This window comes from Neolamprologus multifasciatus, chromosome 20 (assembly GCF_963576455.1).
Source record: "Neolamprologus multifasciatus chromosome 20, fNeoMul1.2, whole genome shotgun sequence".
NCBI lineage: Eukaryota > Metazoa > Chordata > Actinopteri > Cichliformes > Cichlidae > Neolamprologus > Neolamprologus multifasciatus.
Window position 1 is genome coordinate 17,523,524 of NC_140458.1, and position 63,758 is coordinate 17,587,281.

At 41.0% G+C, this 63,758-nt stretch overlaps 3 protein-coding genes and 1 pseudogene across 5 annotated transcripts in view; 2 read left to right on the forward strand and 2 right to left on the reverse strand.

Annotated features, from left to right (window-relative positions):
• Nucleotides 1-10,602: 10,602 nt before the first annotated feature.
• On the forward strand, nt 10,603-14,800 carry LOC146494749 (atrial natriuretic peptide receptor 1). Its single transcript, XM_085146625.1, has 4 exons — nt 10,603-10,849; nt 13,184-13,282; nt 13,510-13,601; nt 13,915-14,800. Exons 1-4 carry the CDS (start codon nt 10,645-10,647, stop codon nt 14,062-14,064), a joined length of 546 nt encoding a protein of 181 aa, XP_085002751.1. The 5' UTR covers nt 10,603-10,644; the 3' UTR covers nt 14,065-14,800.
• A 7,803-nt stretch (nt 14,801-22,603) lies between these two features.
• LOC146494750 (polyadenylate-binding protein 1A pseudogene) lies at nt 22,604-23,638 on the reverse strand (annotated as a pseudogene).
• Nucleotides 23,639-31,322: 7,684 nt separating this feature from the next.
• On the forward strand, nt 31,323-57,905 carry rcc2 (regulator of chromosome condensation 2). 2 transcript variants are annotated; one of them, XM_085145895.1, is made up of 13 exons: nt 31,323-31,472; nt 32,512-32,733; nt 33,134-33,227; nt 46,228-46,371; nt 46,446-46,577; nt 46,825-46,913; nt 49,137-49,251; nt 50,112-50,278; nt 50,412-50,592; nt 51,278-51,383; nt 52,475-52,547; nt 54,392-54,469; nt 55,262-57,905. In XM_085145895.1, the coding sequence occupies exons 2-13, from the start codon at nt 32,533-32,535 to the stop codon at nt 55,364-55,366; spliced, it is 1,485 nt and encodes a 494-aa protein (XP_085002021.1). In that variant the 5' UTR covers nt 31,323-31,472; nt 32,512-32,532; the 3' UTR covers nt 55,367-57,905. The 2 variants fall into 2 exon arrangements, with proteins under 2 accessions (XP_085002021.1, XP_085002022.1); XM_085145896.1 differs by lacking the exon at nt 31,323-31,472 and adding an exon at nt 31,531-31,730.
• Nucleotides 57,906-60,593: 2,688 nt separating this feature from the next.
• LOC146494752 (large ribosomal subunit protein eL22) overlaps nt 60,594-63,758 on the reverse strand; it is a 5,478-nt gene continuing 2,313 nt past the window's right edge. For both annotated transcript variants that reach the window (XM_085145898.1, XM_085145897.1), the window contains exons 3-4: nt 63,189-63,313; nt 60,594-60,788 (exon numbers count right to left, since the gene is read on the reverse strand). In XM_085145898.1, the coding sequence (XP_085002024.1) occupies nt 60,644-60,788; nt 63,189-63,313 (270 nt within the window). In that variant the 3' untranslated portion in view covers nt 60,594-60,643. The remainder of the gene's footprint in view (nt 60,789-63,188; nt 63,314-63,758) is intronic.

Here is a 63,758-nt window from a genome sequence, read left to right on the forward strand (position 1 = left end):
AGAGTAAAAGTGCTTTTCACATGTGCTTCAAAGCTAAGTTTGACTGGGAACCTCAAAGCTCAATATCCTGCATCCACAGGAATTCACTGCAGCCTATGTAATGTTTGATGCGTCATTATTTATTCCAGTCTATCTTGCAAATACATGTTTGTGCTGCAATGTCATGCACAAACACAAACTATCAGATCCTTAAGACCAAACCTAAGTCAAAATTGTTTCATTATATTGGTCCATTGGAGTGTGGTAACCCATCAACCCCACCTAGTGGAAACCAAGAATATTACATGAAATTGCTTGCTTGGCAGAAAATGGGCCAAGGATGTCATGTGGTAGAAAAAATGAAAAACTACAATTTTCATGTGTTGAGTTTAGAATGAAAGCAATTTTACCTAAATTGCATGCTATAGTACTGCCAGTAACAAGGAATCAAAAAAGGTGGTTATAATGGGTTTCAATTGGCCAAAAATGGCCACGATCAGTAAAACAGGAACAAATTGGTGTATAGTGAATATTATTGACATTATTAAGTTGAAATGTTGAAAATTAAAAAATTTTTAAAAAATGCACACCTTTGGAAAGTTTCATTCCATTTGCATTAACAGAACAAAAATGGTTGAAAACCGAATAAAGAAAGTGGCCAAAAATGGCCAGATAGAGACCAGAGGGTTAATTTGTCATTTATTAAAATTATAAATATATATTTTAACTCAAAAGTACAATTTTTAAATTTAATGTTGCTGAAGCAACAAAGTAATAAAAAAATAAATCTATCTGATGGAGAAATCACTCATCTTTGGAAAAGAGAGTTTATTAGAGAGAAATGGCTCTTTCCAAAATAAAAGCTATACTATACGCTTCTTCTGGGCTATATTCTCAGCAGCATATTAAACATATCAGGTCCCCATAAGGAGAATCATGTGCTAACGGCTGTCTAAATGACTCGGGTAAGGTTTGTAGCATGCGTGCTTGTTGTTTTTGTCTGCTTCCACTTGTCTTTGCACTAGGATGATGTTGGCGTAAATGTGCAGTCATATTTGTTGTGTTCCCACTAGTGCTGTCAGCGTTAATATCGTTGAAATGACGTTAACGCCACAACACGGCAAATCTCCGTTAACGAGTTACCGCGGATCTCCCCGTGCGTGGGGCTGGACGGCCAACACGTTAACGAGCAAACTGCGCTAACACACTAGTTCCCACCAATGTAATTGAGCATTGCTGGCACATCCGACATACTGTTTTACTTTTGTCCATGACGCACTTACCATCAGGGTCATGCTTCACATGAAAACCAAAATAGTTCCAAACGCCACATCTGAATTAGGGTGGGGGAGGTTCAATTTGCCATGTTTTGTAAGGAGAGCTTAACTTCTGTCTCGCTAGCTTGCCCTGCGCTCAGTGAATCTGCGTTCGACTACTCCGCCTAGGCTGCACTGTCGAGTGCAGATCCACTGAGCGCTCAACACAGACAGCATCGTCAGAAGAAAAGTTGATAAAATAAATTAAAAATTTTGTATTGTTCGATACATATGCATGCCGAACCGGTGTGATAGACCCCAGCCTCAATGGATCTTGTGCTTAGTGCTTGTTCCTATTCTGCCATGATTAGTGCTTCCGTGCTGTCTTTCAGTCCAGCTTTGTCCAGCCACTGGAAAGATTTCTGGATATCAGCCACCTCCTCTATCTGCCGGTGGTACATACCTTGCAGGGGCCTGTCCTTCCATGATGGTTCCTCGCCTTCCTCCACTTTCTTGGGTTTCTGCTGCCTGAGGTATTCACTGAGCACTCGGTCAGTTGGGGCCATCTTCCCAATGTATTCTTGGATGTTCGTTGTCTCATCCTGGACTGTGGTGCTGACACTCACCAGTCCCCGGCCCCCTTCCTTCCGCTTAGCGTACAGCCTCAGGGTGCTGGACTTGGGGTGAAACCCTCCATGCATGGTAAGGAGCTTTCTTGTCTTGATGTCAGTGGCTTCTATCTCCTCCTTTGGCCAGCCTATTACCCCAGCAGGGTACCTAATCACGGGCAGGGCATAGGTGTTGATAGCCCGGATCTTGTTCTTACCATTCAGCTGACTCCTCAGGACTTGCCTGACCCTCTGCAGGTACTTGGTGGTTGCAGCTTTCCTAACGGCCTCTTCATGGTTCCCATTCGCCTGGGGGATCCCAAGGTACTTGTCACTGTCCTCTATGTCTGCAATGTTGCCTTCTGGTAGTTTGATCCCCTCTGTTCTGACTACCTTCCCTCTCTTTGTTATCATCCGACTACACTTCTCCAGTCCGAACGACATTCCGATGTCATTGCTGTAGATCCTGGTGGTGTGGATCAGTGAATTGATGTCTCGTTCACTCTTGGCATACAGCTTGATGTCATCCATGTACAGGAGGTGGCTGACAACTGCTCCATTCCGTAGTCGGTATCCGTAGCCAGTCTGGTCAATTATCTCACTGAGGGGGTTAAGGCCTATGCAGAACAGCAGTGGGGACAGAGCATCTCCTTGGTAGATCCTGCACTTGATGGTGACTTGTGCTATGGGCTTGAGGTTGGCCTCCAGTGTTGTCCGCCACATCCCCATTGAGTTCCTGATGAAGGCTCTCAGGGTCCTGTTAATCTTATATAGTTCTAGGCATTCCAGGATCCAGGTGTGGGGCATTGAGTCATAGGCCTTCTTGTAATCAATCCAGGCAGTGCACAGGTTGGTCAGTCTGGTCCTGCAGTCTCGGCTGACTGCTTGGTCTGCCAGTAGCTGGTGTTTTGTGCCTCTGGTATTCTTGCCCATCCCTTTCTGTGTCCCGCTCATGTATTGACCCATGTGCCTGTTCATCTTAGCTGCTATGATGCCTGACAAGAGCTTCCACGTGGTGCTGAGGCAGGTTATTGGTCGGTAGTTGGAGGGGACTGGTCCTTTCTGGGGGTCCTTGAGGATCAGGACTGCCCGGCCTTCGGTTAGCCATTCCGGGTGTCTCTTGTCAACTAGCAGCTGGTTCATTTGTGCTGCCAGGCGCTCGTGGAGTGCAGTCAGCTTCTTCAGCCAGTAGGCGTGAACCATGTCAGGGCCTGGTGCTGTCCAACTCTTCATACTGGAGATCCTTTCTTGGATATCTGCCACTGTGATGGTTACTGGACCCTGTTCGGGGAGGTTGCTATGGTCTGCCCTCAGATCCACTAGCCACTGAGCATTGCCGTTATGGGTTGCGTCCTTCTCCCATATGCTCTTCCAGTATTGTTCCGTCTCCAGCCTTGGTGGTGTTGTTCTCATATTGTTCCCCTGCCACTGAGAGTACACCTTGGCTGGTTCCGTGGAGAACAGCTGGTTTATTCTCCTGCCTTCTATCTCTCTGGTGTACCTCCTCAAGCGGCTGGCCGAGGCTGTGAGTCGTTGCTTGGCAGTTTCCAAGGCCTCAGGTATGGACAACTTCCTGTACTTTTTAGGCACCTTCCTCATCGCGCCTTTCTGCAACTCCAATAGTTGGCTAACCTCCCTCCGTGCTACCTTGATCTTAGCCTCTAGCCTCCTTCTCCATGGAGGGTACTGCCCCTTGTGGCTGTTCAACTTGTAGCCAAGCATCTCACTGATCACTGCTGCCGTATTGTAGATCAGCTTGTTAGTGTCGGTAACGTGGCTGTAGGTATCATCCGTAGTGCTGCATTAACATCATCTAGCAGACCTTCTGAGGGTACTTCACGTAATCTTGGTAACCAGCTACGGGGGGTCCAGGTTTCAAGCTTGGCCATGATCCTATCTTTCAGGTCAGTTCCTCTCGGACTCAACGATCCTTCTCCTATCGCACTTGGAGCTTGGTACCCAATCTCGGGTGGGGGTGATGATATCTCCCCCCTGACCTGGCGTCCTGGCTCCCCCTTGCCGTAGCATTTATGTTGTACCTTGTCAATCTCTAGCTGTGAGAGCAGTCCCTTCTTTCGAATGTTTTATATATATATATATATATATATATATATATATATATATATATATATATAGTGTAGGCCCATAGGTTTTGGACATCTTTCATCTGAAAACATCTGTAAGCGATTTAAAAAATTTAATACAAGAATGTTTCCTAATATCCAAGTAAACTTTTTTTTTTCGGGTAGTGACTGCCTAAAGTCTTTAACCTATGTACATCCTCCGTTATTGCCTTTCATGTCTTGAGATGCTTAGCCAGGCCTTTACAACAGCCACTCTCCTGCTGCCTGTTTCTGTGTCTCCCTCTTTTTGGTTTCATCTTTAATAACTGAAAAGCATGCTCTCATGAGTTGACAACAAAGCAATCAACAGTTTCTTTGCCTTGAGAAACTTTAAAATTGCTTTTGGTTGTTATTCATAGTCACTCAGTTCAGTTTATAAGCATCTGGGTGAATCTGAGCAGAAAGTGTAGTCCTGTATACTACACAATTCATCCTGCTGCTTCTCAGCAGTCGCATCAACAGTAAACAGTAGTGGCACATTCCTTTAGCAGCCATACATCCCCATGGCACAACACTGCGGTCACCATGTCTGACACATAACGCCATATGCTCTGGATCACGAGATGTTCCTTTTTTTCTCTGTAGTTTTATCTTCCCATAATTCTGGTACAAGTTCAACTTTGTTTTCTCCGTCTGAAGATTTTATTTCTCTTTTAGATGTTTTCTACTATATTTCCACTACAAACAGTAATTCTATATAGTAATGGAACTACTTTTCTACCTTTGGTTCCAGGTGACCATTTTTTTCTCAGACATTGTGGGCTTCACCTCTATCTCTGCGTCCTGTACTCCATTGCAAGTAGTGAAGATGCTCAACAACCTCTACATGTGTTTTGATACGCGCATTGACTCCTATGATGTCTACAAGGTAACCCAAGTTTTACTTCCACTTTCATCACTTTTTTGACTTCAATTGAAATAATTCTTTATTTAGTTACTTGTTCTGTGGGCATGTCTCTGGGCTTTAAGGTTATACATTGTTGAAATCTGGGGTGTCTGCACTTATGCAGATTTATTAAATCTGCAAGTTAGTAGTTGTAGCCTTTCAGTATACCTCTGTAAAGCCTAATTTTGGTTGTAGCTTAGGCTTCAACAGATTTCAGTAACAGGGTGGCAGGGACAGAACTAAGAAATACTCTGAACTGGGAAACCCAGTAAACAAACCTGAAATATAAGAGAAACATGAGATGATAACCAGAGAAACACAGGACATGATGATCAGGAACAGGAACAGGAAACAGATTCCACAGAAAATACTGGAGCTCATGGACACCGTTCACATAGAGTTCAGGTGACCAACCTGGAAGGCGACAGCACAACAGTCCATTGCTAAACAGTTCAAGGCCCAACCACAAGGAAAGTGGCAACGGCACAGGTGCCTGAACCGGTCCGGCGGCCGGCCATGGAAAAGGCAGCGGGCGAAGCAAATCCGGAGGCTGACCACGCGGATGGCAGCGGCGGCACAGACGAAGCAAGCCCGGAGGCCGACCATGACAGCGAAGATATCCGGCCAGCAGTCTGGAAAGTGGTTGGCGACAGTGAAGAGCTGAACAAAGTTGAGCAGGACGTGAAGGGCGGAGATGGCACAGGTGTGGCAGCTGCAGGTGATGGAGCAGTTGGTGGCACTGCAGGTGGTGGAACTGCAGGTGGTGGAACTGCAGGCGACAGTGTGGAAACTGCAGGTGGTGGAACTGCAGGCAACGGTGGAGGATCTAGTGGTGCTGATGGTGTCTGGATGGGCTCCTCGGACCCTCCAGCAGAGACAGAAAACATCTGAAGCGACCCCTCAGGACCTTCAGCAGGAACAGAACCTGGCTGAAGCGGTTCTTCTGACCCTCCAGCAAAGACAAATGGCTGGAGCGGTTCCTCGGACGCTCAAGCAGGAACAGAAGACGGCTGAAGAGGTTCCTCTGACCCTCCAGTGAAGACAGATGGCTGAAGCGGTTCCTTGGACTCCCCAGCAGGAACAGACGGCTGGAGCGACCCCCTGGACCCTCTAGCAGGAACAGAAGATGGCTGAAGCGGTTTATCTGACCCTCCAGCTAAGACAGATGGCTGATGCAGTTCCTCAGACCCCCCAGCAGGAACAGACGGCTGGCGTGGTTCTCCAGAAGCCCCAGCAGGAACAGAAGACGGCTGGAGCGACCCCTCGGGACTTTCAGCAGGAACAGAAATGGTTCCTCTGACCCTCCAGACAGATGGCTGGAGCGGTTCCTCGGAACCTCGAGTAGGAACAGAAGATGGATGAAGAGGTTCCTCGGACCCTTCAGCAGGAACAGACAGGATTAACAGGTACGGAGCCACAAATCCTCCAGCCTTTCAGTCTGTGGCACTAAGGCTGTGGAACAGTCGACCACCACAACTACTTTTGGTTAACTCTGTGGATTCTTTAAAAAGCAGTTTAAAACTTTTGTTTAAACAGAACTTCTGTTGATCAACGCCTTTTTCAATTTTACGTTTTTATTTATATGCAACCTTTTGTATTGACTATATTGTTGATTTTGTTACCAAACGTTCTGTTTATTTTAACCTTTGTGTACAGCGCTTTGTGACTGCCTGTCTATGAAAAGTGCTTAATAAATAAACTTTACTTTTACTTTATTTCTCCTATTATCTGTGTGTGCTGCTTGGCTTGGGCCTGCAGCGTCTCCAGCTACTGCTGTGGTGCTGTCTCTTGCTCTTGGTGCATGTTGGCCAGCTCCCTTGCGTCGTGTGTGATAGGACAAGTTGGGTGCCAATGTAACACCACGGTCATGGGAAACCCACCATCCAGCTCCAGACTCTCAGTTTCAACTGAACAGATTGCGTTTATTCTCACAATTACTGTTTTACACGTGTGCTTCACTTGCAGCTTTTCCTCCAGCGTTCTTCCACTGCTGCTGTCCTTACTCTCTGAACATGACCGGTCTCAGCATTTTACTGAGTTAAAATAGTGGCTGGCACACTGTGGCTGTACGCCTAGAACTGCCCCTGAACCCTCTGCTCTACCCCTTCCCTGCTGCTGCACTACACCAAGATACATGAAACTTCTGACATTTTTAAACTTTTTTTTCTCCAAGAGTTACAAGACGGTCACATAGAATCAGTTCTTCGTCTGCATTAAATGCTATTGTCTTGCTCTTATCATAGACTGGCTACATACCATATGATGTGAAAGTGTCACCATACAACAGGAGAATGCTATAAAGTTCCTCTGCTAAGTTTGCAAATATGGACGGGTCATAGCTCAGTGATTTGATTCTGACCTGATGTTGGTACTTTGTCACATAATTGTCATTGTGATACTTCACTTGGAATGCAGTACTCCAGTGTGAAGCTAGTCTCAAAGAATATTTTCAGTATTTCACTGCTGGCTACTCTCACCACAAACTTGGACTTTAACCTCCTAGGACCTGCTGTCCACATATGTGGACATCAGATTTTGGGTTATTTAGACCAAAATACTCAATTTTGCTCTATAAGGGCCTGATATCCACTTACGAGGACATTATACTGCTACTGTTCTATTTAAATTTTAAACGAATATCCTCATATGTGGCTCTAATTTTTCTTAAAAACAAAAATAAGGTAAAAAAAAAAAAATCTGGTAATTCTTTGTTTTTACATTCATCGGGCCCCAATATGCCCAAATATCAAAGAGAAATTAAAAATGCATGCTGTGGAAGAGTTCAGGTCTTAGGAGGTTAAGGTACCTTGTTTATATCCTACTAAAGTTTCAAATAAGCTGAATTCAAAGATTGAAATGCAAATGAACACGTGCTGCAGCACTTTTCTTTTTGTGTTTTTTATGCTTTTTCATTGCTAGTTCCTGCAATGCACTGATCACTTTCAGTAGTCAGGAACTGAAAGACACTGACCTCAGCCTGAAGCCAGACTTTATTTGGATTGGACCCACAGTATCTATCAGGATTGCAAGACCACCAGGAGCTCCATTGGTTATTGTCAGGAACAGCAAGAGATGGCAGGAGAGGAATAAAAAGCTGGGATGCAGAGCTGGCTATCGTGTCCAACTGCAAAAGCAGCAACACAAACCCCTGCTTCCATTCATCTTCCTAACTAATGACAGATCTCACACAAACAAAATGGAAGAGCGACAATCAAAGATTTACTACAACCATTTTGTCCGGGCGTGTTATCTACTGATTAAAACTGAATCTTGGCTCCATCCACAAATATCTGATGCTTCACCGCCAGGACTGCAACAAAGACTCTGGTAAGCGATCACCTAAAACTTATCATCAGTAAACAGCAGAGACCAGCTTGAGGGCATCCCTATCGTTGCTGGGGATTTTAATAAGCCATGTTTGAAATCTGTAAACTCGAAATTCCACCATCATGTTAAGCGTCCTACCAGGGGCACAGGATACTGGACCGTGTGTACAGTAACATCAAGCAAACCTGCAAAGCGACACCCCTACCCCACCTGGGACAATCTGACCACCTTTCTCTCCACTGGATTATAAGGCACATTAAACGAAACAAAACAGTCAGATAAGTCAAACTTTACTCAGCTCATTCTTCTTGCTTTCTCCACTTCCGTACCATTGATTCATAATATTGTTGCAGTATATTAATGACTAACCTCGTATTGTGGATGGATTATCTCAGTTGTTCTCCTGACTGAAGTTTGGTCCGTTTACAGCATCCTGCCATGCGATTGCATTTGTCTCTAACCATCGGGAACCCTCACGTTAACTTTTATCGAGTGGAAAAAAGTTAGCGTTCATCCTCCAGCTTCACTGTGTTTATGCTATGCTAACATAGCTGTGTCGCTCACGATCACATAGCACATCATATATATATCAGCTAGCCCGACTTCAGTAACCCTACAAACGTCACTGCTGTTTAGTTTTCTGTCTTCATTTCTTCTTCATCTTCTGTTCCTGCTGGAGGGTCCTTCATTTAAGTGATAGCAGAGCTGTACGTTTTAATTTTCAGAAATCTCTCAATCAGAACATGGTATATCATGTTTAGGTGGAAACTAGCGAGCTAACTTCCTGCTAACTTCTAACTCCGTTAAATATAATAAATTCTGTTTTCATGGATGCCTGGATGCATCACTGATCATTTTATTAAAGATGAAAGAATTTAGATAGTTTTTAACTCTCAGTGATGCTGCAGTGTTTGTTTGACTTTGGGACCTGAAGCAAAGTTTGGACTAGGGGTAGGTTTTAATAATCGATTCATCGATTAAAATCGATTCTGGCTTGGATAACGTGATATTGATTCATTAAAATCCTGAATCGATTTTTTTATATAAATGTATTTTGCCCAAAATTCCAGAATCTCAGGTGAAACGTCACAAAATTTCAACAACCACCAAACAGCTAAAACAGTAAATGAGAGCAGGTACATGGCTTCTGCACAAAGACATAAACACAAAGCACGGACCTGCGGATCAGAATCAGTGAGATGTGACTTTCTCACCCGACGGCACGACATGGTCGGGGCTGAAAGCTGACAGCTCGCTGATTCTGATGTTTCGGCGGGTCCGCGCTTTGTGTTTACGCCCTTTTTGCGCTGATTCTAAAGCTGTTAGTTTTATCTCTCTCCAAACAATACTGACCGAACCAGCAGCAAAAGAAGATCCAAACTAAGCTTCACATAAACATTGTCAAGGACTCCCTCTGACTTTTGCTGTTTTGCTTCCACCACGATAAAATCACACTTCATGCACAGCTCTCTCTCTCTCTCTCTCTCTCTCCGTTTCTCTATGTACTTCAAGAACATTTTCCCGTCTATCCCCGAAATCTGTTTTCTGCATTATTTGCTTGCTTGTTACGCACAAGACTACCGTTGTTTACAGCGCTGTCGGACGATGTTTTTTTTTCCTTTTACTTACTTCCGAAAAGAAAACCTAATTTCTGCCGTTCAATAGGCTTCTGAACAAATTTAAACTTTTTAAAATTATACAAAATACAAAATGCTTAGCCGTGTCTCTAATAAAACCGCTGTAACTTCAGAGGTAATGTTCATAAGTTGATTAATGTTTTTCTATCGTTTTTGATGTACTGCAGAATATTTTTATAAAATCCCAGGCCAGGAAAATCACCTTCATGTTTTTCTGTGTTTTATCTTTAGCTACTTTGACACAAAGGCATCTGCTGTGATGTTCACACCTTTGATAAAGTCTGGAAAGTGTCAGCTTCCTTTTTATAGATACAAAAATATGTAAATGTACTGATCTGAATTATAATATTCCTGACTGTCTGAGGCAAAATTTCCCAGATTCAAATCGAATTGAATCGAATCGTGAATCTAATTGATTCAGGACCTTGTGAATCGGAATCGAATCGATTCTAGAAATCAGTGACGATACCCAGCCCTAGTTTGGACCGAGATTACTCTGCAAGGCTCCTGACTACGGTAGCCGTAATGCTGCAACAATCCATCAAGCGGTGCGGCTTCGTAGCTTACCAAAGTCATACTAAAACATTTTTGACATATTTTTGAGCGCCGTGTACCACATAAAATCGGTTCGAGGTCAGTAAGCACAACCAGAATTCCTACATAAGGCGCACTGGATTATAAGGCGCATTGTTGATTTTTGAGAAAATTAAAGGATTTTAAGTGCGCCTTAAAGTGCGGAAAATATGGTATTGCGAAATATATAAATCAGACGAGTCGATCCCACACCGATCCCGGCATTTTCCTAGACATGAGTAGGTTGTATATTTTATGCAAATTTCTAAAAATCTGTTAATCCAGGTGGAGACTATAGGAGATGCATACATGGTGGTGAGTGGCCTACCTGAAAGGAACGGAGACAGACATGTGGATGAAATTGCCAAGATGGCTCTGGATCTGGTAGCAGCCGTCAGACAGGTCTCCATTCCTCACATGCCCAATGAGAGGCTTCAACTCAGAGCTGGCATCCACACAGGTCAGAGGAATTTATTAAGATACAGCAGATGTTTTCTGTGTTATAGAAAATTATAATCTGCGTGGGGATTGATAAAAATGTGAATCACTACAGTGACCTTGGTCAGGTGTTTTGTGGTAAGTATCATCTAGTAAAGGAACAATATCAGATTACAATTCCTGGATATTCAAGGTCAAGGTCAAGTTTATTTATATAGCACATTTCAAACAGCCGATGCTGCACAAAGTGCTTAACAATATAAAAATGGCATTACAAAGCAACAATCCTCAACAATTCACAATCCTCAGAGGAGGATTCTGTTGAAAATCTTAAACATAGAAATGTTGGCATCCTCACGGAGCTTTAACTGTGTACCATCAGAACAAAGCCATAAAATTTATTGGAGATAATAGACATCAGGTAAACTCAATAACACTTAGAAGCTCTTAGATGCAGAGCCTATATCCAGGTGTTTGAGTGCTTTTTAGTTTGCATATAGTATACACTTACTCTTCAAACAATTTCAAGTTGTCCACAAATCCACATTTGTGGTTTTACACAGTCTTTATAGCTCCTTGAGCATTATTCAGCATTAATTCAATCTTGTACTTTCCACATATGTGAGTATATAAAAGTCTGAGGAACATCTGATTTACATTTGCCAAATCTCCTCTTGAAGGCTGTCTCCTTGTGCAGTACTTACTCAAAAGTACTTACTCCTTATGCACCACAGCTGCATGTTCTCCTTTGGACATGTTAGCAGATTCTCATGTTCTTGCAACTTGTGACAATGGATGAGTGTGCTGCATCTGTGCTGCCAAGATTTTTGCAAGGCAGTCACTCACAGCGTAAACCAACAGGGTTTCAATTCTTCAGTTGAAGAAACAGTTTGCTATTGGTTCTGTTTTGACATAGAAACTGATCTTTGGGCTCTGTTTAAGTTTGTTGTTCAAGTATACATTCTTGAACAGGACTTATAAGGAGCCTATATGGAGTGCTGGGAGCAGTCCAGGTGTGCACAAAGAGACAACCATGAAGGGAAGATTGTAAAAATTTGAAAAAGGTACTGTTTTTAACTTTTATGGATAAAGCAACAGATGATTTTCACTAGAATTTGTATTTCAGTTTCTTTGCAACACAAGAGGCTACTGACAAACCCAAAACACCAAGTCTAACATGGAGTATGGCAGTTCAGACAGCCTTCACTGCTTGGCACACACACAGCTGTGTGAGCCGCAGCTCTCGTGCTTGCTTTCAGCCACTTGAATGTTGCTCTGACCGCTTCTTGTGCATGGCCCTTGGTTCCAGTGTCCTACTGTGTAAAATAGGGAAGGCACAATTAGGTGATGGCTGGCAGCTATGCACCTAACATGCACCTAGCCTATATACACATAAAAACCTGCGTCATGGGATAAGCGATGACATCTCATTCACTTTGTTTTAGTCTGCGCACGAGCATATAGAGCCATCTTTGTGCAGCTCTCTTATTACACTCATCTCCAGCATTACAGCCAGTTCCTTCTGAACTACTTGTCTTTTATGTACAGATAATCTGTAGGACCATGAACACAGTGTTACACCTGAGTGAGTGTGGTGTGAATGGGCAAGTGAGAGAATGCATCTGGAAAACGCTGTTGTCTGAACCAGCGTGAGATGGTTATCACAACGGTCTTTCACCAGGTTCCCCAGACATACAGTTTCTGTCTCTCTCCATGCTTTAAGGGGGTGGAGGTGCTATATTTGTTTTGCTCCACCTCTGTCCGAATGCACCACTTTATAGTCAACATCCCTCACTCACTGCATGACCACAAAAGGTCCCTGCCACTTGGCAAATAACTTTCATTTGGATAAGGAGAGTAATACAAGTACTTTATCATCCAGTGTAAAATGTCTGATTTTAGCCCATCCACAGAACACACACCATCCGCCTAGAAGATCCACCCGGCAGAAGTGTCGTGGCGTTTGCACGAGTTCCCGTGAGTTGGGCAATGCACGTAGCCATAGGTTGGTTAGTGCGCGCAGTCGCTCAGGCATATCTCTCATGCTTTCTTTTAGCCACTTTAATGTCACTCTGACTGCTGCTTTCTCCTGTCTCCACACGCCCCTCATTCCCAGTGTCCTATTGTGTAAAATAGGAGAGGCACAATTAGGTGATGGCTGGCACCCTGGCACCACCCCTCCCAGCTTAGCCACAAACCACACCCCACCACCACACATTTTACAAAAATTACAGTTGATATGTCGTTGCTTTTTCCCCCAATCTTCTTCCATTGATGAATATTCTGAATGTTTAGTGCTAAAGGGTTTTTTTTTAGAAGATTGTAAAGTGTTGCTTCTTTTTCTCCTGCGATGCAGGTCCATGTGTGGCAGGAATAGTGGGCTACAAGATGCCAAGATACTGTCTATTTGGAGATACCGTCAACACAGCCTCTAGAATGGAATCAACCAGCCTGCGTATGTGCAGCTAGTCCCAGTATACACTAGCACACACGATATAGCACAATATAGTGGACATGGAATGAAACTAAATAGATGTATAGATGTATGTGTTGTATTGGAATTTGGTACCAAAAACAGCTTTCTTGGATCTTTCTTGCACAAATATACAAATACAAATCTGGAAAATCTTAAATGTTTACATGATTTTAATTTCTGTTGATTTTAATTTTTCTTTATGCCAGCTCAGAAAATCCACATCAGTTCAGAAGCATACCTGGCTCTGATCAAAGACAATGCTTATGAGCTGCAGCTTCGTGGAGAGATTGAGATTAAGGTAAAATAATTTCCAGCTATGCCATAATATGTTATCATTAATATTATTTTATTTTTTTAAGAACGTTCCAAATTTAAATTAAAAGACAAAAAAGTGAAATTTGGTGGAAATTTTATGTTTGTTAAAGAGTCTTTAGTCCAAGGTTTTATAAAACATTTTCTTACTTCATGTTCAACACAAGTCTACTTTAAGAGATTTCTTAAAATTTCCACATATACACAAACAATATGCAGTGCTTAGTTTTCATTTTGTTTTTTTTGGTGAACAGTACCTTGTCATTGCTCTTTTTTCATGCGCGGTCTTCTCCTGCCAGGGTAAGGGCAAAATGTATACATACTGGCTGATTGGCCACAAGAACTACAGCGTGCAGAATGACAGTCTGGTTTGCCACTGGAATCCCAACATGGCCAGAAAGAAGAAGATGTTAGCAGGGAGCCAGGTATCTGTGAGCAATGTGAGTTAAAGTGCTTTAATATTCTGATTATATTCCATTAGAGAAGCATCCGTGCATGTCCTGCAGCTTTTGTCCTACATAGTTTAACACTGAGCCTTAAATGTTTGTTCTGCTGTGAATAGCACTGTAGTCATTAATTTGTTGTATAAAAACAGGTTCATACTAATTTGTTCCCATTATTTCTGTATTACATCTTCCCTGACCGACTGTAGGTGTCTATAAATTTACATTTTCATCAATTTATTACAATTTTGTTTTGATATTTGTATGTTTGTGTTCTGTATGTATATGTTTTACTGCAATTGTGTCACGTGGGTATTACACCAATTAACCCACAGTGTAACCACCAAGCTAATGAAAACTGGTTCTGAAAAGCATGTTACAATCTCGTTCCAGATGTTACCATTATTTTCTCATTGACTTATGGTAAATATACCATTAATATACAGTGCTTTTCTACTCTGAGCACTCAACGTGCTTTACACAACTTGCCTCATTCACCCATTCACACCCATTTGCTTAAGCACTTTTTTCTAAGCTCTTTCCTATTCCAATGCAACACATCTTCCAGTGTGTGTCAGTGTTCTCCATCCATCCAACCATCCATCTTCTTCTTATCCAATTCAAGTTCACAGTTAGGCTGGAGCCTATCCCAGCTATTATAGATCAAGAAGAGGGGTACACCCACCTCTGATGAAGTTTCACAAGTGCCAGCTTTGCTTATATACATAGATATAAAAATATGGATATGTACTCATAAAAAATCATAATTATAATATTTCTGAGTAAAAAACTGAATTGAATTCAGTTTCAGTAAAAGAAGGGGTGGAAACAGAAGGGGATGCGGATCCGGTTCAGCAGCTGCAGTAACTATAGCCATGCTTGGAACATGCTCCGGAACCTCCTCTTTGGGGCTGACACTGCCCGGCTCCCGACCTCCAGCTGCAGGAGCTCCCTTAGAGACCCTGGCCGTGCTGCCAGGTGATCGTTGGCCAGGGTCACCGCCAGATCCAAGGGCTGGTGGCAGCAGACCCACTCTGCCATTCCTGCTGGGAGCCCCTCCATGAATTGTTCCAGGACCACCATATTCACTAACTGGGCCTCCTCTTTTGTGGGAGGTACCTTTGGCTGGCTCTCGGACTGGTTCTACGTGTTTTTTATGGGTGGCCACTGGCTGCTCCCAGTGCATAATAGCAAGCTCCACCACCGTTTGTGCTAGTGCCTCCACCAGTTGTGCAGGTCACATATCCGTCATCACGCAGATTCGCTTTGGGCACCACTGGAGCACTAAGGACCTCACACACAGCCAGAGGGTCACGGTGAAGTACGGTTTCTTTTATTACTGTTTTGCACACAAACACTTTGGCACATGCAGGCCGGCAGTATCCGGCTTCCCAACTCATCTCTGGTGCTACTTCCTGCTCACTGCTTACCTCCCCTCTTCAGGTCCTGGCACCTGCTGAAATAGGAGAGGTAGAGGGTGATCGTAGCTCAAGAGTTGGGAGTTTGCCTTGTAATTCAAAGGTTGCCGGTTCGAGCCCCGGCTTGGACAGTCTCGGTCGTTGTGTCCTTGGGCAAGACGCTTCACCTGTTGCCTACTGGTGGTGGTCAGAGGGCCCGGTGGCGCCAGTGTTCGGCAACCTCGCCTCCGTCAGGGCAGCCCGTGGCTACAATGTAGCTTGCCGTCACCAGTGTGTGAATGGGTGGATGACTGGATGTGTAAAGCGCTTTGGGGTCCTTAGGGACTAGTAAAGCACTATACAAATACAGGCCATTTACACAATTACTGCCTGGTGTGATGACGGCCTGCCTCCTGAGCCCATGTTTAACATCAGAATAGAATCTTAATCTAAAGACCTCATACTGTTGCATCACACCAAAAGAACACTTCACTGTCAGACTTATTTGTGGTTTCCAGGGTAAATAAAAGTAGATAGGGAGGCAGAGTTTTCAGCTTTCAGGCCCTTTTCTCTAGAACCAGCTCCCAATTAGACAGACACCGTTTCTACTTTTCAGATTAGGCTTCATACTTTCCTTGTTGATAAACCATATAGCCAGGGCTGAATCAGGCGACCATGAATCCTCCCTTAGCTTGATACACTGACTGTTTCTTTTTTGCTCACCCTTTTTCACTCATTGTGCCCCACTCTTCATCTCCCCCACTCTTAATTGTTATTCATCTCTGGCTCTCCATATTAACCAACTCAGCTCCCGCCCCTCACACCCAACCAATCACAGCACAGATGGCCCCGCCCCTCCCTGAGCCTGGTTCTGCTGGACGTTTCTTCCTGTTAAAAGGGAGTTTTTCCGTCACACTGTCACCAAAGCGCTTGCTCATAGGGGATCATATGATTCTTGGCGTTTTCTCTGTTTTCTCTATGTTATTGTAGAGTCTTGACCTTACAATATGAAGCGCCTTGAGGCAACTGTTGTTATAATTTGGCACTGCATCAATACATTTTAATTGAAAAAAACCCGCATTGAACTGAATACATTTATGAGAGCAAAAACATTTAACATAATTTTATTTACTGACACTTATATGACATAGATAGTGTAGCTCTATCATCTAATAGCAAGTACATGATTCACCTCATAGTCAGTATTGCTGCCAGTAGCAGTCTGGTGCAATGAATTAATATATCCCCACAGCACCATAATCACAAACATACTGTTAATGTTATTTTTTGTTGTCCGTTACAGGCAGATTACAGAAAACAGTGTTAATGTTTAGTATATACTGGGACTAATGGGAACATAAAATATGAGAGTGGGACAGTTATATGATTGGTCATATGGTATTCTTGTAACCCTCTTCCGGTGTTATGTTAATAAAAACAACTAAACTGAAACTGACTATGATGAATAACAATCATATGGAATTGTGTAAAAAGCTATGTATCTTTTCTAATATGACTGTACCTTCCATATGTACTTATGCCAGTCATCAGTGACAGTGCAGAGTCTGACCGAGAAGGCTACCACTCCAGTGTCTCTTCTCATGAACCAAACTTCGCCACAGCCACCAAAAGACAAACCTGGCAAGAGAATGGCAGCTCAGATGGAGACCTACAGCAGCAGCTGCAGTACCCTTGGCTCCATGATTGGAGGACTGCAGGGAGGAGATAAGAGTCCTCAACCCAGCCAGCATAGCAGTGGACTCAAACCTGATCTGGTTCCTGTCTCCAACCAGCATGTGTAGCCAATAACTCTGCCAGCATAAATTAACCTAAGAGAATCTGAGAAATTAGTTTGTTGCAGGTAGTGCTTTAACAGCTAAAAGACATAGTTAGTTGTCACCTGACATAAAAAAAATTTCAACTCATACTAATTTCCTTCCTGAACTTTTGAGTTGGAAAGTCTCACTCATACCAAGTATTACAAAGAAAGTTCGACATTCTGTCATCAGACACACGCCAACAGTGTCAATCAGGCCAAGCAGACACGCAAAGGTGGTTATTAGGGGTGCAACGATACACAAAATTCACGGTTCGGTTCGGTTCGATACTTTGGTGTCACGGTTTGATATTTTTTCGATACAAAAAAAAAATGTTCATGCCTTTTTAATTTGTTATTTATTAAATTTTCACGGCACATTCTGCACCACATCTCTGTGCGTTCATCATTTGTTTGAAGCCAGCTCACCTCCTGCAACCACTTTTCCGAGAATACGCGCTTCGGACTCCTTGTGACATTTCTTTGGATTGGAGGTGGAGGAACATCACAGTAATTGCTTAAAGGAGCTTGCTTCTTCAACATCTTTAAGAGTTCTAAACAAATGTCTGTCCTCCTCCTGAAAATCTTATGTAGGCAAACACGCGTTGCAACTTCTTATCTTGTGCACGTTTTTTATTTTGACAGCGAATGCGCACCTGCGGACCACTTATGTGCAGCCCTGGTTATTTAGCTTGTCATATTGCAGCCACAGAAATTCTTTAGTCCATGAAACCATAAAGCTGCACTTTCTTTTTGCCTTATAGTCTGATTTGTCATAACTTTTCCGTTTTGTGGTAAGCTTTTCTTTGGCTGTCACTTCTTCACCCTGACCTGTCTTATTTGGCTCAGCAGAACTAAAATATATATCCTGCTGCTTTTACACACGCACTCACATAACGCTCAGCAATTCTCTGCGCGATCAACCTCTCACATGTTTAAGCTGCGGGAGATTTCACTTGTCATGTTTGCATAGTAAGCTAACGATTTATAAGACGATGTCAGATGAATTGGTGCGCAAATTATCGTCACTCACCAATCAGTGCTGTCGCTCTCTATACACAGTTCGCGCGATTGCAAAGTGAAAGCAAAAAACAAGCGCAAAAAACAAGCGCAAATTCACACGCGATTTCAATATGTCACATATTGACAGTGGCTCACAGATGCCAATGACATAATTACCCAGCTACATTTCCGAAAGAAAGCAAAAGCATTGACATATATTTTTCCTTCCTACGATAGGCCGCGGGCAGGGCAGAGATAGATTTTGGTAGCCCGACTGGAAAAATCGCTAGACCCAGAACGTTGGGCTAGCGATTTTGCGAGCCCTGTATCTGATTGAGGAATCACTCATCTTTGGAAAAGAGAGTTTATTACAGAGAAATGGCTCTTTCCAAAATAAAAGCTATACTAAATGCTTCTTCTGGGCTATATTCTCAGCAGCATATTAAACATATCAGGTCCCCATAAGGAGAATCATGTGCTAACGGCTGTCTAAATGACTTGGGTAAAGTTTGTAGCATGCATGCTTGTTGTTTTTGTCTGCTTCCGCTTGTCTTTGCACAAGGATGATGTCGGAGTAAATGTCCAGTCATATTCGTTGTGTTCCCACTAGTGCTGTCAGCGTAAATCTCGTTGAAATGACGTTAACGCCACAACACGGCAAATCTCCATTAACGAGCTACCGCGGATCACCCGTGCGTGGGGGTGGACGGCCAACATGTTAACGAGCTAACTGTGCTAACACACTAGTTCCCACCCATGTAATTGAGCATTGCTGGCACATCCAACATACTGTTTTACTTTAGTCCATGACGTGCTTACCTTCAGGGTCATACGTCACATGAAAACCAAAATCGTTCCAAACGCCACATCTGAATGAGGGTAGGGGAGGTTCAATCTGCCATGTTGCAAGGAGAACTTAACTTCTGTCTCCTAGCTTGCCCTGCGCTCAGTGAATCTGCGTTCGACTACTCCACCTAGGCTGCACTGTCGAGCGCAGATCCACTGAGCGCTCAACACAGACAGCACCATCAGAAGGAAAGTTGATAAAATAAATTAAAAATTTGTATTGTTCATACATATGCATACCGAACCGAAAGCACTGTATCGAAGGTTCAATATCGATACGAGTATCGTTGCACCCCTAGTGGTTATCTATGGAGAGAACTTTGGCTCAAAAGGGTTATAAATGCATATGTTATCATCCACAGCATCAGCTTATTTAAACTATATATATCAACCTTCACAGGGTACTGTGTAGTGTCTGTAATTGGTAAATCTATGTTTTCCAGTAGAGTTCTGTTTAGAAGAAGGCCAGATGACAGCAAGATCTTGAACGCAGCTTACATTTGTGAGTCTGTGTGAAGCTGGCAGCATAAAATTCGTCCCCACGTGGGCATGTGACCTGTGCTATTTGTGCACTCGTATTTAAGGTTGTAAGTGAGAAGGATGTTACATGTAGTTTAGACATCTAGATGCACGGAAAGCTTTCTGGAAGTGAAAATCGTGTGAAGTTGAACTTCATAAATTATGTGTAAATGATCCATAGTTATTCATGTTTAGGTGCATGCATTTGCAAAATAGTTTACATGTGGTTAAATTGCTTTGTATTTGTGTGTGGATTGAACATTTTTGTAAATCTTTATTAACATACCATACACATTTTAACCCTTTTGAGTCCAATTTCTTTCCAAAGTTATTGGCTCAGAGTATTTAGGCTTGATATTGAAAATGGCCCCAGAACCAGGCTGGCAAGGGACTGGACTCAGTCTCAAGTGTCCCTTAGAGGCAGTGGGCAAGAGTGGGTATTCTTGCTTTCTCCCAGTAGACAAAAGGTTTGTTTTCTTGTGCTGAATAACAGTTCAGAGTACTCAACTTTCTTGGAGTTGGTGGATGGGGTTCTGGATGATGCCACACTTTGTATTGACAGACTTCAACAGTCATGTGGACAATGACAGCTAGATCTGGAGGGGCGTGATCAGGTGGAACAGCCAGCCTGATCTGGACAAGAGAAATGTCCTGCCATTGGACTTTTGTTGGGTGGTGGGAGTTAAAGAGTAGGTGCTTGTCTTGTGTGTGGGTTTCTGGTAAACTTCAATGTTGAGGCTTTCATCCTCTTCAATGAGCACAACACTGTCCAGGAATGGTAACCCATTATCCTTGGTATCCTCCTCCCTAAACTTTGTTTTTAACCACTGAGTTGATGTGATCAGTGAATTTTCTACTTCTTAGGTTTTGATTTTGACTTAATATGAAGAAGAACTTTTTAGATATTCCATGTGTTGTGTTGTGTGGGCCTCTGTGTTTGTAGGTTTATGTCCTTGTGTTCTGTGAACAACTTTGTCTAATACATTCCAGACCATTATTGTTTGTACAGCTTATTAAAAACAATGGATGTTTCATTAATGTGGTAGGTCTTAGATAGAATTAATGTCAGTTTACAGTACTGTACAAAGGTCTTGAGCCACCCTTTTTCTCTTGATGTTTTGAAAATTGGGAATAGGTGCAGCGACGTGCAAACAGACATGGAAATATAGTACATTACACAAAAAAAGAGTCTGTGCAAATCTAACAAGCTCTTAAGTCAAAACTTGATATGGTCCTGGGCTTTGGTCCAGTTTTGAGGGGTTTTTGTTACTGAAGTCTGGTTATTTGATGTTCTGTTTGTTTGTTTGGTTTAGATTTTTATACACCTTTATATCGTGACTCCTTGTTTTTAGTTCTTGCTTATTTACATTTGTATTCTGGTTAGGTTTATTTTAGTGTAGTTATTTTTAGCTTTCTCTGTGGATAAGGTGCTTGACACTGTGTTGATTTTCCAAGCCCCAACATTTAGAAACACTCCCCTGGAGTCTCCCCTGGCACTGCCCCTAAACCCACAGCCCCATCCTTCTCCTGCAGCTGAGCCACAGACCACACCATGTCACACACATTTAGTCTTTTTTATTTAAATTGGGGATATTGCTTTACATCAGTTCTAGTGAACTATGTAATGGGATCTCCTGAAGCAGTGCCCCTGCACTCCATTCCTGCAAAGAGGGTGGCGCAGGTGCTCTTTCATGTAATTACCCAAGTCGGCATCCCAAAAAAGATACTGTCTGACCAGGGCATTCATGTGTCCCACACTAAAAAAACTGTATGAATTACTGGGCATTAAAGATGTTTGTATCAACATCTATCACCCTCAGATTGACAGGCTGGTCGAGCAGCTGAATAAGATTTCAAAGTCCATGATTCAGAAGTTCATTTACGAGATTGAGCACAACTGGGATTGCTGGTTAGACCCTCGGTTGTTTGCATTTGGGTAGGTTCCCCCTTGATCTACTGTTTGGCAGGAAGACACAGCGTGTGTTGACCCTAATTATTAAAAACTGGGAGGAAGGCCCAAGCCCAGCTAAGAGCAAAATTCAATAGGTCCTGGACCGGAGACCAAAACGACACACATTGTTATCACAAGAGAATTTGCAACACGTGTACAACAGAGGGTCTAGGATCAGGCAATACTGCTTCCTTCTTTGAACTCAAAGGTACTTTCCAAGTGGCAAGGACCCTTCATAGTGACACAATGAATGGGTGACACTGACTATGAGATGGTAGTGTCGGACAGAGGAGGAGCCACACAATGTTGTATGTTGCCCAGTCGTATGTCACTCACAGAGCACCATTTTAACATGGGACCTGGCATGACGATGAGTTCACGGGTTACCTGAGCATGAGACAAAAATAGTTCAGAAAGAAATAATGTATACTTCATTGATCCCTGTGGGGAAATTCCTCTCTGCATTTAACCCATTCACTCAGTGAAGCAGTGGGCAGCCACTGGGCACCCAGGGAGCAGTGTGTAGGGACAAGCCTTGCTCAGGGGTACCTCAGGGTAGCCATTCAGTGGATTTGAACCCCTGACCTTACAATCATGGGGCCACCACTCTACCTACTGAGCTGCCCCCAATGGTTGAAAGACTGAAAATGAGAAAAATAGAAGAGTCACAAAGAGTATGTGTAGCCCTAAGATGGGTCTCTACGGTTCTGTGTTGACTACCATGAATAATGTGTCTCAGTTATCCCACGCCCTGGGTCGATGAGCTCCTGGGCCAGTTGGGTACTGCTCATTTTTTCACGACACTAGATTTAACTAATGGCTACAGGCAGATTCCCTTGTCTCCAGAGTCTATGGAAAAAATTGCCTTCTTGGATGAATTTGATTGGCTAATCAGTCTTCAGCAGAGGCCAGGCTGTCTAGAGGCTAGACAGCTGCAAAAACATCACTAACACTGCAACAATGTGTACTTGTGGGGTCTTTGGTGTAACAAATGATAACAGTTTAAGTCAAAATTAGAAATTTTCATCACTCCATGAGAACTATTGCCACTGATTTTCAGTCCTGTTCTTGTTTAATTCAGCGTACCTCAGCCTTTTCCTCTTGTTTCCATTCCTAAACAATGGCTTCCTGACAGCTGCTTGGACCAGAGACCGGCAGCATATTTGTACTGGCACGCACTGGGGCTGCGGCGGCTGAAGCATTTGCAGGGCGCTGGTTGAGTGCCTGTGTGGGTATACGCTGAGCATCCATCAGTGTGGGACCTGGGTGTTGTTGTTGGTGGTGGTTGTATAGATGGTGTTTAAGGCCTGAGGCCTGGGTGCTGACTGACGCATAGCATTCGGCATGTTCTGGAAGTGCTGAGGGCGCACTTCCAGAACTTCCAGCTGGGCCAGCTGTTTGGCAGAGAACGCAGCACAGTTCTGAACCTGTGGGATAGCTGCCATGAGGGTGGAACAGGCTGGTATGGGTTAAGGACAGGATTGGGCACAGCTCGGACAGTGGCCATCTTTTGCATGTACTGGTTGGTTAGATGAGCCTGATGCTCCTCTTTCCGCTGAGCAAGGGCCACATACAGTGGCTTTGTAGCCATAATACATCCATTCATCTCTGTTACAGCTTTAGTGTCCTCCTCTGAAGAAGAGAAGCACACAAAGCCTTTGCTGCGGCCACCCTCCATCATCACCTTAGCACTCATTATGGTTCAAAATGAGGAGAATTATAATCAATATGTAGCTTGCCATCACCAGTGTGTGAATGTGTGTGTGGATGGGTGGATGACTGGATGTGTAAAGTGCTTTGGGGTCCTTAGGGGACTAGTAAAGCGCTATACAAATACAGACCATTTTACCATTTACCAATATATGTATATATCTAAAAATATATATAAATATACATTTTTTTTCTTTTTTACTAAGTGTTCTGTTGTTAGTAGACTCAATGGTAGCTCATCCCTTGACTTAGGTACTTTTTTATTGCTTCACTGGTCAGTGTTTAGTAGCTGTGTTGGAAAGCACCCGAGCACACAGTGTTACAGACAGGTGAATTCCTTTATTTATAACTATTTAAATGTTTGTGCAGCTTTCCAGCCACCTCGTTAATGCAACACACTCCCCTGTTGGGTCCTGGCATCCTACTGAAATAGGGAAGCATGACCATGTGATTGACAGCAGCTGTGTGGGCCAGCCTCCCCTGACACCACACCCTGAACCCACTGGTCCACCCCTCCCCTGCAACTGAGCCACAAATCACACCCGGCTTAACAAATAAAAGTGGCTAATGTCCAAAGAAAAACTTCGAAGAGCTTCAGAAAGACTGGAGAACTGAAGATAATTGTTAGTTGTTGTTTTTTAAAGAATGAACGTCTGGATTCTTAGATGCAAAGTAAGTGGCTGAGGTGGCTAAAAACTTTTGCACAGTACTGCACATAAAAAGAGAGTAATGCTGAATGACTGAATTCCCTTCAGCAATATGTATCATCCTGGTGGTACGATCTCCATTACTTTGATTGCAGCCAACTTCTGCTCTGGCTTGGCAACAAAAGCATGTTTAAATGCATACATCCTGTGCTCCAGGTCATAGGGTGCTGGAGCCCATCCTAGCTGCCATTGGGTGAGAGGCAGGCTATACACTGGACAGGTGGCCATTCTGTCATAGGGCTAACATACAGAGATGGTCAACCATTTACACTCCCATTCACACCTATGGCCAATTTAGTTAACCTAACCTTACTAACTGAATATCACTGGGAGAAAGCCAGAGTACCTGAAGAGAACCCACAGTCAACTGGTGGGAAAGAGAGAGACTGAAGTCCCCCCGGCTAACCTCCCATCACCTGAGAGAGGGTAAACATCCAGCCTTTAATGATTAAAATGATGTAGAGTGCCATAATATGTGCTTTTGCTAATAGTAAATCATCTTTATTCTTAATGAAAGATAAAGAATATAATTATGATTCATATGTTGAATGAGTGCAGTTTGAGTAATGAAAATTATTCCCTGGATTGTGTGTGTGTGGACATGATCCAGTTTCACAGATTAGTGTGTGACTGTAGGAATGTGGAAAAGATCCCAAATGTGTCACCAACCCATCATTATATCTGATTTTGAATAAAAGTAATGCTAATGTGTATTGTAATTGTTGAACACAGAATCATAATTCTACTAATGTGATCTTGCTGATAGTTAATCACATTTAATTGCTTAATACTGGAATATAATCAGGTAGAAGGTTAAACAGTATAATGAATAAGAAACTATTGTAATGATTTTAAGACAGGCCTCTCACTGACAGTGTGTGATTGGTGGCGACACTAAGGAGCTAAGAATGTCTGACTTTGAAATGCATGATTTAATTTAAAAAATTGTATTGACTATATTGTAATTGACAAACAGTTTGTCAGAGTTTTGAAGAAAAAAGTAAGAAAAAGTATTCATCTGCATCTGAATTAAAAGGGATTATGCTGAGAAGTGAATAAACTGAATGAAACATGAAGTAACAGATATGAGGTGATTGTAAATCAATCCAGACAGGAGAGACGGGGGGAAGGGGGGGGATTATTCTGTAGTAGTAACACTACAGGAGCGACCAGTGCCCGCTAATTTAATTTGTGATTTTTGACTTTTTCTCTCTCTCTCTCCATTGTTTCTGATTGGAAACAAGAACTGGGTTCCTCTCCTGTTGGATAATATCCATACAGAGATAGGCGCATCGTGGCCATGGCGTGCCCATTTCTCTTCTCCAACCGCTCTCCTCTTAAAGATCAAAACAAAGTCAGCATTAGCTCCAAGTAGGTTGGTTAGATTAGTATAATTCAAATTATTTGATTGCTTGAATATTTGATTATGCTTTTGATTTGCTCATGCTAAACTGTGTCAATAAAATATCCTGCATTCAAAAAGTTTCTTTTTTTAGAATAAATTCTCGACCATCTCACACTTCTGTTTAATCCGTTTTCAGTCTGACATTCATTCAGCTGTGTGAAAACTGTAACTTTAATCTCAGCCAAACTGATTTACTCAGGAACAAATAAAACACTGAACACAAAACACTGAGAACCTTCTTGCTGTGATGCCACAGTACTACACAGTACAGCTGGTACTGTATTTTATACTTTATATGCTTTTTGTTAAAAAATTGGATTTAAAAAAATGTACATTTGTAGTTTGCTGAACTTGTTTCGGAAATTTCACAAATTTTAGCCCCAGGAGTCATCGTGGACATGCAGGAACAGTGAAATGTGAAAAGTGTGTGTGATAGGAAACGACTTTAGGATCAATATCAGTTGAGTCTTCAGCTATGAACGTTCATATTGAGTTTCAGCTTGTTGTATACTTGTCAAACCCAAAGAGCAATGCTGGGGAGGAAACACGTATCCAATATGGAGAACTGGTTCCTTCAGTGGCCCCTTGAGGGTGGGGCCAAAATCTTTACCCAGTCAAAATGTCAAATACATAACAATAAAAAATATGTCTAATATATCTAGGTAGATAGGTAAATAGTTCCCCCTTTTTCTTATGTTATACATTCAAATGATATTAAGGCTTAATATTGGAAGTGATGGCAGCTTTTATTGATGGGTGTCAGGCAGGCCTTATGGAGGCATTATGTCTGTCTACTGGATGTTTTGCGCTGATTTAGACATCATATCATGCGTTGTGCAACACAGCCTTTGAGGCACGTCGGTCATCATGCACGTCTCAATTTTTGTAACATGGTGCGTTGTGCTGTGGCCACCACAGCTGGCATGAAAACACGAATAAATCCTGTTGGTTTTTGTTACCATTTCAATTATACAACACAGACTCCAGTGCAGAAGCTTAGGTGTTGGAACACCTGGAAAACTTGAGTTTGTGGAAAACATTTTGCAACAAAACAAAGTCTTGCTTTCTGGTTTTGTCTTTTCTGCTTGTGTAGAAAAGGTTTAGTAAAGTTTATTTATTAAGCACTTTTCACAGACAAGTGGTCATAAAGCACTGTACACAAAAGGCTACAAAAATGATTAATTAACTAAATAAAGACAGTAAAATACGCATGTAGTTTTAAGTTTTAAGTAAATATTAATTCAATATAACATTCTCAACAGCAAGTCTTTGGTTTTAGCTGCTTTTTAAAATAATCCACAGAGTCAACTAAATGTTGTTGTAGTGGTGACGGTCCACAGACACGGTGCCACAGACTGAAAGCCATCATCTCCCTGAGTCGTGTACGGGAACAACTAACAAAGTCAACGAGCAGCACTGTATTATGCAAGCTGAGACGCTTATGTGGAGATACTGTCTGAGTGGCGACACCTATCGCTCAGGAGAGTACTGCAGCCGCTGCCTGCAGCTTAACATGACAGTGAGTGAAATGATTATTGCTGCAGGTGTTCTGGGGCATACTCATTGAAGTAACTGTAATTGACTTTGTATCAGAGTTTGATGTTGGTGGAATTTAGCTGATTATTTACCAATATGGCAAAACTTCAGTTGTTTAGTTCACTTGCCAAATACTCAACAGTGTTCCTTAAAAAGTAAATTTTCTTAGAGTTAGTGGAGGAAATAAAAAGAAATACTAGACTTCAAATTTAACTAGTGGATACATATTTGCTTATGTTAGAATTTATTTTCATCTTTAAGGCTTATAAACCCCCATTATTGTATATTGTATAATTTCCACACACATCTCTGTTTTATCCTTTACTGCACACAGATATGTAGAATAGTTTTGGATTTACAGCCTCTGATACCAGCAATAGCAAAGACTCAGGTAACTTCCCAGAAAGATGATAAATCCCCCTGACACTTAGTAGCATACACTATTTGTACCGAAGACTTTATCCTTAGCATGGACCAGTTTTTGGGGTTTGAAAGCCCCAAAGGTTTGTAAGAAATTACAGGCTAGTCCCAACGTCAGCAACAGGATCAGCACCGATTCAAGTGAGTCTGCTCTTGGAACTGTCTTCATTTCATATATTTGACATACAAGGGCCAGTACTAACAGGCAGAAACATGGATGTGCCATGGGTCCCCTAGTTTTACCTACTGACACCAATTTGTATATAGAGGAAGTGAAAAAGAGCGCTCTGTTATCCTAGCCTGGAACACCACCAAGTCATCGGTTCAGGTATGTGGATATATTGAAAAGAAAATGCAGATGGCATAAGTGAAGTAGAACAATAGTAAAAATCCACAGGAATTCAGATTTTTAACAATGGCAAAGACTTTGGGTCAAAATTAAATCTCAAGACGTGCCACAATTCACTGATCACATTAACCTGGTTAAAAAACAAATTAAGTTCACCAACGGGGACATGCTAGACTTCTTTGATAGTGAGATTTTCATTAGTAATAGGGGACAATTAAAAGTTGATGTGTACCTTAAACCAGCGTTAAAATGTGTCCAACCCCCAGCACAGAGTAACATATGCTTTTACGTGCCAGGAGAAATGCATGATCTATCATTCGGAAAAGCAAACAACCTGAGCCTAAACAAATGTCAAAAAACAGACAAACAAGAAGAGAGAACGCCATATATGTAAAACGGGAAAGAGCATTTCTGAACAGAGGACAATGCTGTGATTGCAGCTGCATCAGTACACTCAAGTAATATCCCAGTTCATTCGAAGTACTTTATACAGCATGCCTCATTCACCCACTCACACCATTTAATACAAGCACTTTTGTATTAAGTACAAGCACTTTTTTGCTTAAATGCCTTCTGTCTAACATTGACAAACAATGGGGGAGGTGATCCAAGCCCTTTGGGTGTCTACCCTCCCTCTTTTGATTAAAAACTGAGGCCTTGAGTAGCTTTGCAGGCCTGGTCCTACCGGACACACCCGTTAAGGACAGCTCACCTCTAGATCTGTGTACCTGGTAACTGACTGGGTTGAATTTAATGGCTTGGACCAAGCCCCAAGGGTCTGTTACTTTTAAACTGCTGGGAGTGAGAGCTGTTCATATTAATGTAGATTAATACTCAAGTTTTTATCTTTACTGCTTCACAAAGGAAATGTCAACAATTTACCCTTTAATTGCAGAATATTTTATTAAAGGACTTTAGCAGGAGCAGAGCAAAAGCAGAATCAAATAAAAAATAATCAAAACCTGAAATTATACTAACCTAATTAACCTACTCTGAGATATTCTACCCTCTACATTGATGGGGAGGAGGTAGAAAGGTTAGAAAGCTTTAAGTTCCTCAGAGTCCACATCTCGGCAACCTTACCTCGTCCACAAACATTTCCCACCAGGTAGGGAAAGGACAACAAAGGCTGTACTTTCTCAGGAAGCTGCGTCTGGCCCAATTACCCCAGAGACTGCTAGTAAACTTCTACCGCTCCACCATCGAGAGCCTGACTTACTGCTGCACACTCTGGTTCAACTGCTGCACCGCGGAGGACAAGAGGAAACTGCAGCGGGTAGTGAGGGCAGCAGAGCGGGCAACTGGCACCTCACTAACCCCCCTCAGAGACATTTATACTGGCAGACTTCAGCAGAAAGCCAGCATCATCATCAAGGACCCCTCGCACCCTGGACACTCACTTTTCTCCTTCCCTCTGGTAAATGCTACAGGTCCATCATCTCAAAGACAGACTCAATAGAAGTTTTTACCCACAGGCTATCAAACATGCCCTACCTCCACCCTGATTGGAGGATAACTGCACTGCCAACACTCATGGACATTACACCTTATTTATAGACCATATTTTTATTTTTACTATATTGTAATCAACACTCCTACGTTTTTAAACTGTAATTATTATAGTAGCAACAGCACCCCCACCCCACTCGATGTGCAACAGCAGCTTCCCCCCCCCCCCCCCACACACACATACTCAATGTATCCGTATGTATGCAGATGTATGTATAACTTGTACATATCTTTCTTGTGTAAATGTAAATTTGTCTGTGTAACTGTGTAAATACTTACGCTATTGTGTACTTCACACACATGGAACAATGCCAAACTGCCTTTCATTGTTCTTGTAATAGTGACAATAAAGACCTATTCTATTCCATTCTATTCTATGCTATAATGCTTACTATGTGCTGATTCTTGTGAGGAAGAAGGTTAGAGAGAACAAGTGTGCGATGGCCACCAGCGCCCCTCTCTCTTCTGTGTAGGGATAACCAATAGAAGAGAAGTCAAGTCCAAAGGCAAACAATGGATTTATAAATACTGTGGCGTTTATACTCTAGCACAGGGGTGGGCAATCTCAGTCCATGAGGGCCAGTGTCCCTGCAGGTTTAGATGTGTCCTCGAACCAACACAGCTGATTTAAATGGCTAAATTAGCTCCTCAACATCATGTGATTCAGGTGTGTTGACCCAAGGTGAGATCTAAAACCTGCAGGGACACCAGCCCTTGTGGACTGAGATTGCCCACCCCTGCTCTAGCATGACAAAAATGAGCAGAGAAAAAAGCCAAAAAAACAAAACTAATTTTAGGTTTCACAGTTTGGACAGTGGTTGAAACTGTGACCCTGTGACATCCGATCATGTTGTTGACATCTAACAATGTCAAACATGCCTCGCTGTTTCAGAAAGTGGTTTGAGTGTTGGTGTTGATGTGAATTATGTCCTGCAGGTTTTAGATGTGTCCTTGATCCAACACAGCTGATTTAAATGGCTAAATGACCTCCTCAACATGTCTTGAAGTTCTCCAGAGGCCTGGTAATTAACTAACCATGTGATTCAGGTGTGTTGACCCAGGGTGAGATCTAAAACCTGCAGAGACACCGGCCCTCGAGGCTTTCTGTGCAACACTTCTATCACCCTTCTAGCTTCAGTATCATGTCAAAGGGTTTTGCTCCAAAGCTAGAGAGCTTATTGCCAAAAAAGACCCGAGTCAAGCATATGGAAAAAATATTATTTCTTAATAAAATAAATACAGTTACCATCACAGCAGTATTCATAAACACAATCACTCATGTCTACACAGATTAATCAAAAACAAATTAGATGAATGAATGAACCACAGTGAAAAATAAAATAAGATAAAATAAAACAGATTAAGGTGTTTTTATTTCTATTTTAGGCAGTGATTATTCCCATGCTGGGACTGTTGTAAGACAGCCAACAGGTGCAGGAAGACAAACTGCCATGGCTGCTATTGTCAGGGTTGTGCTGTGTGGCAAGCAGAGGTAGGACCCAAGAAGTAGGTGATGTCCAAAGTTGCAGGAGGCCTTTTGGGAAATATACTTTTCTACACATTATTTATTTTGTAACATGAGCAGAGAACTTTTAGAGATGTACAGCTCTGGGTGTATTTTGCACACTGCCTTTGACTGTTGCAGGTGGTGAGAGCTTTCAGGAAGCTAAAACAGATTAAAATCTATTTTTATTTCCACCGGGTCTCAGGACAGAGACAAATTTCATGTTGCAATACTTTGTTTGAAAAAAACATATCCAGAGGATTATTTAATTTATATAGAGGAGAATAGCCCTTTATTGTCATTGTACATGTATAGCAAAATTATGGGTGCTTCACGCCAACCTTGCATTAAGTAAATATATATATTTTTTTTTTTCCTAAATAGTAACAGTAGTTACGGTATATTTTATTTGTTTTTAGTATAAGGTACCAACCATTAGCAAACATTAACATTAAAAATCTCTCATCAAGCTTACACAGAGTCATAAAATGTAATTATCCAAGCAGAATATTGATGTCTGCACAGTGTTATATTTTTGGGCTCGCATGGTTTGCAATATGAACGTGTTGGGGTCCACAGTGCTGTTTTTCTTCACGGGGCCCCCGGCGGCACCCCTGTGTGTATCGGCTTCCTGTATGAATACGAAAAGCAGACCACGTGGTGTAAAAGCAGACTGCAGCTTCTTTTGTTCAAATCAATCAAACCGGAGACGGACAGAGAGCCGCTGAATCAGGAAATCGCCGGTATCTGATTTATTTTTAGTTGTCTAAAATTAATAATGATATTTCCCGAAATCACACAGATTGTACCTGGGCTTATTAAAAAATATTTCCAGCCAAGAAAACGTGGATAAAGTTTTATGTTGTATCATCGTTTTATAGAGTGTTTGTGTTTATGTCTTTATTTAGAATGTGTGTTAGCATACAGTAGAGAGGTAACGTTAGCTTAATGAAACCTATCAAGTCGTCTATTTTTCCCATTTTATGCGACATTATTTTACGGTGGGTTCGAGAGTGTTGGTGTTTTCGTACAATATACAAACTTTGCGCAGCTTGTTTGTGTAGCGGCTAACTATTTAACTTCGTACGCCGTGTGTTAGCACATCAGCTAGCTTGGTACCCAACCATTATGTGAACAAAGAGCGACAGAGGTTAGCCGCTCAGCCTAATGAGGCTAGCAGCTAGCTCGCAAACTTAAACCGGTGCACTGTTATAGTTTGCTGTTTTTTGTGTGTGCATAACAAGCTAGGTGGTTCTTTTTGTTTGTGTATTTCCCCCGACGCCAATGTCGAATAGCCGAGTATTAGACAGCCACTAAGAATGTAATTTAAGAAATCCGGGGAGATTTTATTAGCTTGTACGTAACAATAGAGATGAATTTGGGCTTCTTGAATGTGGTAAACTTATATAACGGCACACATATAGTGCTGGCAGCATCAACTCAAGCGTGTGAACTTGTAGCCAGTGAAGTTCGCCAATTCTTAAGTTTACGTTAACAAAAGACCGATTTGAAACATTTAGTTATTTTTAATAACGTCCATTCCGCCATAACCAACCCACGAGTTTAATGAGTTGAAGTTTTTGGTAATTAACTCCTGCACAGGGTTTTTCATTCACATCTTATTGTGTTGTGCTGTACTTCAAATAAATGTTTCTGTAATTTAACACGTTAGTAGTTTTATTCAACAAGCCTTTGTTTGGTCTTTTCCACAGCCTTGGTTTCTTTGACAATTAAGTTTCCATGTGGTCTGAATAACACTATGTGGTTTCTTCTTTTCCACAGAAAACAGCTTGAGTTTGAAAGATGCCACGCAAGAAGGTGACAGATGTCTCAGGGAATGGTGGGATGAAAAGGAAGCGAGCCAGCGGGAAAAGGAGAGAGAGGGATTTCAGCAGTGATGACGAGTTTGACTTTGAGCAGGAAAACAACAAGAAATCCGGCAAACCCACCACCAAGTCTGGTCTCCAACCGGTCACTGTGGCAGACGACGTGAAAGAGAAAATAGTGCGTTTGATCAAACAAAGACTGACTGGTTTTTGAAAGTTAAAGTGTTCTGTGTTACAAACATTTCTCAGTTATTACCTGATAATGACCGTCAGTCAAACCGTTCGCCTTTCTTTGTTATTTTTCATCAGCATGTGTGTTTATGCTTTTCCCTTCTCGTAGTACAGCCTGACCTGTAATATGAAATTTAATCAGCATTTTTTTAACTAGTTTTTCTTGTTTAAAAAGAAATATTCGCTGTATGAAAGGTTTGTGTTAAAGCTGTTCCTGTTTGGTGATTGCTAAATAATAATACAAAATAAAACCTACTTTTCCCTTTGACCCAGGAAATTTAGATTAGATTTATTTTTTGTTTATTCATTGTTTTGTTTTTTTTATAGTTATTGTCCTCTTTTTGCAGAAACTCGAGTGCCCAAAGGTAAAGGGCCAACTGCTCATCTTTGGGGCAACCAACTGGGATTTGATTGGAAGAAAGGAGGTTCCCAAACAGCAAGGTAAACACAATTCAAATGACTATCCTATGATGTACCTGTGTCACAGGATAGTCTACTTCTTGTATGTTGGCATGGCCACGTGTATCCCATTTTCTTAGGGAGTATGACTCATCTAGTCATTTTTAATATTTTGGTGATGATGGCGTGATTAAGAAGCTTCCTGAGGTCCTTGTACAGAGAGCGCACACTGTAGTCCTGAGCCTGTTAGAGAAACTATTTTTATCAAGAAAAGACTTCAGTGCATAAGCAAAGCTACAAAATGTTATTTTTACCTTTCTATTCTATCAAACAGTACGTCTGTTGTTTGATACAAACACACCTTTCATGAGCTTCCATGGTGCTGGTAGTTTTAAGGTCAACCTATACTGCGCTTTAGGTCAAGGGTCACCGACCTTTTGTTAAACTGAGAGTTACTTGAAGCATACAGAGTAGTACGAGGTGCTACATGTATGATATCTTGAATAACAAAGTTCAGCTGTTCCCCTTTAGTGCTAATATTTCTATCTGAGAGAATTAATATTTGCAATTATTTGGGAAACGCAGATTTAAATACACAACATTATTTATATGTGCGAATCTTCTGTATCAACATTTGAAAGTCTGTTTCCACTTGTGATATTTTTGTAAATATTTTGACAGTTTTGTATGAATGAACGCATTTGTAGCATTTTGTCTAAAATCACAACAATTTCTGTAGCATTTTCTTTAAGAAACCATTAACTGTCACAACTTCAAATCACGTAGCATTTTTTTTTATTTGAACTGATAACATTTTTGTACAATATTTGAGTTTAACAGAACTACAGTGTCTTTTACTGAAAACGTCTTTGTAAATATCTGTTAGTGGGAAGCCTGGTTTCCCACTAACAGATATGCTGTACACCAGTGAACTGTAATCTGGGCTATAATTACAATATAAACTAGAAAAATTTGCATTTCCTGCGAAAATGCAGTGTGGATGCTTTAAAGCTGAAGCTGTCTGCAAAAACTAGCTGAAAAAGCTGAAAAGTTGCAGAAATTGTAAAAACTTTGCAGAAGCAAAGGAACTTTGCTAAAAAGTAATAACTTAGGAGAACTGCAATATCTTAGAGGAAACATAATACTTGGCAGAAATACAATAGCATAGCAGAACTTGGCAGAAATATTGTAACTTAGCAGAAACATAACTTCTCAAATATACAAGAATTTAGGAGAAATAGTATAAGATAACAGAAAGAATATATTTAGCCAAAAATACTTAAACATTACGGAAACACTATGATTTAGAAAAATAGTACAACATAGCAGAAATACTGTGATTTACCAGAGACACTGTGATGAACTATGAATATTGTAATTTTAAATGAATACTATGTTTTAGCACAAATACTATAATTTGACAGAAATACTATCATTTGGCAGAAATACTATGTTTCAGCACAAATACTCTGGTTTAACACAAATATTATAACATAGCAGAAATACAATTATATAGCAGAAATGCTATATTTAGAAAGAGAAATATAATATAGAAATACTGTAATCAGCACATATACTGTAACATGACAGAAATTCCTCCACTTAGTAGTAATACTATAACATAAAACAACTGTTATGATTTGGCACAAAAACCATGATTTGGCAAAAAAGCTGCTAAAATCATAAAAGTTTGCTGAATTATAATAAATGATGAATATGAATTACTTGTCTGTGATAGTGTATTAATTTGTAGGGCAAAAAAAATGTTGACCAAGGTTGAATCGAACCCACGACCTTTTGGTTGCAGACCCGTGTCATTACCAACTGCGCCACTGGGAAAGAGAGCAGGTGACTGGAAAACAGGGTGATGAGCAGTCAGAATTAGCTCGCGGTGAGAGGCGAAAAACGCCGTTTTTTGGAGTTACAAAACGCCGTGTAACTCAAAAACTAGGTGGACTAGAAACATAATTCTTGTACTGGGTGAATCAGCGGACTTTGGTGTACTTTGACTGCGATTTTCATTGCTCTTTGTACATCCGTCGCTGAGATATGACGAGAGAAGAAACGGCAGACCTCAGATATGATTGGCTGGCTTACAAGCCGTGCAGGCCCCAATATGCAAATTTGAATGCCTGAGCCCTCAGATATGATTGGCTGGCTGGGAAGCCGTGAAGGCTCTGATTTGTAAATTTGAATGTCTGTCCTCAGAGAGGATTGGCTGCCTGGGGACCTGGCAGTAATATATAGAAATAGTATAATTAAGCATAAATACTACATTTAGTAGAAATACTATGTTTTAGCACAAATACTATAAAAAGCAGAAATACTATAATTTAGCAGAAATACTATATTAAGCAGAAATACTATAATTTAGCAGAAATACTATAAAAAGCAGAAATACTATAATTAAGCACAAATACTATATTAAGCACAAATCCTATAAAAAGCAGAAACACTATAATTTAGCAGAAATACTATATTAAGCACAAATACTATAAAAAGCAGAAATACTATATTAAGCATAAATACTATAAAAAGCAGAAATACTGTACTATGATTTGGTAGAAAAACTATAATTAATCAGAAATACTATATTTTGCAGAAATACTATATTAAGCACAAATCCTATAAAAGGCAGAAAGCTCAAATATTATAAAAAGCAGAAATACTATAAAAAGCAGAAATGCTAGAATTGAGCACAAATCATATAAAAAGCAGAAATACTATATTTTGCAGAAATACTATATTAAGCACAAATCCTATAAAAGGCAGAAATACTATAATTTAGCAGAAATACTATAATTTAGCAGAAATACTATAAAAAGCAGAAATACTATAATTTAGAAATACTATAACACAACACAGAAAGAGAGAGAAGCAAGTTTTTAGGTCAGTCAAGCAGCCTGGGAGCTGCTAAATTTGAATCCACCAATCAGAGAGGCTGTGTACTTTTCCCCGCCAAAACAGGTGCAGCCGTTTTTACACATGCAGCAGAGAGACAGGATTTTTGCAGGCCCCAATATGCAAATTTGAATGCCTGAGCCCTCAGATATGATTGGCTGGCTTACAAGCCGTGAAGGCCCCAATATGCAAATTTGAATGCCTGAGCCCTCAGATATGATTGGCTGGCTTACAAGCCGTGAAGGCCCCAATATGCAAATTTGAATGCCTGAGCCCTCAGATACGATTGGCTGGCTGGGAAGCCGTGAAGGCTCTGATTTGTAAATTTGAATGTCTGTCCTCAGAGAGGATTGGCTGCCTGGGGACCTGGCAGTAATATATAGAAATAGTATAATTAAGCATAAATACTACATTTAGTAGAAATACTATGTTTTAGCACAAATACTATAAAAAGCAGAAATACTATAATTTAGCAGAAATACTATATTAAGCAGAAATACTATAATTTAGCAGAAATACTATAATTTAGCAGAAATACTATAAAAAGCAGAAATACTATAATTAAGCAGAAATACTATATTAAGCACAAATACTATATTAAGCACAAATCCTATAAAAAGCAGAAACACTATACTTTAGCAGAAATACTATATTAAGCACAAATACTGTAAAAAGCAGAAATACTATATTAAGCACAAATCATATAAAAAGCAGAAATCCTATAAAAAGCAGAAATACTATAATTTAGCAGAAATACTATAATTTAGCAGAAATACTATAAAAAGCAGAAATACTATAATTTAGAAATACTATAACACAACACAGAAAGAGAGAGAAGCAAGCTTTTAGGTCAGTCAAGCAGCCTGGGAGCTGCTAAATTTGAATCCACCAATCAGAGAGGCTGTGTACTTTTCCCCGCCAAAACAGGTGCAGCCGTTTTTACACATGCAGCAGAGAGACAGGATTTTTGCAGGCCCCAATATGCAAATTTGAATGCCTGAGCCCTCAGATATGATTGGCTGGCTGGGAAGCCATGCAGGCTCTGATTTGTGAATTTGAATGTCTCAGTCCTCACAGAGGATTGGCTGCCTGGGGACCTGGCAGTAATATATAGAAATAGTATGATTAAGCATAAATAGTCAAAGGAGCTTGCAAAGAAAAGCGTCTGGACTTCTTTAAGTTACTTGAAGACGTTTCACCTCTCATCCGAGAGGCTTCTTCAGTTCTAAGGTCAAATGGTGGAGAGTCCCAGATATAACCCTAGTGGGAGTGTCCCCCCACAGAGGGACAAAAGGACCCCCTGATGATCCTCTAATCGCCTGAGCCAAGGTGTGGAACTGGGTGTGGGTCCCAATCAGCCAGAGTTTCGGGTGATTTCATTGTGAAACCTGGCCCCACCTTATCATGCGAATTCCTGAGGTCAGATGGCCCAGGGTGTGAGTGGGCCTTAAGGCGTCTGGGAAGGGATCTCAAAACTGGATTATAGATGGCAGAGAGTTGGTGTCGTAAACCACCGCCTCTGTTCAAAGATGGTCGCTCACAGTGGACATAGATGGCTTCTTTCACTCCTCTTTCAAACCATCTGTCCTCTCTGTCCAAAATGTGAACATTGGCATCCTCGAAAGAGTGTCCTTTATCCTTAAGATGCAGATGGACAGCTGAATCTTGTCCTGTGGAGGTCGCTCTTCTGTGTTGTGCCATGCGCTTGTGAAGTGGCTGTTTGGTCTCTCCAATGTAGAGGTCTGGGCATTCCTCGCTGCACTGTACGGCATACACCACATTGTTAAGTCTGTGTTTTGGCGTTTTGTCTTTCGGGTGAACCAGTTTTTGTCTGAGTGTGTTGCTGGGTCTGAAGTACACCGGGATGTCATGCTTGGAGAAAACCCTCCTGAGTTTCTCTGATACACCGGCTACATAGGGGATGACAATGTTGTTGCGCCTGTCCTTCTTATCCTCCCTCGCTGGTGTCTGATCTTCTTTTCTGTGCCTCTTTGCTGACTTTAAAAACGCCCATTTAGGATAGAAAAGGATTTAGGATTTAAAGTCAGCAAAGAGGCACAGAAAAGAAGATCAGACACCAGCGAGGGAGGATAAGAAGGACAGGCGCAACAACATTGTCATCCCCTATGTAGCCGGTGTATCAGAGAAACTCAGGAGGGTTTTCTCCAAGCATGACATCCCGGTGTACTTCAGACCCAGCAACACACTCAGACAAAAACTGGTTCACCCGAAAGACAAAACGCCAAAACACAGACTTAACAATGTGGTGTATGCCGTACAGTGCAGCGAGGAATGCCCAGACCTCTACATTGGAGAGACCAAACAGCCACTTCACAAGCGCATGGCACAACACAGAAGAGCGACCTCCACAGGACAAGATTCAGCTGTCCATCTGCATCTTAAGGATAAAGGACACTCTTTCGAGGATGCCAATGTTCACATTTTGGACAGAGAGGACAGATGGTTTGAAAGAGGAGTGAAAGAAGCCATCTATGTCCACTGTGAGCGACCATCTTTGAACAGAGGCGGTGGTTTACGACACCAACTCTCTGCCATCTATAATCCAGTTTTGAGATCCCTTCCCAGACGCCTTAAGGCCCACTCACACCCTGGGCCATCTGACCTCAGGAATTCGCATGATAAGGTGGGGCCAGGTTTCACAATGAAATCACCCGAAACTCTGGCTGATTGGGACCCACACCCAGTTCCACACCTTGGCTCAGGCGATTAGAGGATCATCAGGGGGTCCTTTTGTCCCTCTGTGGGGGGACACTCCCACTAGGGTTATATCTGGGACTCTCCACCATTTGACCTTAGAACTGAAGAAGCCTCTCGGATGAGAGGTGAAACGTCTTCAAGTAACTTAAAGAAGTCCAGACGCTTTTCTTTGCAAGCTCCTTTGACTACGATGACCTGGATGACTGAGAACCTTCACAGACACTTAAGCATAAATACTACATTTAGTAGAAATACTATGTTTTAGCACAAATACTATAAAAAGCAGAAATATTATATTAAGCAGAAATACTATATTTTAGCAGAAATACTATATTAAGCACAAATACTATAATTTAGCAGAAATACTATAATTTAGCAGAAATACTATAATTTAGCAGAAATACTATAAAAAAATCAGAAATACTATAATAAGCAGAAATACTATAATTTAGCAGAAATACTATATTAAGCACAAATCCTATTAAAAGCAGAAATACTATATTAAGCTCAAATACTATAAAAAGCAGAAATATTATAAAAAGCAGAAATACTATAATTTAGCAGAAATATTATAAAAAGCAGAAATACTATCATTTAGAAATACTATAACACACACAGAAAGAGAGAGAAGCCAGTTTTTAGGTCAGTCAAGCAGCCTGGGAGCTGCTAAATTTGAATCCACCAATCAGAGAGGCTGTGTACTTTTTTCCCGCCAAAACAGGTGCAGCCGTTTTTACACACGCAGCAGAGAGGCAGGATTTTTGCAGTCTATTTCTCATAGTGAGGACTAAACTCAAACAAATGACCATAATTTCCTAACCGTAGGGGCTAGAACGATCATTCTTACACCGTTTTGTTCAGCAGAGATGGGGGAATCTTCAAGTGTTGACAATTTATCATTAAAATATGAATTATTAAAGATATTTGACTTCTAATGCACCATAACTGAGTAGAGGCGAAGCAAAAACTGCCTTGACTTGCCCTCAAACAACGCTTTGTAACTCTAAATCTATTTGGAGTATCGATATCATTCCTTCACCGTAAGAGACAGCGGACTTTAGTGAACAGTCATGGAAATTTTTAGGTCTCTATGGAAATCCATCAAAAAGATATGACAAGAGAAAAAAGTGGTTCATTTCCAGAGTTTGAAATCTGAAGAAATCTGAGCGAAGATCGAATTTCCTACCCTCAAACAAACGTAATTCATGGCCAAATGGTAATAGGTGAGAAAAAACTTTTTAAATTGTGAGCGTCAGGAGTGTCTGAAGATATATTGGCACAAGCCTCATGTCTTGACTTCGCTTCGTTAAGGAGATATGGCGATTCGAATATGACTCTCATTACAGAAATCAAGCGGTGATTTTGAACAAACTCTCTATTGACTTTCTATGGAGAGTTTTCAGAGTTTGTGTTGGTCTGAGGAGATTTGCCAAAATTCTATAAATCCCACAACAATGATAGTGACAATTTCTGAAAGCCAGCAAAAATACCTACGTTTTGATGTATAATTTGTGGAAGTTGAGTAAAAATTGAGCAAGTAGCAAGAAGTTGTTCGGACATGAAGAGAAGACTGCGAAACTTACAGTACCACACTGAAAGCCAAGTGCATAGCAACCATAACAACGCATGTATTTTGTGAAAAATCACAATTTTGCAACTCTAAACTTAAAGAGGGATAAGATGAAAACGGTAACAGATATGAAAAAGTTGAAATATACATGAATAGCTCAATGATTTGTGAACATTTTAAAATTTGAATGGTTGTTCTACGTGAAAGTATGAGGAAGTAGTTAAGTTTCAAAAACAAGCAAAATTTAGCAGAATTTTGGAAGTTTTACATTAATTTCAATGGGACAAAAAATTGCATAAAAAGCTTAATATTTTAAAAAGTATAATAGCAAAAAATACCAAAAGATATTGCGCAAATTAGCAGAAATAGCAGAATAGTTTAAAATTTGAATGGTGAAAATAGCATAAAAATTGTGGAAGTAGTTCTACGGCGAAAAACGTACGGAAGCAACTTGAAGAATAATAATAATAATAAAGAATAAAGAGAAACAGGAACTCAATAGTGTGGATGCCTTAAAGCATCCACACAATAACACTGCACTTCTGAGTGAGTCTTGTAGATGTGTGGAGGTCATTTTGTTAGGATTTTAATCTTGTCCAGTATCCAAGTTGAACTTAGCTGTTCAGCAGTGCATGTCGTGTAGACTTACATGAAATGATTTCAGATGACTAACACACACGGCTCAAGTCGATCAAAGTCACTAAACCTGTTCTCAAACTCTTGTCCGAGTCTGTTTAAGACTTGAGCGTACTTGTCTGCAGCTTCGTCCAAAGCCCCAGATGCAGAAGCATTGTCATTCAGCACTGACTGCACAGAGGGAAAGTGCAGGGATTTTTTTTCTTCCTCTGTAAATGTACAGAGAGAATTTTCATCGTAGCTTTAAATGCATTTACAGCGAGATGTCTTCATCTTGGGTTTGCATTAACTCATTGAATTCAAAAGTGACAAAAACACTGCCAAACTCACCCCCACCTGCACCATCGGATCTTTGTGTTTTGTAACAGGTTACCATATTCAGCTAAAAGTTCCAGATGCTAATTATGATCTCTATGATGGGAGTCATCATATTGCTGCTGAATGATGCAGGGGTAATGTAGAAATGTTGGGGAATCTGTGTTATTTTTACATTGCACAATGACGCCTGCATGTCCACCTGTTCCATCTGTAGTTACGTCAACAGCTTTTTCACTGGTATCTTCTTTTTTTTCCTCCATGAAGAATCTCTTCACCATATTGTAGATATCAAGTCCCTGTGTTGTTGTCTTTAGGGGCAGTAGGGGCATATCATGAGCAGAGAAATCATTGAACATCATCTAGACAAATGTTATCAGCTGTGATATACTGCTGCAGACTTGTTGCACTGGAAGCTGAACCACTAGCACTTAACTAGATTCCAGGTACTTGTCAAATTTAGCCCCTAGTTGGACATCTGAGAGTGTGGAGACAACATCAGGACATGTTGAAAGCTTTAAGCCTGTAACATTGGAGCAGTTTGAGTCACATTGATTGTATCTTTCATTACAACCAGTTAAAAGTACTAACTACTCATTGAAAATGATTCCTCAAAAATCTTGAGCCGTCTTATTTCTATTTTATACTTTGCTTAATAGTTGTAAACAATAATCCTCCAAGCTTTCAGAGATCTTCAAGAACTAATGTCCATAAGAAATAGGAACATAATCAAGCAAAGACTCAACACAGGATCTAAAAGATGCATCTGGCCTGTCAGTTGATCAGTCTACTGTATGCCAAGCCTCATCAGAAGTAGACGTGTGGCTGTCAAGAAGCCATTATTTACCCTCTAGAGTAAATTTTTCCTGAATCCTGTCGTCACCTTTGTTCAAGACAGAAACGGCAAAAATTTGATTTACTAAGGAAAGCACTCACAAGCTTCCTCAAAATTCAGTGACAGCAGGTCTTAAGGAGTGACAAATGCAAATTTACAATATGTGGTATCTATGGAGGAGGTCGAGAGAGATGCAGCAGTATGTGGTGTTATCTTCATAGAGGAGAGCAAAGAACAAAGACGTATCAAATATTCATTTCAAGCTCATTAGAACTGCATAGACTTTGTGCTTCCTGTATTTTCATTTATATTTGCAAAATTTTCAATAAATGACTGCAACCGTTTCCCAAACAACATGAAAAGAAATTGGCTCCAAAAAAAGCACTCTCTGTGCATGTGAGTGCTTTTGTTTACTGTGTGGATGCTCTTGTCTTTACCTGACTGCTGCTATAATTATGGTGCAGAACTGATGTAGGGGCATACAGACCCAGACAAAATCAATAAGTGGTTGATTAGTTTACATCTGCAGTAGAGAAGTCAGTGGATGATGCAGCCTGTTCACTATGAACCGGCCATACATGTCACAGTCTGTGTGATCCTGGGGTTAAAAAATCATTGCAGCCAAAGAGTCTGAAATAGGTTCATTCATGCTGACATCTGGACCCCAAATGAGTGAATGGGCTTGTTTATTTAACCAGCTGATGATGGTGTTAACTACATGAAGTGAGTGTATATATATATTCCAATCAATTTGGTTATGTCAAATCCAGAATTTACAATTTTTTTTTTTTTTGTAAAGGAAGTATAAATGGAAAAAAGAATTTAAGTGTAAGTTTTGTTTAGGAAATAAAAGTTCGCGTGACACTGGGAGTGCTTGTATATGTGCACTGTTTCAAGCCAGATGGAAAAGATATCAGTCTTAAACAGCTCTAACAGCGCAGAGATGATACAAATGAATATCATCATTGTGAACTTACTGTAAAATATATAAAGCATTTGTCATCTGCAACAATAACATGCAACAAATACATAGATGTAACAGTAGTATAATCCAGAATACACCATGTTTCATGTAACTGGATGTTTCAAGTGTTGTCGAACGTTTAAGTACCTGTTTACATTTGCTTGTAGGACCTGAGCACGACTGAAAACATCCCATTTTAATGACAGAATTATTTAAATATTACCTGAAAACGGGTAACTAGTTATTTTTAAACTATCAGTCTTTGATAAAGGCAGAACAGCGTGTCTATTCTGCTCTCCATCTCTCAGCTGGCTGGCTCCTCTCACTGCTGTCCTGGTGTATCAGCAGGAGTGGGAAGCTGTTGCTCTCCCTGAAAGACACCACAACTCAGCTGCAGCAGTGGATTTCCTGACTCTGGCCACTTGCAGTTTTCAAAGAAAACTAGATGTGTGATAAATTGGTTTTTTGAGGTGGTTGTCACGAATTTTTGAATGGTGCATCCTTAAAAATGCACGCCATAATGCGCCACATTTTCCAGGTGCATTTTATTCGTTTTTCGTGACTCTAGAGTCTGTTTACACACCGGAGAAGAGCAGAGAGGTGTAGCCGATAACATCGGGAGGTCGCGCTGACCAGCGGCACTGTTCCTGTAATCGCCATCAAGGCTCGCAAAATTTCAAAATCTCTGGTAGCCCTTCGGGCAGGCATTCTTCAGTTTTTGGTAGCCCAAAATAAATTTAAGTAGCCCGAATAAAAAAAGAATTTTTTTTTTTATGTTTGGTTTCCTTTACAATATTATACATTAAAGTATAATATTGTAACGGAAACAAAAATTAATCAAAAAAATTGTTAAAATACAAATCACAACAACTGTATAAAAATTAAAATCATCAACTCAAATACTTGGTTCTAATTGAACAGAAATTTCTATGAACTTGTAAGAACTGTGTAGAACATGAATCAGTCTGTGTCAGATCCTGAATCTGAAATTTTCACTGAAGTCACGGGTAAGAAGTAAGTGGAACCAAGATCTAGGCCATTTGCTTTTTGAAGTTTGCAAAGACTGCTAAATTCTGCCAGTGGTAGTTCACTCTTTGCAATATAGCACGCTGTTCTAAACAGCTTTTTCAGGAGTTCTTGTTGTGCTTGGTTTATTTGTAGTATGTTTTTTTGCAATTGGTGTTTGTTCTGGGAAAGATACTGCAGACTGGGCAATAATGCATTTCTTGCATTTCTCATGGGTTCTGATGGGGTCTTTCTTAAAATGACTGGTCCCAGTAACAAAGGCGCTTGTCGACTCAGAAATCAAATGAAACTCACAACACACCTGGCAGAACATCATGTTATTCAGCTCGTCATATTCCAGCCACAGAAATTCTTTTGTCCATGAAACCAAAAAAGCTGCGCTTTCTTTTTGCCTCATAGTCTTTAGGCTAGGTGACAAATCGTCAACATATTACGTTTTCGGCTACCCACCACGTTCCTAAATGACGACCTCGGAAAAATGAGGAAATATGAGAACCGTATGGACTCAATCTACACATGTTCGCTCTTTTCCTTCAAATAGCTTAGAAACACGCTATTTAACATCATTTAAGTCCTGTTTAAGGTGAGGAAAAAGGTTATGGTTAGGGCTAGGGATAAGGTTAGGTTTAGGGCTGGAATACAGGGCTGGAACGTTGGTTACCGCGGGAGCGTCATTGCACTGGATTTCAGCCATATCCCGCCACGTACCATAAGAACGCCGAAAGTCTCCTTTCGCGTTCCTCAGGAACGCCGCGGGACGTGACAAAACGTCGCCATGTTACGCCTCGGGAGTGAGAACGGGCTCGATTTGTCATATCTTTTCCGTTTTGTGATCGGCTTTTCTTTGGCTGCCCCTTCTTCACCCTGACCTGTCTTATTTGGCTCTGCAGAACTAAAATACCAGCGTAAATCCTGCTGCTTTTACACACGTACTTACATAATGATCAGCGATTCTTTGCGCACTCAACCTCTCACATGTTTAAGCTTGCTGCGAGAGATTTCACTTGTCGCGTTTGAATAGTAAGCTAATGAGTGATAAGACGATGTCAGAGGAATTGGTGCGCAATTAATCGTCACTCACCAATCAGTGCTGCCGCTCTCTATACACCGTTCGCGCGATCGCAAAATGAAAATGAAAGCAAAAAGCAAGCGCAAATTCAAACGCGATTTCAATATGTCACATATTGACAGTGGCTCATCGATGCCAATGACATAATTACTCAGCTACATTGGCGAAAGAATGCAAAAGCACTGACATATATTTTCCTATGATAGCGCGACGGGCAGGGCTGAGTTAGATTTTGGTAGCCCGACTGGAAAAATCGCTAGCCCCGGGACGTCGGGCTAGCGATTTTGCGAGCCCTGGCCATTAAAACCTTTTACTGGGAAAAGCTAGCAAAGTCCTCATCAAACCACCTGATCAACAAACGCTGACCTGAAGAAAAGTAAACTTTGTCTCCACCGCTGTTTGTTTTACACAGTGAAAAATCCTCCGTTAAAATCAGCAGATGAACTGTTTATATTACACAGCTCACTGAAGGCCAAGCAAGGGTGAGTCTAAAGGGGGCCATGGGCAGAGTCAGACCACATCCACTTGAAATATTTTTTGAATAAAATAAAATTGAAATAATATAAAATATTGTGTTAATGAAATTGCATTTATTTAAAAATATAATTTTTTTTCCACAGACCAATAAAAATGTTAAGCTTTGACTGCACTTGAGATTATTTATATATTTTTGCATTTAACAAAAATATTTTCTTTAGAAAGTATATTTTTGACTTGGCACATAAATACAGTCAATGCTGTTTTTGTTTTTTTTGACAGTGTTGCGTGCAGTTAGACTATTAAAGTTCTCCAAGCCAACCGTGCACCTTAGTTATTACAAAGAAGCATTGTTACAAGAAATGATCAAACACAAACTTTCTTTTTTGTGCTCCGTTTATAGAAATGTCAGCATTCTTAAAGAATGCAGTGTTTATGAACAGAATAAGGTACAGAGGAAGTGTTGTGCCAGTGTTGTGCATTTGTGTGTGTGTGTGGGGTCTTGACACGGGTTCTGTGTGTGTTTCTTAGCTGCTTTCCGCAACCTGGGCCAAAATCTCTGGGGCCCTCATCGTTATGGCTGCCTAAATGACGTCCAGGTTAGCTGCGTGGTGTCTGGCCCCTGTGCTGCTCACAGTCTCTTCATAACCACAGAGGGCAAGCTGTGGAGCTGGGGTAAGTAACATGCACAGTGGTTGTCTGTGTTGGTTGTGCTATCAGACACTGAGCTTGTCTTTCTGCTTCCTTAGGTCGTAATGACAAAGGTCAGCTGGGTCATGGAGACACCAAGCGCCTGGAAGCTCCCAAGTTAATCGAGGCCTTGGCAGAGCATGTTATTGTTTCTGTAGCCTGTGGACGCAATCACACCCTGGCACTCACAGGTAGGCTTAACTGGGGAGTGTGGGTTTTCCTTGCACAACAGCAGCTGTTTTCAGTGGTTGTGCAGAACAGCCACAAGATCGTGTAATACAGCCGTTTGTTGAAATGAAACATCACTGTATTCTGGGATTGGATTACGCATTACTGATTTGATTGCACAGGTCATCGAAGGAGGTTTCCAAACTAAAATCCAGTCGGTAATGGCTCTGTGCTTTTAACATGTTTGCTGATGGTACTCTGTCTCCTCAGAGGATGGCGCTGTGTATTCATTTGGAGAGAACAAGCTGGGCCAGCTTGGTCAGGGCAACCAGACTGATGCAGTCCTCACCCCAGCACTGGTAAGCCAGGGTGTAACTCGTACTTTTCCTTCCTTTATCAGATGATAAAGTGTGCTGGTGTAGGTGTCACTGCTGTCCAAGTCTTGTCAGTCACAGGAAATGAATACAGTTAATCTGCTATTCCATAGCTTTTCTGGTTTCAAAATAACAAAAACAAACCCAAAACAATTATATAAAATTATCAAACAAAAACAAAATTGCTAATTAATGGGACAGCAGTGCAGTGGCTTCATAGTTTACCTTAGAATCCTTTGGTTGTCAGCAATTCCTCTGCTACACAGCAAACAATGACTGGATCGTTAATTCTGCTAACTTTATTTTCCAAATTGTAAACAAATATGGTTTAAAACAGCGCTTACGGCGCTGCCGCGATGTAACTCAGTTTAAAGCCGTAACCTGAACAGTCCATTAAAGTGACCACAGCAGGACACCTCCTTCCTTTGTGCTCTGCCTCCAACATTCAGAAATCAGTTGATTTGTGCATACAGGATTTAGAGCGCAGAGAGCTACCCACAGACTGTGAAACTGCAGCAGTGCACCAAGGAGACATACTCACGTAGACAGTGGCTTCTTTGTGCATGTGGCTGCTAAGTTCACATGCAGGTTATTGAATTTACATGCAAGGAATTTAATTGATCCTGTGAAATAAAATTATTTGCCTGGATTATAGTTTTCTTGTGCACAATTTATTCTATAGTGGTCTTGCTCTTCCAAGTCTCTGTGAGTAAATGATTAATTATTTAATCAAGTTATTGATTTACTCTGCCTGCTAGAAACCTGGTTACAGCAGTGAGGTGGTTAATTTAAATGAATCAACACCGCTGCCTCCTCTTGTCAGAATCCTCAAACAGGAGTGGCTTTCTGTTGCATCCATCAGAGCATGAATGTGTGTGAATGTTAGATAGAAAGCACTTCTGCATTGAAACAGTGCTTGTGTGAAGAGGTGTGAATGAGGCATTGTATAAAGAACTTTGAGCGCTCCTGCAGAGTAGAAAAGTGATACATAAGAACAAAACATTTACATGTTTTAAAAGCAAAATTATTTCTTAAACCCAGCATCAGAAACAGTGTTGTATAAATGTAGCAAATTGTTGCCTAAAGGCACATATATTGTATATTGTAAGGTAAACACTCTACAATAATACAGAGAAAACCCCAATAATCATATGATTAATTACTCCTTTGATTAATTAATGCATTGGTCTTAAATTATGATCGATGTGTATCAAATTAATTTTACATCACGGGCCACATACCGCCCACTTTGATCTTAAGTGGGGCGATGAAGCAGGCCCTTTCAAAGTAAAGAAGTCACGATGTGGTCGAAAAAATTTGGCTGGTGTACCTAAGAAAAAAGTTGGGCGCACCAGTGCAACCGTGGCAAAAAGTTAGTCTCGAGCTCTGTATAATGTATGGCAAACTGCTGTACCTGTAATAAAAAACAAACATACAGCACCTGGAATGAGCTGAGAAACAGGGTCCCAGGACCTTTGATTAGTCAGCCGCAATGGTAAACTTCAGAGAGCTTACCATTGCGGCTGACCTGTCCAATCCTCTAACCAGGATCTCCTAACAGTCCCACCAGAGGCGATCATGTTGGTGAGGCTGTGGTGCCCAAACACCCTGTCAGGTTGAGCGTGAGATTTCTTTTAAACGACTGCTGAAAACACATTTATAGGTTAGCGTTCCCTTAATCTTTTCCTCTTTATTTTGGGCTGTAGTTTACATCTAAGTGTGTACGTTGGAATGAATGTTTTACCCCATGTGGTTGGTCTGTATGTCTGAACATGTATACTTTTAATGTGTGTCTTTTATTCAAACTGTGAAGCACAAATTCAGTTTTAAACTGTGATACACAATTAAAGTTATTGCTTATCACTTCCTCTCAGACTGCCTGCTAGGCTATTTAAAAGTAGAGTGGGAGAGAGAGCCTTCAGGTTTCAGGTCCCTCTTCTGTTGAACCAGTCAGTCAAGAGACGGATACACTCGTGGCTTTTAAGATGAGCTTAAAGCATCGTTTTTAATAAAGCTGGTTGGGGCTGGATTGGGTTACCCTGAAACCTCCCTTAGTTTTGCTGTGATGGGGTTAGGCTGCTGGGGTTGTCTGATTGTTGTGGTTTTCTCTCCATTATTTTAGGGTGCCACCATACAGTATTAAGCACTTAGAGGCAACTGTTGTGATTTGGTGCTATATAAATAAAACTGAATTGTGTTTCTCTGTAGATTTCCTACAATGGGCAGCCCCTGGTGAAGGTGGCTTGTGGTGCTGAATTCAGCATGGTGGTGGACTGCAAAGGAAACCTGTACTCATTCGGCTGCCCAGAGTATGGACAGCTGGGTAAGCTCTCAGCACAGTGTTTTCATGTTTTAACATTGTTTACAGTTTAAAACTGCTTAAGGCTGCAGAAGATTGTTTGCAATGACACCAGTTTTCACTCCTCAGCGATTTGGGAGTTTTAAATTGTTACCATAGGTGCATCTACTAAAACTCTTAGAGCAGTTTTAATTTCAGCGATCTCAACCTCAGGGTCAAGTTTTCCAAAAATGTTGTGTATGTGTTAACTCGAGATTTTGAAATTGATACCATAGGTGCATCTGTTTGGGTTGGTAAATAAAGTGTTTCATATGTTAACAAACTACACACTTCAAGATGAAATGACATTTTATATTGAGCCCGTTACAGTTCACCATCACTGACGTGTTTCACAAAACCTTTCTTGCTGATTTATTCTAGAAAACTGTAGTTAAATGCATGCAAATGATTTCCATCATGGTGAATTTCCCAGGTTAGACTTGGGCTGACAGCATGGACATCCAAGTTTGTGGATGTCCACGTACATTCACTCGTACATACATAGTGAATGTACGAGTGATCTGTGGGAACTTTGTCCAGGCTGATGTCGCCTTCCTGTCGCTTGGGGACGTAGGAGTCAGCTGTCCGCGGTGAAAGAGTGATGATTAAAGATTCGGTAAACTTGATGGCGTGAGTACGAACGCCGTCGTTCTCAGAGTCCAGCAAGGCCAGAACATCCCCTTTCATCTGTGTGAATGAGGCGGCATAGAATTCTGAAATTCATACCACGGGATATGTATCATGTAGACACAGTAGTGTAGTTTGTGCACTGGAAAGCACTGATGTGTTGGGAACGATAAACTCCATTCTTAGTTTTTTATTGTTCTGCATCTCTGTCACTGCAGGCCACAACAGTGATGGAAAGTTCATAGCTCGTGCCCAGCGCATAGAGTTCGACTGTGAGCTCATCCCTCGTCGTGTCGCGATCTTCATTGAGAAGTCCAAGGATGGCCAGATCATGCCTGTGCCTAACGTGGTTGTGAGAGACGTGGCCTGCGGGGCTAATCACACGGTGAGAGGATTCCCAGAAGTCTTATCAGGAGCAAATCAAATTAGATGGCCAGTGATTGATTGATCGATCGATTGATTGATTTTTTTAAAATTTTGCAAAAGGGTTTACAAACTGCTGCTGTTTGTGTTTTCAGCTGGTGCTGGACTCTCAGAAGCGTGTGTTCACCTGGGGCTTTGGCGGCTATGGGCGCCTCGGTCACACCGAGCAGAAGGATGAGATGGTTCCCCGGCTGGTCAAGCTGTTTGACTTTCCTGGCCGTGGTGCCAGTCAGATCTATGCAGGCTACCAATGTTCGTTTGCTGTCAGCGAGATGGGTATGTCACATTGCAACAAGATCTCTGAACAGTCTCGCTCAAGTAGGTTGCATGAACGTTGATACTGCTAGTTTTCACAGTTTCTTGTTTAACTTGGATGTTCAGGAAGTCATGTGGCACGCAGAATTGCCCACCAGTCCATTCCATCAACAGTTTAGACAAACCGAATGCATTTTAGAAACAAGCCTCATGGAGTTAAAATGTAACTTTGTAGCTGCACAGTAAATTTGTTTGAAGGAAATTAGGAGCATAAAAGAGGTGCCTATCAGTCTGCTCATAATTTAGACTTGTGTTATAGTCATTTGCATAAGATTACACTGGCAGAACGAAGTATTAAATCAATTAAATATAAACCATTTCTTCAATATAAAGAGGATGGACTCCCTCAGACATCACTGAAGCAGAAGCCTAGCAGATGATGACGTGTATGCCCTAGTGGACAAAAACTGTTTTATGGCTATTTCCTGCTACAAAAAGCCATTACAAGCTGCGATTATTTTTAATGTATTCAAATTGTTGAAACCATAAAGAAGTAATCGTGAAAAAGAAAGGCTTCTTTAACTTTCTGTCTTCCAAAGAAAAGAAAACTTTTTTTTTCTTTGCAAGGTTGTTTACAGAAACTACAATTTTAATGAGAGGTGTGAGAGGAGCACATGTATAAATCTGTACATGTTGTATTTTACAGGTGGGCTGTTTTTCTGGGGGGTGACCAATACTTCTAGAGAGTCAACCATGTACCCCAAAGCCGTGCAGGATCTTTGTGGCTGGAAGATCCGCAGCCTGGCATGTGGGTGAGTGCTGTCGTTACTTGTTTGGTTTTGTTTTTTTGTTTTGTTTTGTTTTTTATTACCCTTCAGCCATAAAAGCCTGATTGAGTATTGTGGGGACCCCACCAGGTGGGTGGACAGCGTGGATGGTTTGTTGATGTGATAACTCAAGAACAAGCTGACGTAGATTCGTAGACATAGATGTATCTACTAGAAACCTCAGATAAGTTTAAACCTCCACCTCAAGATCACAAGGCACGTTTTCCTAAAATATTGTGAATGTGATAAGTCAGGAAGGAAGTCGCCTAGGATTTTTTCATATTGATGCCATAGGTGTTGCTAAGGGGTACCACTCACAGCCGGCAGTATTTTTTGGTTTTGGGATTATCTTGCCCTAATTGAACAGTTCCTCAGGGTCAGTTCTCTCACGCTTTGATTTATAGACTCACCTTTGAAGGTTCACTGTGCACACACACACTGATATATTATCATATGCATATTAGAGTCAGTTTAACCTGTATAGCTCCAAATCAAAACAACAGTTGGGTAAAGACCCTACAATAATACAGAGAAAACCCCAACAGTCACATGACCTCCTTTGAGCAAGCGCTTCGGCAACAGTGGGAAGGTAAAACTTCCTTTTGAAAGGAAGAAACCTCTGGCAGAACAAGGTTCAGGGATAACTGATTAAATGAAGAGTGGCGTAAAAACACAGTGAATGAAAAAAGAGAGTGAAGAAAAAACACTCGTCACACTCCTCATGGGAAGCCTTCAGCAGCATAGACCTGTTGCAGTAAACGTAGAGAGGCTGTCTGACTCCAGACTGAGAACTGGTTCCACAGAAGAGGCGCCAGGAAGCTGAAGGAAACACAAATAAGCGTGCAGTCTGAAAGCCAAATGCTTTTTTGGGGTGATATGGTACTATGAGGTCTTTAAGATAAGATGGGTCATTATTCAACACCTTATATGTGTAATATGTATGTATAGTACTTTACAATACAATTAATGTAAGTAAAGCACTTTTAATAGTGTTTTACATACACTTTTGGGACTGTTTGTTGTTTTCTTATCTACATCCGTAGCTCTGACTCTGTTTGCATGTTTGTATCGATCAGGAAGAGCAGCATCATCATTGCTGCAGATGAGAGTACAATCAGCTGGGGACCCTCGCCCACATTTGGAGAGCTGGTAAGAGTCATTATGAGACATCACATGTCCAGTGTTAACAGCTTTGTAGGCCATCGTCTACATAATCTGTCGTTATTTTTGTTTTTAAACCTGAACAAAAAACATACAGAACAATAGTTCTGTTTGGTTAAAATAGTAACATTTAGTTAAAATAAAATTAAAATTTAGTTAGTGAAAATATCAATATTTTGTGAAACAAAATAAAACGATTGAAATTACACAGGTGCTCTTTTGTGCTAATAACATAAAATCTGTCAAATAAAAAATGTGATGCCCTCAAATTACAGAAACAAAAGTCTAGATACTGAGTGTAAAAACTACTGACCGAGAACAGTCACGGGTGTCACAGCTGGTTTAACGTTTCCGCTGGTGAGTGGGGAGACGTTGGCATGCAGAGTGTAAAAGTCTTAATTCTGCAGTGGATGATTCAGCTGGTGGAATAAATTCATGCCACTGCTCCATTTGCAGCAATAGTTTTACAGCATGTTTTGGAAATTACCACATTTTGTTTGACATCCTCCTTAAAATCCAAGCGACGAGCGAGTCTCATTCATTGCTCGTCTGAAACGCGCGTTGACAGTATTTAAACACGCATGCTCAGAGCAGTGTGTCAGGTAGCAAGTTTTCCAGTTGGGAGGGGGGGAAAAAAAAACTCTGTGAATTACATGCAGACAACTTAATATTGCCATGGCAATTTCTACTCTGTGGTTATGATAAAGTCATTTTCGCCATTGTGCATGGAAAAACTCGCAATACATTGATTATATTCAATATGTCGCCCACCCCTGCTGTATGCTGGGTTTTCAGTGGGAGAAACTGAGACTGAAGAAGTCGCCTGGATAAGTGAAGAAATGTTTGTCCCACTGAAAACACAACATCAAGATGAACAAAATCAACTTACAGGGTATACACAAACTACAGACATAGTTGGAAAAAATTTAACCAATAAAAGAAATTTGAAAGAAATTAAGAGCTACCTTTGAAATGTGAAATTGATCTTTTCCAGTTAAAGAAATCTCGTCTTTGAGCCACAAAAACGTGGGGAAGTCAAAGGTGAACTCCAGAGAAGGAGGATATATCTTCCTAACAGAGAACGACTTGTAATCTACAGGGGAACAAGTGGAACCTCCAAAAATAGCAATGAAAAGCTCCGCATTTACCCGTGTCCCTAAAACCTTAGACATGATCATGAAGTAGTCAGTCCAACATTTGTTCATTTTACACCAGGAGTGGAAACATGTGGCTCAGGTTGCAAGAAGAGGCATTGCATCTGTCACATTGGTCAGTTTTGACAGTCCAGACTGAAATGGACTAGTTAAACTGTAAGAGTTGCAACTTGGCGCAGCTTGCACTTCATTGTATACTAAGGACAATTTTATCCCACCGCCTGATTCCAACCTTGTGCATTTTTGTTTTTGACTGCAGTATGAGTATCCAGGGCCATCAGTGTGTTGTATAGTTTGTGAAGTCGAAAGACCAGAAGACCATTCGATGGCTGTTCAGTAGGCAGCAAGGGAAAACGGGGGAAAAGGATGCAAAACAACTTAGTACTTAAATTACTTTATAACTTAAAATAAGTGGGACACAGGAAAATTAAAGTTGGAGGATGAATTGGAAAACGATCATAAGACTCCACAGTCTTGTGTTACATTGAAATTTTGTAGTGTGCTTTAGTCTTGCTACAGTCTTGTCAAAATCTCTTTGACATTCACATGAAGATGAATTTGACCAGTGACTTGCTTCCAAATTCGAAGAATGTTTATGCAAGTGAAATATTGTGATATTGGCTGTTTTGTGGTAAGATAGGAGATGAACATTGATCACATCTGTCATTGATCTTGCAGGGATATGGAGACACCAAACCCAAATCCTCCACCACCGCCCAGGAGGTAAAGACCTTGGATGGCATCTACATTGAGCAGGTAAATGGACAAGGTGGTAACTATTTGAAGTAGAGTCATTAAGATGCATACTGTTACAATCGCTGATCAATCCTTGATCAAATTAAGCAGTGCCAAAGTTTCACATAATTAGAATGTGTGAATGATCCGATCCAAATCTGATGCATAGTTTCAGACAGTCTTGGATTTGTACTGGGGCGGTTGTGGCTCAGGTGGTAGAACGTGGTCTGATTGGTCAGCTACCAATCAGACGGTCGCAGAGTCGATCCCAGACTCCCAAAAACTCGAGTATTCTTGGGCAAGATACTGAACCCGTGTGTGTGTGTGTGTGTGTGTGTGTGTGTGTGTGTGTGTGTGTGTGTGTGAGAGAGAGAGTTATAAGTGCTTACGGGTAGATAAGCTGTATAATGTGTGTGAGCTTGGATAGAATAAAAGTAAAACTTATATCAGCCCTAGTTTGCTTGTACTCAGCTTCAGTAGTGATGTCCTTAAACCTGTAGACTAATTGCTACACATTGTAGCAATTAATAATAACAATAGCAACTAATAGTTGCTGTAGGCTCTTTGCCTTACAATGTACAGTTCCTTGAGGCATCTGTTGTGATGTGGTATATTTTAAAAAAAAAAAAAAAAGTCATCTAAATTAAATTGAAAAAGCATACGACAAAAGTGCCTGTGAGACTGGGTGAATGAGGCAGGTTGTACAAAGCGCTTTGAGGACTCAGGTAGATTTGAAATATAAGAACCTGTCTATTTACCACGAAGCAGGGAAATGTCCTTCTCTTTCAAATAACGTGCGTGTTGTTTCTCCAGGTGGTGATGGGCTACTCTCACTCTCTGGTCATTGCTAGACAGGATACTGAGCAGGAACAGGAGAAACTTAAAAAGCTGCCTGAGTACAACCCCCGAACAATCTGAAGGGCCCACCAGCAGTGACACCTCAACCCATTTCACAGAGCAGAGGAACAACCATGTGATCAGCAGGAATACCTGACCTGTTCAGTCGCTACTAGTCACGGCATCGTGCTAGTGGGATGGTTGAGTTGAGGGGAGAGGTGTTCACGAGTCTGAAGGTTATCCACACATCTCGACTCCCAACAGACTCCACAATAATTTGGACACTCAAATCAGAGAAGATGGGACTGGAGACTGACAGATGCTCTGGATGGTCCAGCTCTCACAATGAATGGTCAAGATATCTTTACTTCCCAATGAGCCTGCAACGGTTTGTTCTAAGCACATCTCGTCCAGCAAAGTTGTGCTTCCCAAAAAACCCATTCCAGTTTCTTTTCTCATTCATGTCGGGTCTCTTAATTCTGTTTGTTTGTTTCAGTATTGATAGTTGTGACATTTACAGGTGCTACTCCAGGAGCCCTCGGTCTTTTCCTACTGGGGGCATTTTAAAGACCAACACTCCATACCTGTGCCTTTTTCTACATGTATGTTCAGGTTATGGAATTCTTGTTTATTTGGTTCCGAGGATCAGCTGATCCGTCTTGTCTGTGGCAGTGTGACCGAGTGTATGCGACTGCTGCAAATTATAATCAGGATTTGGAACATACACTGTGTCTCATTTTGAATACTTGCAGTAATACACTTCCATATAGTGCACTTAAGTACTTTGTTGCAGACTGCATTAAGGTCGACAGGATAGTGTTTACCCAGATTAAACACAGTTGGTTGTATACTCTCCACTGACTGAAGTTGTCTTGATGTTTGGCAGCCATCTTGGTAATGCCTCTGGGCAGCTATTCTGAAGCTTCTTTTGATTGAATTGAAGGTTTGACTTTAGTGTTCACCAGGACCAAACTGCATGCATAGAATCGCGAGTCAAATCTGATTAAAATACTTTTGGAGACTGCCCCAGAATGAGGTTTAAAAAACTTTTTTTCTTTGCAAATTATACTTGGAGTATCCATGTGCAGTTTGACAACACCACAGCTTTATTAACAACTGCCAAAAGTCTGAAAAATGCCAAGCTGATTGTTGTTATGGTTACACGGGAAACTAAGAAAAGATGATCTGGTGCAACAACACGGATGGCTCGTATGCATCCTGGTCCAGCTGTTGAGTATACCATTCAGGTACTCTGTTTACTCTATGCAGTCGCACTTGTCATTGTGAGCACACTTATGCATTAAATAGTAAGTGTATGGAAGAATATTACCTGAGACACAGCAGTCATGTTCTGTGCACTTCATGTTGATGTTACATTCCTTGTTTCTTCAATGTTTGCATCAATGATGCACGCCTCAGTCCTTCCAAGACCACAGAGTCTCTTAGCTCTTTTTTTTCTCTTGCTTATTTCATGAAGTTTAACTTTTACAGCGCTCTAAGCAATTTCACAAACAGGTCTGAACCTTCAAAACCACCAATGCACTGTCTAAACTCGTTCGACGTGATAAGGTGCAGTGCGTTCTTTTTAATGGTGAAATTTCTCTGGGTTATGTTTTTGTTTGGTTTGTTTCTTGCTTTTTTTATTTCATTGAAATGGTTGAATAAAGATTCCTGTAAATGAATTTGTCTGTGCAGTCAAACCTCTACTCAGGTCAGATTGAACAAAACGATTCAGCCATCCATCCACCTCAGAGGTGGGGAGGTTGATGGGGAGGGGTGTGTGAATGGTGACCTGTTTGTTCAGTTTTATTTGTACAGCACCAAACAACAGTTGCCTCATGGTGCTTCACTGTAAGGTTAAGACCATCTGAAGATAGAGAAAATCCAAACAATCTGATGTCCTCTATGAGCAAGCACTTTGGTAACAGTGGGAAAGAAAACTCCCTTTTAACATGAAGCCTACAGCAGAACCAGGCTCAGAGGAGCGCTCATGACCAGGAAGACCGGACAACACTGTAGTGGAAGAAAACCACAGAGAAATAATGACTGATTTAATGCAGAGTAGTGTAGAAACAGAGAGGGGGGGGGGGGGGGTTCTTCACATCAAAGGAAGCCCCCCAGCAGTGTAACTAAGGGAGGATTCAGGGTCACCTGGTCCAGCCCTAACTATATGCTTTATCGAGCACTTAAATAGTTTTAAGCCTAATCCAAAAGGTAGAGAGGGAATCTTGTTTTCCAAATCCAAACTGGGAGCTGGTTCCACAGAAGAGGGGCCTGAAAACTGAAGGCTGTGCCTCCCATTCTACTTTTAAATACTCTAGGAACAACAAGTAAATTAACAGCCTACAAGGTCTTTATGATGAGCCTGATTTTTCAAGACCTTGTATGGGATGAGAAATTTGATTCTGGATTCAACAGGGAGCTAATGAAGAGAAGTCAGTGTAGGTGAAATATGCTGCAGCATGATTTAACTGGAGGCTTTTCAGGGAGTTTTTAGGACTTCCTGATAATAATCAATTACAGTAGTCCAGACTAGAAGTAATAAATGCTTGAACTAGTTTTTCAGCGTCACTCTGAGACAGGATATTTCTAATTTTAGAGATGTTGCACAAATGGAAGTCTTACATATTTGTTTAATATGTGCATTGAAGGACATGTCCTGGTCAAAAATGACTCCAAGGTTCCTCACAGTGTTACTGGAGGCCAAGGTAATGCTATCCAGAGTAAGAATCTGGTTAGATAAACCATATTTTAAAGATCTTTAGGGTCCATGTTTGCCTTAAAATGGTGGCTGTCTGAGTGGTGTCCATTTGGAAACTTTCTGGGGAAAACATGGTATTTCTAAGAGACACAGAATCCATCCCAGTTTGGATGGAGCAGCTCTAATTTCTAGAAATCTGGACAAATTTATTGAACCTACCCAAAACGTGACTATAGTGGAGACCAGTCTTACACGCCTCCTGTTATCACCCCATATTATTAGACTCAGCTGGCTAGTATTATGATGGTCCTTCTCTCTTCCAACCTTACCTTTTTATTTAAACCTCTGCCAGCTCACCACTTACTTTGTAACAACAACTTGAATTACAATAGATAACAGGACAAATTGGGGTATTTTAAGACCTTTGACCATAACTCCTGGATTGGCGGCTTCACGCCCTCGGTCCACGCCTTCCTGGATTGGGAACACCTGGGCCTCATCAGACCAGCTGGTATATTAGGAGGAGATCAGCTGTTCAACGCTGGATTGTTGTGAAGGCTCTAGTCAGTACACGTCTAGCTCAAGTTTCCTGTGCCTCCGTCTCAGAGACTTAACGAGTGTTTCTTTGTTCCTAGATTCCCCGTGTGGAGTGTGGAAGGAGTGACTGGTCGCTAGCGGAGAAGAGAGAGGTTGAACTGAGCGCGTGTGTGATTTCCCCGTTTTCCCTGGAGCCCTGGACCCCTGCCCCTCACGTCTTGTATATAGCACTAACCCCGCACTGTCTGTACATACACTTGGTGAAGATCTGTAAATAAACCGTCTCTGTTTACACCTGGTCTCTGTGACATCATCGATGCATTTTGGGATGTAGGCAGTAACAGTTTCTGTATATTCCTGAAAGTCTGTGGTGTTGTCGTGTGTGGCAGCCTGTGGTGGAAAAGCAGTCTTGCAGTGCCTCTGAGGACCCTACTGGCCACACCTGTACCTGCTTACGAACTGGTTTGGTGACTTTGACCAGGGGCCTGTGGGAACCCATGGCACACCAAGGTTTCTGCCTGTACCGACCCTTATGCAAAATAGGTGGACTTAAGACACAGTTCCAAAAGCAAACACAACTGATCAGTGCTGAGAGTGGTCCTGTTGCTGAGGTTGGGGTGATCCTGTAATCTCTTATGAACTACCTCCAACGCTTCTATGACTGGGATGCAAGTGAAGACAGATGTAACATCTCTCTCACTGTACATGTACTGTTTATAAAATTAGGGAAACATAACCTGCACAAACAAAATAATTTGCAGGACAAATGTTTGACATCAATTTTGTTCGATTTGAAGAAGGTAGGGGGGCCAACTTCACTCACATGTGTTTATAAGGTTGGGGAAACCTGCAGTCAGCTGAGACTGAAGAAGTCACTTGGATGAGTGACGAAACGTTTCTCCAACTGTAAATGTCCAGATGAACAGAATCAACCTTTTGGGATTTCACTTCACTCACATGTTGAAGAGCCCAGCGCTGCTCCTGACAGGGAAAACCAATTCTGTCGGGGAGACCTACCTCAGCACTTGTGCAGGTGAAACCAAAGGGAAGATGTGCTTCACCATATTTTTTAGTCTTTGGCTTAGAATGAAGTTGGTTTGGAAACATATTCAGCGATGCTTCATCTCCTACTTTGCGTTTGTGTAGGCGCCCCGTGCTAGCAGTGGTGGGTGTGTGTGTGTGTGTGTGTGTGTGTGTGTGTAGGTCTGACTTAAGCAAACAGCCTGTTTTGAAAGGAGTAGAAAGTTCAGATACCAGTTTAAAACTGTAGGGATTAAAAGCAAAACGTTATCAGAAAAAAAAAAAAAATAGTACAGAAACCTGAAGTATTGGTACTTCATTACTCTATCGCTCTCTTTTTTTCTACATGTATCACTCTCTTTTGCTTTCTACCATCTTTTTCTGCATCATTTGCCTCTAAATCTTATCTGTACTGTACAGTCGTAGTGTTTGCTGAATACACACACTTGATTGGCTGAGTGGTATCATGTGGAATGACATGAAACTGGTCTGTGCCTTTCCTCAGCCACCAAATCACCACCATCAAGACTACGAAAATAGCGCCATTTAATATGTGGCAAAACTGATTTGAGAAACAGGAGAGTGACCCCAAACACACCAGCAAATCCACAACAGATTGTTGTAGTGGGGCCAAAATTGCTCTACAACAACGCAAGACAAACAGAAAACATTTCCTCCTAAAGCTGGATCTACAAGCTAATAAGTCAGAGGGTGTATTGGGTTTGTCACAGGACAGAAAGAACCCTGTGAAGAACTCTTACATTAAATTACAGTTTGTTTTAACTCCAGAAGTAATTGACTCATATTTGACCATATGAAGACTCCGCCCACTTCATAACAATGAAGAATGAACAAAATCACATCGCTCAGTTTTATTTCAGCCCATCTGAGCTGCTTAATTTGCAATTTTTTAAAATCTTGTTTCCATGATTCATTGGGTCTTATGTAGATCCTACAGTGAGTGCTCTACAGTGCAGTAACACTGGAATGAATAATGTTTCTCCAGATCTGTCATCACATTATGAAAAAGAACCTTAAACAAAAGCTCTGTATTGTAAACAACATTTATTTAAATACACAAAATCAGATTAATTGCCATTTTAATCATCATCTTCTTCCTCCTCTTCATCCTGATTAATCTGGAAGTAGCGGAGCTCATAGCTCTCCTTGGTGTTGGCAACAACACGCAGCCAGTCACGGAGATTGTTCTTTTTCAGGTACTTCTTTGTCAGATACTTCAGGTATCTGGAAAAACAAGAGATGAATTCCATCATCAGTTGAATCCCCTTCAGGGAACAGCAGCACGGTGGGTGAGTGGGTGGGTTATGGATAGTAGTGAAGGCACAATACCACTTTTTTTAAGTCCGGTACCGATATTATAAATTTGGATATCGGCTGATACCGATATGAATCCGATAGTGTGTTTTTTTAATCAATAAAACTGTTTTGTTTTTTTTTTAATATCTTGCTGCATTTTGTATAAGTTCAAACTCAAGTTTAAAAAAAAAACAAAAAAAAACAAAACACCACAACAACAACAACAACAACAACAACAAAAAATCAAAACATTAAAGCTATTCTGTTACACCTGTATGTAAAAGTTAAAAAAAAAAAAAAATAATAATAATAATAATACACTGCACCCAAAATACTTCATAGTTCAGCAATACTGATCAATCTAATAAACTTAAACCTACTCCATCCTCCCTATTCTGGTATTTTAAAGAGTAAGCAACCTAACTAATAGGGTTCTAAAACACCGAGCAAAAATAAATAAATAAAAAAAATAAAAAAATAGGGAACCCCCCACCCTGCACCTCATGATGCTTAATTGACGTAATCAACTTTAATTTGATGCAATGTAAAAAAAAAATGCACAGAAATCAATTATTTTTCTACAATATTTAAATAGATTCAACATCTTTCTTCAACAGAATTGCAGACTGCACAGAAGGTACCTTCCCAAAGGAAAAAGTAGTATACCTTACTAGGGTATATTAGACTTAATAGTTACTATATACAGTAATGGACTTCTATACATTTTACATCAAATTAAAACTTTGGGTGTAAGAGTCAGATAATTATTTATTAAAAGCTAGACATTTTAAATGAGAATAAGAAAGAAAAGTATGTCTTTGTGCCCCCCTTTTCCCTGTTAATGCCCTATCGGCCCCCCTGGCTAAACTTTGCTAGATCCGCCCCTGCACAGTTACCAGCCGTCAGCTATGTAGAAAAGGATCCTGGTGTAGAAAGTAATATTAAATAAATTCTAACAACAGATTATCAAGCTTAAACCTGCTGCTGTTGTTCAGCTGCTGGTTTCCCCTTTCTGGCGCGAAGTGGGCCAAAAACAAGCAAGCAAGCAAAGCCGATCAGCTGATCATTGATCAGTTTTACGATTGAAGTAGCAGCAGGAGAGGGAGGGAGAGAAGAGGCAGTCGCTCCATATATCGGTTGTTAAGCTTAACGCGGGAATGCTTTACAAACATTCAGAGATGAACTTACACACTTGCTTTTCTTCTCTGTGGGATAACTTTCTCAGAGATGAAATGCCAGTTTGGTAGCGAGGCTTTAAATGCTCAACCAGACCGGACAGGTCCCGCACGCCACAGCCGCTCTATCACGTGATGCATACTGCTACAACATGCTACGGTTATGAGCAGAGTTATGCCATGTCGCAAGTTTTGTGATTTTTGATATTTAATGGATCATATTACATTTTTTATTTCTCTCCGATATCCGATCTAGTAATTTAGGTCAGTATCGGACCGATACCGATACGTAATATCGGATCGGTCCATCTCTAATGGATAGCTTCCTGGTATATGGAATGTTACAAAAAGCTATGCAAACCTTGCTTTAACAATGCGATGAAAATAGCACATTTTCCCCCACAAACACAACAGAGTGGTGGTGTGGCGACATCTGAACTCATAACTGCCATTATACCTTTAAGAACTGAATCCTGTTCACCATGGGCCGTTTTCTCATGAATCATAATGACGAACTCCCTAAATATCCATTTCCTGACATCATCATTAATTGTTAAACTATTTGCCTACATGGCAAATACATTTATCCATTTTTAGTTTTGAAAAGACTCAACTTTTCTGGAATCCTCTATTAAATAAAAAATGACTAATAAGCTCACTAGCTGTGAAATGTTCCATGTTTTTTTAAGAGTTACTACAGGTTCCAGTCTTCAGTTGTAATATCCCAGCTCACGTCACATGATGAGTCTACTCAATAAAAACCCTGTGCAGCTTTGTTCTTGCACAGCAAGAGAGAAAGTTAATTTCATATAATATATTTGACACTTTATTAGACATCGTTTCATTATTATTTTTACATTTATTAGTCATTGAGGATTAAAGATGTGTGTCAGCTGTCGTTTGACACTGATATGCAACCATATTGTTAATGTCTTAAAATGAAAATGTTAATGTTAGTATTTGTGAATGGCTGCAGCTGCATGAACCCTTCAGCACAGTGAAATCACCAATAGCAGTTTTTAGTAACGTCACATGATCTATATGTAGATGTTGAGTTAACTGGTCTTTACATTTGCTTCTGTTAGTAATGTGGTCTCGTCATCTTACTCAGAACTTTACATTAGGAACAAACAACACAGTGAGTGCCTGATACCTTTTGGAGAAGGGCACCTCAGAGGACACTGTAATCTTGCTCTTGCTTCTCTCAATGGAGACCACACCCCCACCAAGGTTCCCGGCCTTGCCGTTCACTTTAATGCGCTCCTGCAGAAACTGTTCCTGCAATTAACACGTGGTAAAAATGTTACTTTATATCGACGGCTCTATTTATGCTCCACATGAGCAACAAGTTCACTGAACAAACAAAAATAAAAGTAAAAGTAACAAGCAAAGTTCTAATAAAACCAACAAATCTCTTTGGGTGAGTGAGTTTGTGGATTTTAAATACATCAGGCCTTTTTGCTTAAATGAAGCTAACAGTAGTATGGATTATTACGAGCTGTTTTCCAATTGTATGGCTGTGAGTTCAATGGCTACAGAACCCTGGTATCAAACTTGCCCCCAAGTAGATAATTACATATTCAAAAATCAGTCATTTCTGGGGTTATTCCTTCGGTGTTAATTCATGTAACTGCTTTAGAGTCCTGTGTTTCCAGCAAAGCCTTCAATGTTCAAACTAAACGTTCAAGTGTTTTTCCACCTCAAGTCAAAATAACGAGCACTA

What these genes read in the sequence shown, in the direction of transcription:
- rcc2 (XM_085145895.1), top strand. Translation starts at nt 32,533, where the DNA reads ATGCCACGCAAGAAGGTGACAGATGTCTCAGGGAATGGTGGGATGAAA. An exon ending in TCACACCCTGGCACTCACAG is followed by an intron (nt 46,578 to 46,824) that starts GTAGGCTTAACT and finishes CTGTCTCCTCAG; the next exon opens with AGGATGGCGCTGTGTATTCA. An exon ending in CCTGCGGGGCTAATCACACG is followed by an intron (nt 50,279 to 50,411) that starts GTGAGAGGATTC and finishes TTGTGTTTTCAG; the next exon opens with CTGGTGCTGGACTCTCAGAA.
- LOC146494749 (XM_085146625.1), top strand. Translation starts at nt 10,645, where the DNA reads ATGCAAATTTCTAAAAATCTGTTAATCCAGGTGGAGACTATAGGAGAT. An exon ending in CAGAGCTGGCATCCACACAG is followed by an intron (nt 10,850 to 13,183) that starts GTCAGAGGAATT and finishes CCTGCGATGCAG; the next exon opens with GTCCATGTGTGGCAGGAATA. An exon ending in AATGGAATCAACCAGCCTGC is followed by an intron (nt 13,283 to 13,509) that starts GTATGTGCAGCT and finishes TCTTTATGCCAG; the next exon opens with CTCAGAAAATCCACATCAGT.